General features: G+C 31.0%; 1 protein-coding gene and 2 long non-coding RNA genes across 7 annotated transcripts; all 3 read right to left on the minus strand.

Annotated features, from left to right (window-relative positions):
• Nucleotides 1-2,726: 2,726 nt before the first annotated feature.
• Nucleotides 2,727-11,692, minus strand: LOC149499160 (uncharacterized). Of its 2 annotated transcripts, XR_016321687.1 has the most exons (3): nucleotides 9,746-11,692; nucleotides 8,463-9,162; nucleotides 2,727-6,261 (listed from the first exon to the last, which is right to left on the minus strand). It is a non-coding gene; the product is annotated as an uncharacterized LOC149499160 (long non-coding RNA). The 2 variants fall into 2 exon arrangements; XR_016321688.1 differs by lacking the exons at nucleotides 8,463-9,162; nucleotides 9,746-11,692 and adding an exon at nucleotides 6,508-8,456.
• A 5,349-nt stretch (nucleotides 11,693-17,041) lies between these two features.
• Nucleotides 17,042-18,881, minus strand: LOC149499161 (uncharacterized). Its single transcript, XR_016322975.1, has 3 exons — nucleotides 18,691-18,881; nucleotides 18,385-18,462; nucleotides 17,042-17,691 (listed from the first exon to the last, which is right to left on the minus strand). It is a non-coding gene; the product is annotated as an uncharacterized LOC149499161 (long non-coding RNA).
• Nucleotides 18,882-32,170: 13,289 nt separating this feature from the next.
• Nucleotides 32,171-53,777, minus strand: LOC105646100 (uncharacterized). 4 transcript variants are annotated; one of them, XM_089725897.1, is made up of 9 exons: nucleotides 53,379-53,777; nucleotides 51,757-51,912; nucleotides 51,587-51,661; nucleotides 46,693-46,758; nucleotides 46,242-46,382; nucleotides 45,045-45,185; nucleotides 38,612-38,752; nucleotides 33,662-33,815; nucleotides 32,729-32,862 (listed from the first exon to the last, which is right to left on the minus strand). In XM_089725897.1, coding segments are annotated over exons 1-9 (1,245 nt in total). In that variant the 5' UTR covers nucleotides 53,749-53,777; the 3' UTR covers nucleotides 32,729-32,861. The 4 variants fall into 4 exon arrangements, with proteins under 4 accessions (XP_089582026.1, XP_089582023.1, XP_089582022.1 ...); XM_089725900.1 differs by lacking the exon at nucleotides 33,662-33,815 and having other exon boundaries at nucleotides 32,171-32,862; XM_089725901.1 differs by lacking the exons at nucleotides 32,729-32,862; nucleotides 33,662-33,815 and adding an exon at nucleotides 35,503-35,668.
• Nucleotides 53,778-71,072: the final 17,295 nt, after the last annotated feature.

Here is a 71,072-nt window from a genome sequence, read left to right on the forward strand (position 1 = left end):
AAATATTGGGATTTAATCAAGTTTTTGATGAGTTTTTAGTTTTATTTTTTATTTAATTGAAAAAATTTGGATTTATGTGTGTAAAGGCATGATTGGAGTTCCTTGACGAGGTATTGTTATGGTTTTGATAAGGAAACCTTGACTAAAGTTATGAGATTTATGAAATTTTGGTTTTATGGGAGATTTAGCTCTTGTTTGGAATAAATGAATTCCACCAAATTTTGTGGAATTCATTTATAAAATTTAGAAAAATTACCATTTTATCTTTATGTTTTACCAAAAATAACTAGTGTACTCTTGTATTTTTCAAAATATACTAAAATTTCCCTATATTTTACCTCCCTTAATATTAAACTATGTTGCCCTTCCGGTCACATTTTATTTTTGGTGTTAATTTTCAATAAAAAGATGAAATTATCCTTATCTTCTACATCTCAACTCTCTAAAATTGTAAGTCAGAAACAATACTGCTATTGTAAGTCAGTCAACTAATATCTCAATCTCTTAGCTTTTTTTTTTTTCCCTTTTCCTATTTTCATTACAAAACTAAGCCCACTCTTAAAAAAACTAGAGGATAGATGATCAGTTTTTCTCTTTAAAAATTTTGGAATTTGAATTTTTGTTTCTGAGAATTTTTTTTTTACACCAATTTCTATTTTTTTTATCTAATGTTTAATTTGAATATTTTGATTATGCGTATATGCAAGAGGAAGTTCTCAAAATGTAATTAGCAGATGAGAAGAAAAAGAGCTGGGAGCTTCCGTATACAAAACAGCTTCATCAATTAGACAATTCTCAAAATTAATGATTAAATAAAATAGAAATAATTCATAGAATTAGATAAAAAAAAAAAAAGGAGAGAACTTAAGAGCTCGAAATTGATGATTAAACAAATAGAAATAATTTATAGAATTGAAAAAAAAAAAAAAAAAAAAAAAGCAAAGAACTTAAGAGTAAAGAAGGTGCTTTTAGGTTTTAAGATATGGACATTCTTGTCTTTTTATAAGGACATTCTATTCTTTTTATATGATATTTAACAGAAAAGGGAAAAACTAGATAGAAGGATACAAGGGTTTAACGAAATCAAAAATTGAAAAAACATAGTGTATGTTTTAAAAATGTAATTTTAACAAAACACGAGGACAAAATCTAATTTTACCTTTAAATTTTTGTGTTTAGTATGAAAAAATAAAGAATTCAATTTGTTGAATTCCAAATGAATTCCACAAACTTAAACAACTCAAAATTTTATGATAAAATTATCTTTCCTCCTAACCTTCAAAACTGTTATGCTAAGAATATTTTAAGAATAAAAACAAATGAATTTTCAATTTTTGAATTTATTCTACACATGAAAAATTCATTTACAAATGTATTCTATCTAAAATTTATGAATGAATTCCATATGCATTTTGAGTTCATTTGTCTCAAATTGATTGTTAATTTCGAAATTGAAAAAAAAAAAAAGTAGAGTTATAGCCTTTGAATGATGTTCAAGATTCCACTTAGTGTTTTATGATTTTAATTAGGTCATAGGTTTTATTCTTATAGTATTTTTAATATAGCTTTATTTGGATTTTTAATTGCTTTAGTTTTATTTATGCAATTATTCAGTTCTTAATTTTCTTCCTTTATTATTTTGATCTCATTTTAGATAGTTTTTGTTGAGCTTTAACTAGGAAATTTTCAATTATCAAATAAGGATGAATGGGGACCACAAATGATGAACTTGGACTCCCATTTGATTAACTCGGACTCCTAACTGTGAAGAAATATGAGACTTAATTATTTTCTACTATAATTTTATTTCTACTATAATTAGGTGATTTCCCTAATTAAACTCGAAGACACGTTAAGAAGTCTTATATAAGGAGGGATCTCTACAATCATTCAAGATTTATTCAACATTCAAAATTTGATATTCATTATTTCATTCTGTACACTATTCTCTCTCTACAAGGCTTCAAGCAATTAAGTTAGATATTAATGATGGGTGTCAAGACCACCAAAAATAATTCCTGTTATCCTTAACCTATGTAATTTGTAGATATGGTGATAAGGATCGAACCCTAGAGAGTAATTTGACCTGATTCTTAATTGAAAGCCAGTAGATCAAATAATAAAAGTACAAGGGAGGGTGTTGTTTGTCAAATATAGTAATCACAAAGCAATTAAAGTAACCAGAGTGCAATAAAAATAAAAGATTAAAATCAATGGAAAAAGATTCAGTCAAAGGTGATTAATAGCATGAAATTCTCCCAATTGGTTATTGATACTGAGATCGTTCAACAATTCGAAAGATCGACAAGTTATAATAATCCTTGAACAAGCGTCTCCAAAAATTCTTTCTAAATTATTAGATTAAACAAGACAAGCGCTAAAAATAATCCCTAACTAGCAAACAATCCTAAACAAGCGATAAAATTTAATTTACTAGTAGCAATAAAAACTGGAAAGACCCTATCCTCATTAACAAACTTTACAAGCGAAGTTCATTTAAAATAGATTGTAAGTTTTCATCATATAATCCAAAAGTCTGGTTACAATTAAATTATATTAACTGCTACTTGATTCAATTCAACTAACAAACAATACGAATTTAGTTTCATTGATAGCTATATGCATTCCTATCAAATTGAACAATGGGCCCTATTGAACAAATAATAAGAAGACAAAAGAGATGGAGTTTCTTATCAATCAAGAAAACAGACAAAGATCAATCGAAATTAAAGAACAAAAATATTGCATTAAGATCTCACAATCGTTGAGGAATTTCTACTTAAAATCTACCTTTGATTGAAACAAAATATTTAGCCACGCATGGCCATGGAGTAAACACAAGGAAAAATAAACTCTAGAATAACTGCTATTTCTAAGATGAGAAGAAGACGATCTCCTCAATAAACTTAAGGTCCCATTTATAACAAGGGAAAGAAATCCTAAACTAGGAAAATAAAACCTAAATATCTTTGGAAAATCCAGTAATTAAAAGAAAATTCAATATTCAAATCTGAGTATCTTTTCTAATCCCCAAAATAGTGGACCAGCTGCTTTAAATGATTTCCTTCTAGCTGGCAAAGCATCCCAATCCCAAACAGCTCTGGATGCGCCTCCTACTAAACTTGCCCAAGCTTAACTTGAAAACTTCCAGGAGCATCCTAGAAATTCAGCTCCAGCTTGATAAACTTCTTCAAAACACCAGCCTCCAAAGCTATTTTCCAAATGAATTTAGCATAATTTACGAAAAATATGAAAACCAAACGAAAATTCTCATTTTAAACCAAAAAGTATCCATAGATAATATTTAAATAAAGAATATTTTATGCTAAATTAACTACTTATCAAATTCTCCCACACTTATCCTATGCTTGTCCTCAAGCATGACCAAAATTCTCAACCAACCCCATATAGAAGTTCACCTACCACAGCATTCTCTATCAAAAGATTGAAAATTCTGGGAGGAAAGGCAAGTAAGGTAATCCTGTCAAGGCACAGTACTCTAGGATTTGGTGCAAATATTCGAAAGAAAAGGAAAGCACATTTCTCTCTCTTTTTATTTATTTATTTATTTATTTATTAGCAAACTTTGAAGAACTCATGTGCATTGCCGCATTTTTTGTTCTCTTTCTTTCTGTTTTTGTTCTCTTTCTTTCTGTTTTTGTTTTTATTTTTTTTTTTATTTTGTTTGCAAACTTTAGAGAACTCATGTGCATTACCGCTTTTTTCGTTCTCTTTCATTCCTTACCTTTCACATTATCGCTTTGCGTGATATGCACCTTCCATCCTTCCAAAACATGCAGCCATATACCAAGAGTAGTGCCTCAAAAAGGTTAAACAAAGTTTTGAAATGTGCACAACAGTGAATTAAGCGCAAGCAAATTGGCAGTTTCACCTTAACTCATGCCTAAATGATTCACACAAAGCCTCAGACAGGTTAAACAAAGTTTTGAAATGTGCACAACAGTGAATTAAGCGCTAGCAAATTGACAGTTTCACCTATTAACTCAAGCCTAAATGATTCACACAAAAGAGAATGATTAAGGGATGCTATCTACGGGGTGGAGAAAAAGGAGGTCTATAATAAAGATTACTAGTACCTGCCTAAAATCTCAAAAATTCAATCTAACGCAGAGAACTCAGTTTAAGGACAAAGAACTTCTCTCAGGAGGTCAAAAGAAAATATCGATCAAGTTAAGGCAAGAGAGAAATTTTGAAATAAAACTTTTCATGTACACATCAAAAAATCAAAATTTCCAAGGGATAAGAACTGAAATTTATTAAATTTTAAGAGCACTTGCTAAAAGAAATATCTAAATCAGGTTTAAGAATATGGACAAAATGCTCAAAAAAATCCAATGCTTTACAAAACATAAACAGAAATTAAACAAATAAAGCACTTCCAAAATCAGACTCCTCCCCCACACTTACTCCTCACATTGTCCTCAATGTGGAATATGAATCAAGTACAAGGAGTTCCTAACTAAATAAATGAAAGAAAAACTAAAGAGAAAGGGTGAGAAACGTCCCTGTGGAAGAGGTTGCCACTGCCTGTGCTAAGTCAGTGGTGGGGGTTGAGATAACCCCAAATGTCGTGAGATGGCCTGCAGGGCAGTGTTGATTTCAGTAACCGTGGAGGTGAGAAAATAGATCTTTGCTTCCAAATGATCAATTCAGGATGCCAAAGATGTTGAGGCCATGGGGGAAGTGTCAAGACGAGCTGACGTTGATGGAGCAGCTGCATTGACCTTTCTTTTGCAGAAGACGTGCTTGTGTTGCAGGATAACAGGACCTGCAGCAGCAAAAACAAAAATGCCACCTTCCTAACAGCATAGTAATCCCATAGAATCCAAAATAGACAAATTCAAAGAAGGCATTTCACAAGCAACATGCAGGTTATTGTCATCTAGGTCGAGGAATCCCTCTCTAACAGCCAACATAGTAATAATTGAACCTAAGAGCATGCCTCTCCTAGCTACAATTATTCTTTCAAACTGGGTAGCAAGCCAATAAACGAGATTAACTGTCCTTTTATTCACCATGCACCATAAGATAAGTAACTCAGCTTTTGAAAGAATAGTGGTGTCCTTATTTCGGCCAGAAAATGTAGAGGCTAAAAAGCGGTGAATATATCTCAAAGCTGCATTCTAAATAAGTTTAGCCTTAGACCGGCTAGCATTGAAGGTGATGTCAGACTGGCCACTGAGTGTCCTATATTCCTCTAAAGCTTGAAAATCATCAGGATAATCACAGTAAGCATGTAAATACTCAGGACTCTTAGCCGACTCACTATCAGTGAGACCCATAGCAATACTAAAATAAGTGACAGAAAAGCTAAGCATTTGACCCAACAATCTAACTTGAATGGTACCAGGAGTACACAACTGAAAAGATTCAGATGAATGATCAAACTCAAAAGTAGAGTAGAATTCCCTACATAACTCTATGTATGCAGGACGTTTGCGGCAAAAGAATTCTCTCCATCCTATATTATCAACAGTCATAGAATTCATCATGCAATTTGAGCTCGATAAGAGTTTGCTCATCAATGGACTTACAAGGCACAACATCAAGGTGTTGGAAAATATCATACCTTTTCTTGTGCGCTACGACAACGAAATCCAGTGTTCCGTTCAAGTCAGCAGTGCCAGGCGGGTACTTGCTCTTCCCTTTCCATATCCTAGCTCGGCCTTTAGGTGGAGCATGCTCTTTCCCCTCGTCAGCGCTTGAGACAGGCTGTGCCGCGTCGGTATGGGCACCAACGGCCGGCTCTTGGCCACTGTAGACACGGATAAGTGGCATGGAGGTGGAATTTTAGCGGAATCAGACTCATCTATCAACTCGGGTCGTAGGCCCGCTTCTTTAGCGCTATGGCAGTTTCCGCAAGTTCCCTAGTCTTCTGGGTTTGGGAACGGGTCTGTCTCCGAGAAGAAGGAGGAGGCAGAACCGATTTGGGCTTCTGTCGCCTGAGTCGAGCAATAGTGGCGACATGACCGGTGGGACGTGCGGTGTTGAGAGGTAAGGGGGCGAGCGCCGTACCCGTTGATGGCGATGGAGATTGCGACGCGTCTGCGTCTCCGGAACTGTAGCGCGACTCAGACAGCAAGGGCGATGCAAGACGTCGCTCCACCAGAGCTGAACCGACGGGGAGCCTGGCGGCTTGCTGCTTGGTGCGCGGCATCCGACAGATGAAGAATCGAGCCGCTCTGCTTTGCAATCTCGCTCCTGCGTTTCCTTGGAATGGCGTTTGGATAGCTAACTTTTCTAACAAAAAGTACAAATGGAAAAAATAGGGCAATTGTAAATAAAAAGAAAAAGAAATAATAAAAATAAAATAAAATAGATAAAGAAGAAAAATAAAAAGAAATAGTAATTAAAAGAGAATACTAAAGATAAAAACACTCTTACTATTACTATTACTGAAAGGGAAAAATAGAAATAAAAGTGGCAATTAAAAACCATTTTAACCATGAGAAAGTAATTTCAACTTCTTTGGTATTCAGCTCTTACCCAGAAAAGAAATCATGCCGTTTTAGTGGAGGGGAGATAGAAGATGACTCAAAAAATAAAAGAAAAATGAAAACAAAACTTAAAAGTGAATAAGATAAAAAGGCTTGGGCGAGCCTAGTATTGGGTTGCCTCCCAACAAGCATCCTTGTTTAACGTCTTAGGCTAGACATTCCTATCTCAATCCACCACCTTTCGACTTTCCAAATTCATTTCTTCTGGCTCAGAAGCCTTGAACCCTTCATAAAATGGCTTGAGACGGTGGCCATTAACTTTGAAACTCTTGTCAATTTCCATGCTCTTAATATCTACCGCATAATGAGGAAATACATTAGTAAAAAACGAAAGGCCCTATCAATCTAGACTTTAATTTGCCAGGAAATAATTTTAATCTTGAATAAAAAAGTAAAACTTTCTGTCCAATTTCAAAATTTTTTTCTGGTGATCATTTTGTCATGGAAAGTCTTGGTCTTGTCTTTATAGACCCTGGCACTTTCATAAGCTTCATTTTCTATTTCTTCTAGCTCTTGCAATTGTAGCTTTCTCTTATAACCTACTTCCACTAGCCTCATGTTGTATTGCTTAACAACCTAAAACACCCAGTGCTCTAGCTCTACTGGTAGGTGACATGGCTTACCAAAGACTAAGCGATATGGGGACATTTCTATGCGGGTCTTATATGCTGTCCGATAATTCCAGAGAGCATCATCTATTTTAAGGCTCCAGTCTTTCCTAGTGGGATTAGCTATCTTTTCTAATATAGACTTTATCTCTCTATTAGACACTTCAGCTTGCCCACTTGTCTGAGGATGATAGGTCATAGAAATACAGTGTGTAACTCTGTACTTCTTCAAGAGACTAGCCCGAATTTTATTGCAAAAATGAGTCCCCGATCACTTATGATAGCTCTAGGTATGCCAAACATGAAAAAAATGTTACTTTTGATGAAATTCACCACGATCTTAGCATCATCAGTCTTGGTAGCTTTGGCTTCCACCCACTTTGATACATAATCTACATCAAGCAAGATGTATGAATTTCCATAGGATGACGAAAACGGTCCCATGAAATCGATACCCCACACATCTAAGATTTCACATATCAGTATGGGAGTGAGTGACATTTGATCTCTCCATCCTAAATTTTCAGTTTTGCAATTCTCACAAGTTTTGCAAAACAAGTATGAGTCGCGAAACACTACATGCCAAAATAAACCACAGGATTAGGCAAGGTTTTGACTCCTCCTTGTTGAGCAAGTATTTAAGTGTTACTTGATCAGAATAAACAGTCACTTTGGTCCCTAACAGATAGGACCGAAATTTCTCCAATGCAAACACAATTGCCAAAGCTCTTTCTCTGTGGTAGAGTAATTGTGTTGCACATTGTCCAATGTCCTTGACACATATTATATCATATACGGAATTTTCTCGATTTGTTGTCTTAGGACAGCCCCTACCGTATGATTGCTCGCATCACACATGATCTCAAAAGGATATTCCCAATTTGGAGGCTGAATTATTAGTGTAGAAATAAATTCTTCCTTTAGCTTGTCAAATGCTTTTTTACATGCTTCGTCGAACTCAAACGGCACATCCTTTTGATGGAGCTTACAAAGATGTCACCTTTGAAAAATCCTTTATGAAATGCCTGTAAAATCTTGCATGACCAAGAAAAGAACGAACGTCTCGCATACTAGCGGGGTAAGGTAATGACTTAATCACATCAATCTTAGCCTTATCTACTTCAATACCTTTAGAGGAAACAACATGACCTAAAATCATACCTTTTTCCACCATAAAATGGCATTTCTCATAATTTAAAACTAAGTTTGAATCTAGACATCTTTCCAATACCTTTGTGAGGTTAGTCAAACATGCATTAAAAGAGTCGCCATAGAAGGTGAAATCGTCCATGAACACTTCTATTATATTTTCTACATAGTTTGAGAATATACTAACCATAAACCTTTAGAACGTAGTTACGGTGTTGCAAAGTCCAAACGGCATTCTTCAATGGGCAAAAGTGTCGAAGGGACAAGTGAAAGTCGTTTTATCCTGATCTTCGGGTGCCACAGTATCTGAAAGAAACCTAAATAACCATTAAGACAACAATAGTGAGAACATCCAGCTAATCTCTCGAGCATTTGATCAATGAAAGGGAGTGGAAATTGGTCTTTTCTAATGGATACATTTAGCTTTCTATAATCTATACAAACTCTCCACCAATTTTAAACCTGGGTGGGCACCAACTCCCCTTCAGCATCCTCAACCACTGTGATACCCGTCTTCTTGGGTACGAATTGGACTGGGCTCATCCAATTGCTTTCTGAAATTGGGTAAATCACACTGCATCCAGAAACTTTAAAATTTCCTTTTTCACTACTTCCATCATCGGTGGATTCAAGCGTCTTTGAGCCTCTCTACTTGGTTTCCTGCCTTCTTCTAACAAGATTCTATGCATACACGTGGATAGACTCATCCCTTTAATATCAGTTGTTGTCCACCCAATAGCCTCTTTATGGTCACAAAGGACTCGAACCCGCTTTTCTTCTTCCATCTCGCTGAGCTTGTTAGAGACAATCAGTGGAAGTGTTTCTCCTTCACCCAGATATGCATATTTCAGATGATTAGGCAATGGTTTCAGTTCTAACTTAGGTGCCTGCAAAACAAATCGTAAAAGTTTGGTGTGAGAAGAAGGTAATTCCAAACAACAGGTTTTAAAACTTCTCTTCAAGTTTTACCAGGCTGTTTATATTAATGCTCCTGCATAACACTACATTAAGCTCAACATTAACATTATGCTCATAAAGATCTTGAATCAAAGGATCAACAACATCAATACCATAAAACATGAGACACATCACATGGATATTTATGGCATCATACACATTAAATTTAATTATTTCTCCATCAAACTCCTTGGTGAGTGTACCATCATGAGCATCTATTTTTGCTCTAGCTATGCTAAGAAAAGGTCTTCCAAGCAAAAGTTCAGACGAAGTGGAGGATTTATCATCCTCCATATCAAGCATATAAAAATTAGTAGGAAAAATCAATCCATCTACCTGCACTAAAACATCCTCTAACACTCGACAATTGGATCACAACAGATGTTTCGTTTAATGGACTAGCATTTAAACAAGAGTAAATAGAAAATAGCATGATATTTATCGAAGAACTGAAGTCACACATAGCCTTCTTTATTCTGATATTGCATATTTTATAAGAGATACCGAACATACCTCGATCCTTGCACTTGGGGGGTAACTTTCTTCGCAACATGGCAGAAACATTCTCCCCTACACTTACCTTTTTGTAACTAGCTAGCATCTTCTTATTTGTACAAAGCTCCTTCAAAAACTTTACATAGCGAGGAATTTGTTTAATTACGTCTAACAATGGTATATTTACCTCCACCTTGCGAAAAGTCTATAGGATCTCTTTTGCTTTCTTATCCTTCTTCGATATAGCTAATCTTTTAGGAAAAGGGGGTTGAGTTACCAATGGCAGTGGTCTGGGCAAGCTTACTTCTAAATTCTCAGTCTGTTCATTATGCGAAATCTCTACTTCTTTTTCAGCACGTTTCTTCGGGCCATTGTCACCTCTCTTTGGGGCTGGGTTCCCAGCTCCTTCATACTTCTTAAAGTGATTGCACTTGTATTTTGCTTAAGGTTGATGACAGTTTGAGATGGTAGCTTCCCTTGGGACTCCAACTTACTTAGAGAGGTAGCTAACTGCCTCATTTAATTCTCCAAGTTCTGAATACTGGTCTTGGTCTCTTGCTGAAACTGTTGAGTGTTAGCTGCAAGTGACTTAACAATATCTTCAAGAGACATACCTATTTTTGAACCCGCTTGAGGTTGTTGCTGAGGCGATAAATACTAGTATTGATGCGCATTCTGCGGCCTTCCTCCATAGTTAAAGTTCGGGTGATCCCTCTACCCTGGATTATAAGTATTTGAGTAGGGATCATATTTCCTTTGAGGTTGGCCAGGAAATCCTCGTACAACATTCACTTGTTCCTGATCTCCTTCTTGTAGAGTGGGAGACATATCGGCTGGGTGTTTAGGAAAAGCACAAATCCCACACACTTTAGCTTGTGGGTACATACCTATAGCAATACTTTGGACTAAACTTGTTAGCTCATTAAGCTTATTTTCAATGTTAGAGTCACCTACTTGATTGACCCTCCTTAGTAGATCCTGACATCTCCCAAACTGTTGCGTGTTAGTAGCTATGGTGAATATGATCTCTCGGGTTTATCGAGGAGTTTTGTTAACAAGAGCCCCTCCACTCACTGCGTCAACCATCCTTCTTTCCAACTCTAACATTCCCTTATAGAGATATTGAATCAAAGGACTGTTCAGTAATCCCATATTGTGGGTAGCTTGCACAAAGTCTCTTAAATCTCTCTCAGTAGTCATGGAGGGTTTCCGCATCTTTCTGCTTGATTCCACTTATTTCCCTTTAAATTATAGCTGCTCTTGAGGCTGGAAAATATTTTTCCAGGAAGAGTGGGACCCTATCATCCCACGACATAATTAATCCTGCGAGCAAGTAGAATAACCATTCCTTAGCGGCATCTTGCAAAGAGAATGGAGACACTCTCAGCTTGATCTGCTCTTCTGTCACTCCTTGCGCTTTCGTGCTTGAACAAACTACATGGAATTCCTTCAAATGTTTATTTGGGTCTTCATTCTCTAACTCGCAGAAGGTAGGAAGTAAGAGAATCAACCCTGACTTCAGCTCAAATGCCACCTCTAGATCTGGATAAGTGATGCAAAGAGGTTATTGATCCAATAGAGGTGCGTGAAGCTATCTCAAAGTTCATTCTTCACCCATTGCTTCCTCTTCCACTAATTTGATCTCTTCTTCTTCGGATTTAGTTGAAAATTCTGCCAATTCAAGCACTGGTTCCTCTAAAGGAGGTATGGACGCCGTGGCTTCCTGCTTCTTCCGTTGTTTTGCTACTTTCCTTAATGCATAGGCTATTTTCTCAATTTCTAGATCAAAGTTGAGATTAGTTTTTTCAGACTTGGTCATCAAAATAATAAATCAGATTTAAATTAGCCCCCGGCAACTGTGCCAAAATTTGATGTGTTCGAGACTACCAAAAATAATTCCTGCTCTCCTTAACCTACGTAATTTGTAGATATGGTGAGAAGGGTTGAACCCTAGAGATTAATTCAAACTGATTCTTAATTGAAGGCCAGTAAAACAAACAATAAAAGTAAAAGGGTGTTGTTTGTCAAGTATAGTAATCATAAAGCAATTAAAGTAACTAGAGTACAATAAAAATAAAGATCAAAATCAATGAAAAATGATTCAGTCAAAGGTGATTCATAGCATGAAATTCTCTCAATTGATCATTGATATTGAGATCATTCAAAATTTGAAAGATCGACAGGTTATAATCCTTAAACAAGTGTCTCCAAAAATTCTTTCCAAATTATTAGATTAAACAAGACAAGCGCTAAGAATAATCCCTAACTAGCAAACAATCATAAACAAGTGGTAGAATTTAATTTATTAGCAATAATAAAAACTGGAAAGACCCTGTCCTAATTAACAAACTTTACTAGCGAAGTTCATTTAAAATAGATTATGAGTTTTCGTAATATAACCCAAAAGTTTGGTTACAGTTAAATTATATTAACTGCTACTTGAATCAATTCAACTAAACAATACGAATTTAGTTTCATGGATAGCTATATCCATTCCTATCAAATTGAATAATGGGCCCTATTGAGCAAATAATAAGAAGACAAAAGAGATGGAGTTTCTCATCAATCCAAAAAACAGACAAAGATTAATCGAAATTAAAGAACAAAAATATTGCATTAAGATCTCACAATCGTTGAGGAATTTCTACTTGAAGTCTACCTTTGACTGAAACAAAATATTTAGCCACGCATGGTCATGGAGTAAACACAAGGAAAAATAAACTCTAGAATAACTACTATTTCTAAGATGAGAAGAAGATGATCTCCTTAATATACTTAAGGTCCTATTTATAACAAGGGAAAGAAATCCTAACTAGGAAAATAAAACCTAAATATCTTTAGAAAATCCAATATTCAAATCTAAGTATCTTTCCTAATCCCCTAAATAGTGGACCAACTGCTTTAAATGATTTCCTTCTAGGTGGCAAAGCATCTCAATCCTAAACAGCTCTGAATGCGCCTCCCACTGAATTTGCCCAAGCTTAGCTTGAAATCTTCCAGAAGCATCCTAGAAATTCAGCTCCAACTTGGTAAACTTCCATAAAACTCCAAGAATTGGCCTTTGAAGCTCTTTTCCAAATGAATTTAGCATAATCTACAGAAAATATGAAAACCAAATGAAAATTCTCATTTTAAACCAAAAAGTATCCATAGATAATATTTAAATAAAAAATATTTTATTGTAAATTAACTATTTATCAATTAAGATTCAAGGAAACAATTCAAATCAAGTGTCAACTACTTTTTATTCTTAAACTCTTCTTATTTTATTTTTAATATTCATAATGTTTATGGAAATATTTATAGATTTAATTTAATTACTATATTGAACTAAATTTCTATTACTAAGAATTTGATATAGCTTAATTTGATTTCCAATTTATAAAGTTAGATTTGATTTTCTTTGTTCATGATAAAATTTCATTGTGCTAATGCTTCAAAATAAAGTTTCTTCCTTTGATTTATTTATTCCATTAATTACTACAGAAAGAAGGGCATTAATATGAAAAGGATAATAAATCTCATGAGAATAATAACTTGAAGCGAGAGCTATATAGTTTAACTCATTAGAGGTTTTCATAATGATTTAATTTGTGTTTGGTTACACTATTGAGAGATAGGTGATTGAATTTGATTAAAATAGCTAATAATACATCGAGAGAGCTTGTTAGTGATTTTAGGGTTATTTATTCTACCTTGAATAATTAAAATTGATTATTAAATTAATGGGATAAATTCAATAAAATTAAGTAAAGTAAAATTCCTAATAGCCTTTATCCATTGAATTTTCTGTACTATCACTTGTTTGAATTCTCTTAAGTTTAATCTTTTATTTTATTTCTTTTCTTTTAATTTTTTAAACAATTCTTTTTACTGTCATTTAAATAATAATAAGTTAAAGTATTTTTGGTACTTGATATATGATTCTTGTGGGAACTATACTTTACTCACTCTTTATTGATTGTTACAATTTCATACACTTGTGAAATTGCCCATCAAGTTTTTTCCAAGGATTGACATAAAAATATTAATACTAATTAACCTATTATTAATTTACATATTTTTATTATTTTAATTTATTCTATTTTTTTATTGATTGAAAACAAATTCCCTAATAGCCTTTATCCATTGAATTTTCTCCATGATCACTTGTCTGAATTCTCTCAAGTTTAATCTTTTGTTTTATTTCTTTTCTTTTAATTTTCTAAAACAATTCTTTTTACTATCATTTAAATTTGATACTTGGTATATAAGTCTCATGAGAACGATACTCTACTCACTCTTTATTACATATTACGATTTCATGCACTTGCAAAATTGCCCATCAAGTTTTTGCCGAGGATTGACATTCCAAATATTAATACCAATTAACCCATTATTAATTTATGTATTTTTGTTATTTTAATTTTTTTTATTGATGGAAATTTTTGTTTGTTTTTTCCTTTATTTATCAATTTTTATTTTTATTATTTTCTTGTGAAGTATTTTAAGATATTTTATTGACAAATATTAACCAATTTTAGTCAACAACATTTGAGTCATTTTATGCCACTTGGACAAGTGTAGATGCTCAAATTTTGCCCCTAAAGGTTCGGTGATGATAAACCGTTTTTTACATAAGTTTGGACCAGGATTCTTGATTGTCCCAATTTTTGGACCAATAGTCTGTGAATGAGATAATATACATGTTTAACCATTTTTATATTTTCGGGTCACTGGGCGTTTCGCGATGAAACGGAGCCCGAAAAGCGCAAAAGGCCCCCCTGGCACTTTCCAATGAACCACCTCATTTTGCATGCCACCCAATCTGATTCTGTAAAAGTGGGCTCGGCCCTATTTTGGGGCCTACCAATGACATTTTTGCCACGTAAGCCCTAAAATAGGGCTACACATCCCCATTTGTCTATAAATAGTGCATTGGAAATTGTGTTAAGAAAGATTTTTTGGAAACTTTAAGGAAACTATTGCATTTTCAAAACTCAACTGAAAATCAAAGCTAAACCTGTGTTTTCTCTTTGGTTTAAGTTGTGATTCATCCATTTCTAATCATAAAAAACCTTAAGGATTCATTACAAATTCCAAAAACACATTTATCTAATCTTAAACTCGGATTGTTGGATCAAGAATCAACTTTTGGGTTCCATTATTCATCCTTACATAAACTTTGGGGAAATCTTCAAAAAGGTAGCTTTTGAGGGCATTTAATTCGTTTTTCCATCTCTTTTTCATTTTCTTTTAGTTTTAAATCACCATTTTTGAGCCTGGTTGTGAGGGACACCCAGAATCAACCAAAAGAGTCTTTTTGTGCTAAAGTAGCATGTTGATAGCCATAATAGCACAAGCAACTACGTGTGGTGTGCGCCACAAGCAAGTGGCTCGCACCACTTCCCCACAAACCTGCCTCTTTATGCTCTGTTTATTCTCTATGGCTTCCTAATCAGGGAAGGGCCTAGTGCCATTACATGTCGCACACGCCACTTTACCTGTGGCACCAGACACTTCATTTAAGTAGTCCAGAATGATAATAATCAAAAAAACTGTCCCGATTCGGATATCCAGTGGCAAAGCTCCAACCTCAATTGGTCTGGGATGCGTTTTTGTCTACAGATGGATTCAATGAACATCAATAAATAAGATTTTGAGTAGTGATGGGTTTATTTGTTCATCATTCATGATGAACATCAAGACCTTAAACTCTAATTTTGCTCTAATCTTTAATTAATGCCTTTAAATTAATGTTCTTTACATTAATTTTTGTCCCCACTTTCTTTGGATGGTTTATTTCATGTTGTATGGATGAGATTGTGTGCTTGATTGACATGCTTTCCAAAATTGCATTAAAAAGTATTTTACACCTCAATTTTAGTTAATTGTATTATTAAATCATTGTGAATTAATGGATAACGAGGAGGCCGGTTTAATCGGGCGATATAGGTGCCTAACACCTTCCCAATATCTTACCTAACTCCCGAACCCTATCTCTGGTCTAAAACCAAGTTAGTTGATACCAAAGAATGGACTAATTTGAGAATTTTTCCTAAAGAGGGTGGCAACTCCTAAAACTAAAATCTTCAATGTAAGAGATATTTTCAATCCCTTTTTCAAAAGGATCGCCATTTCTGAGGATTAATAAAACGTGTTTAATAAGAAAAAAACCGCTTTAAATAAAAAAAATCAACCAAACCCTTCCGATTAGATTTTTTCGTCTTTAGCAAACAATCACTCGTCCTCAACAAGATTTAACAATTTGGTAGAAAGATTTTCTTATAATAATCTTATAATCAGTATCTCACTTCCTTATTTTACCATGGATTAAATGATCCAACAAGAAGTTGGATAGATATTAGAGATTCAACAAAATGAATATCCTTCACTGTAGCTCTATTATTGATTTTATGCTTCAAACTAAATGAATGATTAATTGATACTTTTAAGCTACTAATTATGTCAATAAAATGTTCCTTAATGATTGAAAACCCTTGCCCTAAAGATTTATCACATGATTAATGATAGTGATTCATGAGATTATTTAAATTAATGACCAAACCAGGACTTATATTTGAATCTAGTTTCTACATATATTATGCTTTAGAATATCCATTTTACGATAAAAATAATTTAAGGTCCTAATGTGCATGAATTATTGGATATAATTGGTAGTTTTGTAAGTTGTTTGCTACAAGGTCGGTGCAGTGGCAATAAGAATGATTTGTTTTGGACTTAATCTTTAATGGACAACTAGCCTTAATGGAATTTTAGTGATTCTTCGTGAGTTATGAAGAATTTTATTGGAGAGGTTTTTTTAGATTTTCAATGCCACAGAACAATGCTTAAATGTATATTACAGAAGTCAAGGCGCAAAGCAAATTGCATGAATGTTGGGTAAATGCTATAAATGGACTATGGTTCAATTGTAAAATGAGATAAGAATGAGCTATGATTGAGCTGTGAAATGAACTATGAAAGAGCTATGAATAGGGATGGAAGTGAGACGTGTATTTTAATTTTGAAATCAAAAGATCATTTTTCACATTAATAGAGCATAATTGCAAACATAAATAAATTAAATATCCACCACAACTAATTAAATATACAAAGAAAGGAGAGAAGAAAAGAATTACATCCGCAAATAATTAACAAATCTACAACTAATAATTACAACTCCTTTAAAAATAACCAGCAACTAATTAATTACATCTCCTTTAAAAATATCTTACAACTATTTAATTACATTCCTACAAATAATGAGTAAATAAATAAACAATTTAATCAAATAATCTCAACCATTTATCTAATAAATATACCATACACCCTTAATCATTCATCTAATAAATATATTTAATAACCAAATAAATAATAAAATCTCAGATAATTAATTATAATTACAAAAATAAGACAAAACAATAATAATTTAAATTATGATACAACTAAAGAATTAACACTAAATAAATTACACTTATCATAACTCAACTAAAAAACATTTAAAATCAAATAAAACTTAGAGAAGGTCCGCGCTTTGTGCGAGGTGCTATTTATAATTTAGGTTTACGCGGATTGCATTATTAAATTATCGTGTTATAATAGAAATTGTAATGTCATTAATTTATATTAAATAATTATATATCAACATATTTTTTTATTTAAACAGATTTGAAAAAGATTTAAACATTTTCTAAGGCTTATAAATAAAATTTTTTTGTTATCATTTTTGTGGCTTTCAATGGTATAACCTGACAAAAGAGAGAACGTTGAAAGCCACTTGCAGGTGTTTGAAAGTTATGATACTATATTTGAAGCATAGTTGTCCAGGAAATCCATAGCTGTGATTTGAAGTAGCATAAGCATAGCTCTGTTGCATGTTGATTGAGTTCTGGGTGCTAAAACTACCAGTAGAAACTTTCCAAGCTGAATCTGAATGCTTTATCCCACCAACAGAAGTTCTCAAGTAATTTTCCTTCTGTAATCTGATAAAAATAAGCACGATATTTCTGCATAAGAGAGTTTTTCTTTCTCAGAATTTTCTTATTAATAACAGAGGATTTGTAGGCGACTATCTCTTGTGCTATTTAGTTTTTTTTTTTTTTTTTAAATGGATCTTATCCTCATTAGTTTTTTTTTTTTTTTAAATTGTATTTATCAATTTATGAATAAATTATATAAAAATAAAATCCAAATCCACAGTATCTGAATATGAAATATTAAATAATCAGTAAACACAAATCACTAAAGAGAAGCCTATAATAATCAAATTTAGGATATTTATCTCTTATGACAGCAAAATAATTGAAATTTCTATCTAGAAATCTCAAATTTAAAATTCTGTTAATATTTAGAAATCTTCTTATTTGTCTAATTATTTAATTTAAATACTTCTTATGCTTTTTTGGCACTTAAGCACATTATCTTAAAAAAAAAAACCTAATAACATACAGAGAAGAAAAGATACTGATAAAACCCATTAATCTTTTTTCAATGAGGTAATAATCTTTTTTCAATGAGGTAAAAAAAGTCATAATCTTGTAAAAGCCGATAAGTGCACTCAGTGTAACTCATTCTTTGTTCATATTCAAACCTCTTCTCCAAACAAATAAATTAAACCTGCGAATTAAAATAAAATAAAATTTTATTAGCAATGATTTTGATTAATTTAGAAATACCTTAAGTTGATCTTGAGCCAATATCACCCTTACAATGGGAGATCAACAGGCAATGTCTCTACACTCAACCCTGTACCCCTACATCTTGAAAAGAACAAGTTAATTTATAAAAAAACAAATTAACAAATGCAGAAAATTGAAAAAAAAATTATGTTTATTTTCTTGGTCTAAATAACTATTCATATAATAGAAAATAATTGGATGTCAAGCAAATTACTCGAACAATTTGGTAATTATTTTTTTTCTTTTTCCATATATTCCTCTAATTCAAATATATAAGAGAATGTAACATATATGCATACATACAGCAAATAAGTTGTACATCAACATAATGATGAATCCAATTGCCAAAACTTAATTTCAACCCACTGAGTGGGTGGTTCCTGTGAATGTGATGTAGGAAGGAGGCAACTATAAATCAATCGAACTTAAAAGCAAAATAGAGAGAGGAATGAGAGAGGAGGCGGCCATTAATCAATCCAACTTGAAAGCAAAATAGAGATAGGAATGAGAGAGTTGAAAACCCAGTATAAATAAATATATATAAATAGATATTAGTATTTATTTTGTAGATAGGAAAATATTCAAAAAATTCAAAGTTGTATTTATCTATTAAGATAAAACAATATTTAAAAAGATATATATCCAATTAAAATATAGAAAAGTGAAGAGCAAAAAAAGAAAAATTCCAAATTTCTAAAAGTAGGAAAATTAGAATGTTCAAAAAAATAAAGCGTCACGTCAATGTTTTTAAAATATTTTTTGCTTATATATATATATATATATATATATATATATATATATATATATATATATATATATATATATATATATATTACATAAATTATTAAAAATAAAAAAAAATCAATTTGAAAAATCAGAATTAAGATAAATAAGAAAAATATAATATAACAAAATGAACAACACAAAAATACGAGGACAATCATTCAATTAACCTACGAAAACTTATATTCTTCATTAATATTAATACTAAATTGATTTGACTATACACTACTTAGATTCATTTTTATATAATACAAATCATATTTAAATAAGTATTTACAACAGAACAAATAGATTAAATGAAAAAAATAAAATGATCAAAATACAACTCTATCAAGCAACTAAAGAGAGAAAAACAACAAGAATGGATTAAATAGATTGATGCTCTCAACTTAAAGAGTTATTTTTACCTTTTATTGGTACCTTTTCTTTATGTTCTATCTTCTTCTTTTTTGCTAGGGTTTTTCTTTTTTTCTCTTTTTGCTGCATTTTTGCTGTCTTTTCCTACGTTTTTGCTCTCTTTTCCTTTATCCTCCTTTCACATTTTTGCTTTCTTTGTTCTTCCTCCCCCTTTTTTAACGTGATATCCGTTATATATATATATATATATATATCATGCGACTGGGTTTTTAATTTACACCTTACACTACAAAAAAAACGCCACATTGCCAACGATTTTTGCGACGGACTTAAATCGATCGCAATTTTGCGACCGATTTGCGACTTATAGGCAAACAGTCGCAAATTTTAGCGCTAAAAATTTTCGCGAGTTTGGTTTTCGGTTTGCGACCCGTGTACTACGGATTTGCGACCGATTTTGCGACCGCTTTGCGACTAATAGTTTTTCTGTCGCAAAATTGTGCCCGTCAAAAATAGAGATAAGTTCTGAGACCGACTGGCGACAAAATTGCGACCGATATTTTGCGACCGCCGTATTGAGTCGCAAATCGGTCGCAATTTTGTCGCATAGTAAAACGACGTCGGACAATTAAAAATTGCAACCGATGTTAATTAAGTTTGCGACCGATTGGTCGATCGCAAACGTTAGGGCTTTAAACGCGACACCCTCTACTTTTTCTTTCTTCTTCTTTCTCTCTTCTCCTTCTCCTCTCCTCTCCTCCGTCCGTAGCACCGCTCTAGCCCCTCCTGAGAACGCTCCAGCTCGCCTGACGCCGCCACCGCCGCTCCGGTCACTCCTCAACGCCGTTCGCCACCGTTTGGACATTATTTGAGGTAAGACTGATTTGCATTTTATTTTTTTTCGAATTTTTTTTTCTTTTGCGATTTATGTGTTTTTTGCAATTTATTATTATTGTTACTGTTATTATTATTATTATTATTAATATTGTTAATGTTGTTGTTATTATTATTATTATTATTATTATTATTATTTTTGGCGTAAATTGTTACTGTTATAGTATTATTATTATTATTATTATTATTATTATTATTATTATTATTGTTAATGTTATAATTATTATTATTATTAATATTGTTATTGTTATTATTTGACAAAATAATATTGTTAAATAATATTACTGTTATAGGTTTAACCTTTTTTTTTTAATTTTGTTGAAAAATAAATCGCATTTATACTATAATTAGAGTTACAAACATCAATAACAACTAGAGTTTAATCCCAAATTAGTTAGAATTTGCTATATAAATCATTTGGTTCAATATATCCTATGTTCAAACTAATAGTAATTAAAAGCAAAGTATATAATTACAAAAGGTTTAAAATACATTTTGAGGTAAGAAAGAAAAATTATGAAATAAAACAGAAATTTAAAGACACAAAAAAGATTGGAAAAAAAAAACCATCAACAAAAATAGATTGGGTATTAAAGAAAATGAAAAGAAGAACAAAACTAGTTTTGAAATTTTTCTAAAAAGAAAGAAAAGAAGAACAAAACAAGTAATATAATTAGACACAAAAAAGAAAAGGAAAAAGAAAAAGAAAGAAAAATATCTGAATTATATGTATAAGTGAACTTTAATTTATTTCTTCTAACTTATATGTCTTCATCTCATTTATAAAAATAAAAAAAACATTTCACTCACAACAACAAAATACAAATTTCTAATTGAAAAATAATTCCCAATTCACATAGCAAGAATATACAATAATGAAATTAGCCTTTTCAATAATGAGAAATTAGGTAAGAGAGAATAATTGTGCAAGAATCCTATTTTTGGGTAGTAAATTCATAAATGTGACTCAATTTTTTAGCAAGCACCAAAAATGCATAACGACAAGTAAAGGAATCAAGCAGAGAGCAAATTAACTCGTGCTAAAAACTAAAAAAATAAAAATAAGTAAAAAGAATTGCTTGATAAATGAGAAAGTAATATGAGAACTGCTAAACGACATAGAAAAATCAAAAAGACCCCCTCAAAATTACTCATAGAAACACAGATATATAGTAAACATTTTCTTGAGATATTAAACATTTTTATTGAATTTTACAAAATGAAATTTTTTTTTTCAAAAGTTACATGCACTTAAAGAATTACACAGTTAATCTATGTTATAATTGCATTCTAATTAATTTAAAATATCAGTTTTTATCCTTGCTATTTAGGTAAGATAATTAGAATATGTAAATATTGTAAGGCTCTTAAATTTGAAGAATCTATTATTATTATATGGAATTAAAAGGTTTTTAATTGTTAAAAAAAAAAAAAGAAGTTAGATAGGATGTTAAATACAAACACGGCTAAACATAGATTAGAAAATTGAACTACCAAAGTGAATTAATTTTATTCAGTTTAGTTTGATTCAAGTTTTTATTTTTTTTATTTTTTTGTGTGTGTTTTAAATATTAGGTTATTACATATTCTTAATTATTGGCAACTCTTTCTTGAGAAGTTTTGGCTGTATTTTTCTTTATTTTATATTATTGTCGTTATTATTCTTAAATATGTTTTTATTAAATGAATGATGAGTTTGGATTGGAGGCCTAGTAGTGGCCATTTTGCCTTTGGAGAATATTGGTATGATATAGAAGTGTTTATTGAAGTGTCTTTGTATTTGAGATTTGATTGTGTTGTGCCGAAATGCTGCCGAATTTTTTTTCAAAAAATTCAATATGTAGAATAGTACACTTACCTTTATTATAGTAGGTATATATATATATAACCTTTGTATTGAATAAATGAACTTAGTGATTTTACATTTATATATAGTTACCCTTATTATAGAAATAACCTTAGTTATAAGTGTAAATTGAACATTACATTATTGGCATATTTTAAGTATGGTTTAGACTAATGCAATTACATATAATTTACCCTTTATAAACATATTGTTAATTAGGTAAAAAAATGCAAAATAATCGAGATTGGATATACTGGAGGTTCGAGGTCAATGAGATATTAAGACAAAAGTTCCTGCAAGGATTGGATGCGTTTATACAGTTTGCAGTTGGTAATCCTAGTTTTATGGATGGTAATAAGTTGAGGTGTCCATGTAATCACAACAAGTGTCGAAATCGAGCCTTCTTAGACATCGATACAGTGAAACTTCATTTGTGCAAAAATGGGTTCGTGGGTTCATGGAAAATTATTACGAATGGATACATCATGGTGAAGCTCGAGTTGCCAGTGGGTCAAGCCACTCCATTCCGGTAAGTTTAGAAGTTCAGCCTTATCAATTTCTGTATGGTAATCAATGCAATGATATGGTAATCGATGCGAGTAGAGTACAATGTGATTGGGATAATATGGAGGAATCGCCAAACTTAGCAGCACAACAATTGTTTAACATGCTAAGTGCAGCTAACAGTGAACTGTGGCCTAGATGCAAGAATCATTCAGTTCTGTCTGTTGTGGCACGATTACTACACATGAAAGCGGAGCACCATTTTTTAGAAAGGTGTTACGATGATTTTGTGCAATTAGCAAAGAAAATGTTGCCTGAAGGCCATTCAATGGTTGATAATTTTTATCGGACAAAAAAATTAGTTCGGGGATTGGGACTACCGGTAGAAAAGATTGATTGCTATCGTAATAATTGTATGATATTCTGGGGTGTTGACTCGGAATTCAGAGAATGCAAGTTTTGTAATCTTCCAAGATATCAACGACGGGGTCAAGGGACTGGTAGAGTACAAAGAGAGAAGGCTTTCAAGAAGATGTATTATTTCCCTCTTGTTCCTCGCCTTCAAAGGTTATATGCATCTAAGGCGACAGCTGAACACATGACATGGCATGCTTTGCATGAATATGATGATGGTATAATGACTCATCCGTCAGACTCTGAAGCGTGGAAACATTTTGATAACATTCATCCTGTGTTTGCTGCTGATATGAGAAACGTGAGATTGGGGCTTTGTACTGATGGGTTTCAGCCGTTTGGCCAATCAGGACAACAATATTCATCATGATCTGTCATTGTCACACCATATAATCTACCACCGTCAATGTGTATGAAAGATGAATATATGTTTTTGTGTGTTATTGTTCTTGGCCCTACTAATCCAAAACATAAAATTGATGTATTTCTGCAGCCTTTGATTGCCGAACTTAATTATTTATGGGAATATGGGGTTGAAACATTCGATATTTCGACCAATCAGAATTTCATAATGCGAGCTGCTTTGCTTTGGACCATCAGTGATTTTCCAGCATTTGGAATGTTATCTTGGTGGAGTACAGCTGGCAAATTGGCTTGTCCTCATTGCATGGAAAACACTAATGCATTTACACTAAAGAATGGAGGTAAACAATGTTGGTTTGATTGTCATCGCAAATTCTTACCAGAATCTCACCCTTAGAGGAGAAATCGACAATGCTTTAGAAAGAACACGACTATTGTTGAACCCCCTCCACCTGTGAAGTCTGGAGCTGAAATATTACAAGAAATTGAAGATCTGGGGCTTATGAAAGTTACAGAGTTAGGTGCAGATGAGGTAAATACAAGAATTGGCAGGAATAGCGGGTGGAAAAAGTGAAGCATCTTTTGGATTTGCCATACTGGAGTTCACTTCTTATCCGTCATAAGAATGTCGTTTAGCAGGACCGGTACAATATCGATGGATGTATCCATTTGAGAGGTGATTCACTAACATCTCATTCTAATGATTACATCACTTATTTGAACTTATACTTACATATTGGCATTGTACAATGACAGACACCTGCAGAAAATTAAAAAGAATGTGTGCAATAAGGCAAAGGTCGAGGGATCCATTTGCAATGCATATTTGGTGGAAGAAGCTTCCACATTCTGTTCACACTACTTTGACCAACATGTTTTCACCAAGCATCGGAGAGTGCCATGTAACGATGACGGAGGAGATCGCGTACAATCTGAGTTTGAAGGAAATCTAAAAATTTTCACTATCCTGGGCGTACGATTGGTAAATAAAAAAAAAGACGATTGACTGATGCAGAGATACAAACGGCTCAAACCTATATTTTATTGAATTGCGAAGAGATCACACCATATGTACAGTAAGTATACATAATGTAAACAGTCTAAACTTGACGTGGGCCGCTGTTAAATCATACTTATGCTAATTTGGTTCGTTGATAAATAGGAAATATATCAATCTTTTGCGGCTTCAAAATCCCAATTTGACTGATACTGCAGTTGATGCAAAGCTGGACACCGAATTTGCAGAATGGTTCAAATATTAAGTTACTTTCGATGTACAGAACATGGAATGTACATTTATTAAATCTCACTCATGTCATTACTATTTTCCATAGGCTCGAAGCTCGGGAATCGATATTCATAACAGATTTATTACGGATCTGGCAAAGGGGCCATTACCGGTTGCTAATGCCTACTCTGGCTACTTTGTAAATGGTTACAAGTTTCACACTGAGGGTTATGGGAGAAGCAGAAAGACAATGAACAATGGTGTGTGCATAAAGGGATCAAACTACAGTGACGTGTCAAACGATTTTTATGGGAAATTGGTTGAGGTTTTGGAGTTAGAATATCCAGGCCTACCAATGAAGTGTACAATCTTATTCAAATGTGAATGGTTTGATCCTACGCCAAACATTGGCACGAAGGTTCATCCTAAGTATAATCCGGTAGATATTAATCAAAGAAGAAGATATACAAAGTATGAACCTTTTATGTTGGCAATGCAAGCTGCACAGGTGTACTATGTCCCATGTCCATCGTTTAAACGAGATCGATGCGATTGGATGGCAGTGTGTAAAATCAAGGCTAGATCAGTTGTTCATGCACTTGAAACCAAACAATCTGCTTCACTCGCAGTATCGGAGCCATTTCAAGAAGTTAGGGTTGAAACGCAACCGATGCAAGTTGTTGAAGATTTAACAGATAGATTGGATGATGAAAGCCGATCTTATGTTGAAATAGGAGCATCAGATGATGAAGAGGAAGAAGATCAAATCATCATGGGTACCTCAGAAGACGAATATGAAGAAGAGGAAGCTGATGAAGAGGAGGAGGAAGCAGATGATATTGAAGACACTTAAAACTTAGAGCAGTTTTACTGTTACAAATTGATAAATTAATATCTAATTAATATTATTAATGAAGAATTTCAATGGTATTAACTTTCTTTACTCATATTTACCACATGTTCTACAATTATAAATTCATTTTATCTAGGTTCTAATATCTGCAGTACAGATGGCTAGAGGCAGAGCGTTTGATTCTGACGCGTCCGGCAGTGGTTCGTGTGGAGGTCGTGGGCCAGGACGCAGTGCCCGTGGACGAGGAGGGTCGATCCCTCATCCTTCTTCAGGTACGTCTGGGGCTTCATCCTCTGCTCAGCGACCAGTACTGCCGCCATCACATCCTTCTTCAGGTACGTCTGGGGCTTCATCCTCTGCTCAGCGACCAGTAATGCCGCCATCACATCCTTCTGCTCCTTCCTCTTCTACCCCCATTTCTGGACCAGTACAGACTCCTCCAGCTGCTCAGTCACCTACTGTGCAAGGTAATCATAAATGTCATAACTGTCATTTTAATTATATATTAATTATCTAAAAATTTATAACATTTGTCACTTCTTTTGCAGCTTCATCAAATCCACGTATCACCCTCAGTTTGGTAGCGGGACAGTAAGTACTTATTCAATTTTTCCACAGGCATATTTTGTTCAGATTGTGATGCTTTCGTGTAATTATATTTCATTTCTGTTTTTTTTTTCAGCATATATCCATCTTCTCGAGCAGTGAGGCAAATTTTGAGGATAATCAAGCTACAGCTGCATAAAGAAGGATACACATGGGATGCCGTGCCACAGAGGCGACAAACTTTTATTGGGAGGAGTTTCAGGTACTCTTTGGTTTAAGTTATATCATCATTCAATGTTTACAATTCATCAAGATACCTCCTTAGTGTTGAAACGCTATATTTCATTTTTTGCAGAAACATTTCATATGGGACGAGGCCATTACGGCTATGCTGAAAGTAGCTTGGGAGAAGATATGCGCTGATCGATATGCTGACTTCACTTATAGGATGAGAAGAAGCGGTAAGAAGCAGCAATGCGTGTCTCAGGAGATATGGGAGAGCTGGCAAAAGGCTTGGGAGGATCCTGCATTCAAGAGAAAGCGGAAGATATTTGCACAAAATAGGCGCAGTGAGACTAGCGGTGATGGAGCAGGACCTTGTCGACACATAGGAGGATCAATATCTGCTATAGAGACAGCTCGATTATTAGTAAGTGAACTAGTCCCTTTATATGAAACTGATGTTTAATGAAAGGACACTATATATATTAATATATCATGCATAAAAATTCATTACAGGCTGAAAAATTAGGTCGTGAGCCCATACCAATTGAGGTGTTTACTTACACTACACGAAGGACCACGATCTGAATACGTTTGTCGACAGACGTGCGGTGAGCGTCAATGTAAGTAACAATGAATAATATTTACATTTACCCTCTACTCGTTGCGAAGATGTACAAAGTTCAATATAATAAAGCTTGCAATTGCATTGATTAATTAATTTTTTGTTTTTAGGAGAACTATACTACAGCTCGGGAGCGTATTATTACTTCTCAGACCGATGAATCTGAAGCTGAGTCAAGAATTGACGAGGTAGCGCTTTATCTCGATGCTGTAGGGGGCGAGAAGAAGAGGAAGGTATACAGCATCGGGTCTCAGGCATCACAGTTTTACTGCGGCTCAGCAGCTCACGCTTCTACAGCTAGCGCAGAACCACAGCCCAAGCGCACTGACGAGCACTATACTGATTTACGGGCTCAGCTTGCTGATCAGCAGAAACAAATTGCAGAGCTTAGAGCGCATGTGATGCGGCTGTCCTGTGAGCCCGGTGCTGGTACTTCTTCCTCTGATCCTGCGCCTACTACAGACCGAAATGTTTCGACGTCTCAGCAGCAGCCACTACTGGCTCCTGATCCCGATGTTGCAGACGATACCTTGGTCACCCCTCCTGGCGCTACATCACATCCAGCAGGTACTCCTCCCGGCAATCCAACATCGAATCCTGCAGATGAGCAGCAGCGTAGATTTGATTTTGGACCTTTTTAGTTTTTCATTTGTATTTTGATATTTTGTTCAGTACAATAAAAATTACATTTTTATATTGTTCTTGAATTGCGTGTGTGATATATATGTATATATGTCAATTTTCACAGGTGCGGAAAAATTATGGTTTCATAATAATATTTAATTTTTTTTTATTTTTTTTCACTTTTGAGACCGATTTGATACCAAAAATTAAAATTTTAAATTTACATTTTGCGACCGATTTTAAAAATTGCGACAGATTTTTCTGCGACCAAATTTGTGACAGAGTTTCCAAATGAACCACGACCAAAAATTGCGACCGATTATTCAAATTTGTGACCGATAATATCGGTCGCTCATTTGCGACCGACGAAATCATCGGTCGCAAAAAAATTTTGCAACCGATATCTATCAGTCTCAGATCGGTCGCTAAGCGAAATTGGCGACCGATCTGTGCCATTTTGCGACCGATTGGTCGGTTGCAAAATGTCGTTTTTTTTGTAGTGTTAGTGTTTGCATTCAATTATGTTTCACTCTCTTAATTCTACACGTTTTCATATTATTCTTCATGTTTTCCTCATCTCACTTAATTTTAATGATTTTCAAGCTAACAATATCTATGGACTAATTTTTTTTTTTTTTTTTGACCAAAACCTGAAACTAATCTTAATTAATTAAGCTAACTTCTAATCATGAGCTAGTATTAACCTTTAACAGTTTTCAGACCCAACAATTTTATTCTCTACAAAAGCCCAAATATAGAAAAATTATAAACCTACCAATCCGGAAAATTACCAACATTAAATTAATTAAGAATTAAAGGATTTTTATCATCGAGCATAAGGGTAAAAATCAAGCATTAACATGAACTATGATAATGAAATAATGATTGCCCCATGATATGAAATATTGTGAATGAAATGCTTATGAAATAATGGATGCTTATGATTATAAAAAGGTTATGACGTGAATTGTGATATATATTATATTATAATCCCTTTATCTCATTTTGTTTGCATAGTTTGACAAAATACGCATGTTAAAAATTTAGTCAATAAAAATTATTTTACCCTTTTTTATCCTTAAATATTAATAAAAATATTTCATTTAATGAACAATATAAATGTTATTAGAGGAAAAATAATTGTTTAAATGCATAAATTTAGGATATCTACAAAAAGAATAACAAACCAACAAAATGCGATAGAGAGAGTACTATTAATGTTAATGCACATATTTTTATTGTTGTGGCATGAATTAAACTGTTTGGAGTATCCCGCCATGCATAATTGTCATTGAATATATTTAGGTTGTTCACTTTTCTACTATTTTCAATTTTGCATGTTTTTATGAATTTTGTATTATAGTATTCTTATTATTGAATTAAACAAAATAATTTTGTATTATTGAATATATACATGTTTTTATGAAAATATGTATGTGAGATTCAATTTCTGAATGCTAGTATTCTTATTATCATGTTTCTTAATGAATTTCTTCGTTTTACCTTCCAAAAAAATGCTTATGGAATTGATGAAGTTGTATTATTGTAGAATACTTAATATTATATATGACAAAAGAAATGTTCATATTCATAATTTTGTATGTATGGATGTTCAAAGAGTAATTTAAATAGTGGAAACAGGTGCAATTAGGCTACAGTCTAACTGAATATTTGTCCATACATGGATTTAAGCCGTGATAAACATGAGCTACACATGAATTTTAAGGTAAAAAAACAAAAAAAATTTGTATCTATATATATGACATTGTTGTTATATTTAGTGTTCTAAGAACCAAAATGGCTAATGAACCGGTGAAGGTAGGAGTTTATTAAATTAGAGAATACAATCGAGTTCAATACAGTGCAACTGAATTTTATACATAATATTTTAAAATGCATTTATTAAATAAAATTAAAAATATAGATTAAAAAAAACTTCATATCAAATAAAAAACAATCTCAAATTTGGCTTTTACAAAAAGAATTAAAAAATTAGTAAATGATTTTATAGAAAAAGAATAAAATATTACTAAATTTAATACTTAAAAAATTAATTAATTATCATAAAATATATTATATTTTTCACATGTGGCTTTAAAATTAGGCAATTTAATTATTTTTTAATTAACACATTAGGACTTTAAATTTAGATATAAAGAGGTTTAAAAACCAAAAAATCAGCTCACACAATTTTTAAGAGCCTAAATTTTAAAAAGGCCCACATGTTTCAAAATAATCAAGAATTTGAATTGGATTGGTTTTTAACCGGTCCAGTTCACTGATTTTTAGCCCGTTTTCATCCGAATTTTACCGGTTCACTTCGATTTTTAAGATTGGCAGTTTTCTTATGCAACCCGGGCCGAATTTGTCACGATCCATTGCCATGGGCCGGACCGACACTAAAGCCCAAGTAGACTTAAGGCCATCGAAATCCGTAATAAACCTTTGACACTAGTAATATCCATTAAGTCCAATAAGGGTATTCACAACACAAACTCTATATGAATATATATACCTGAAAACCAAGGCCCAATTCGATATATCATCATCATCATTCGACAATTATTAATAACCCGAGCCTGTTTTATGATCAATCCATCAGCATTCATAAAAGTATCTATGGAACTTGCCCGACAATATTCAGCACTAAGTTTCATTCACAATTTTCAAATAATTATTCCTCGAGATCAGATATTTTGGATATCTTATTACATGTATTACTTTCCTAATGTAATTGCGGATCTCCACAAAATATACAATAATAAGAAAATTCAGTTAAGAAGAGCCTATAATTCAACTAAACTTTATTCTACCTAGCTCTATAGAGGAAAGGATACAGAGCTTCTGGCTAATATAGAGGCAGTAACCAAGATTCTTGAAAGAAATTAAGTGAAGCGGAAATGAGTATCTCAATTCAGTGCATAATACCAAATAATACATGCTCATATAGTCACACAACATGCTCCTAGGTATTCTAAAAGTGAACATTCATTTAAACACACACATGACATATCAACAGCAGCCACAAACAATATCATCTTCACATAATCAAACAAATGGAGATTGGTCTGTAGATCACCAAAACCTTGGACAAGCCATCCTCACACATGGCGCATCCCCTCATAACATGTGCACCAGGGAGCCGATCCCCCCATAAATGGCCGACCGATCTAATCCTCACTTGACCAGCCCTCTCAATATTTTTCTATTCCCTCTTTTCTTTTCCATTACCAACAGGAGGCCACCCCGAGGTTTTCTATATAATATATAAAATCAAATGCACACGGGGGCGCCGATCTCCCTATACATGGCCGATGGTATCATAGACCGCCCTCAGAAACCTACAGTGACCCACTTCATCTCAATTCCACACAAACAATGCACATCATTATCACAACACGTGTAATCAAGAAGTACAATTAAATGCAAGTACATCAAACAATTAAATACTATAATGCAAGTGCACAAATAGACATTCATATGCAAATACAAATAAACATAAAAGCAACAAATGCTAATATAATAATTGGTACTTGGAAAATAAATAAATAAATAGACAACCGTTATATAATAATGATTTACGTATAATGCAAATAGTATGTGCTGTCTATTGTTATTTACAATGATGGATGAGGAAAGCCATAATTTGGATTCTAACTTGTTGGAGCTATGACGAACTAAAGTGATTCTAATGAAATGAAATTGGAAGGAGAGGTAAGAATTAAATAAAACATTCTCCTAAATAATAATAAAGGATTATCCTAAATAAATCTTACAACTTATTTACAAGTAAAATTAATATAGATTCTGTCAAAATTTCGGCAAAACCTCCCCTAAAAATTGGATGAAACCATCTGCTTAAAACTACAATTCAATAATATATTCTTAAAGCCCATCCATCGGGCAATTTACAACAACTAATCACATCCGCCATAACCATTATTCATTCATATTCTTAGTTTATCAAAATGCTATATAATTACATTATCAACATAAAAAAACCACAAATAGTTATTTTTCCCTTATAGTGAACAGCTCAACTCATCCATATTTGAGCTACATGTTAGTACATTCTTTTACTAATAACTAAATTGCATTTTAATTAAAAAGAGTAGTTACTTGTTCTTAGGTTTATAATTTATACTTGGCAAGTATTAAAGTTCAAGGTTATATTTATATAGAACTAAAACTTCCTCAACTTTAACTCACAACAGTAATCGATTCTAGTTAAACTAAATTAACAATTATCTAATTAACTGACTAAGTCTTTCTAAGGTAACGCTAACTACTATTTCATCCATTTCTGCGATTTTTCAGCTTAGAAGCCTGTGTACCAAATTTGCAATACTTCTTAGTTTATTAACTATTCTTAGTTTACTAACTCTGTTTCCACATATCTGGAATTAAGTAGCTAAACAATTCTATGTAGTTTCTGATTATTAGCTGCCTTGTAACAGGTCAGTTATGCAATACAAGGATAACTGAGTTCTGGACATTTTCGATTTTAAAAGTCTACACACAAAATAAACTAACGAACGATTTAACTATTAACCGAGGTCAGGTTGCAATTCTAATTGCATAGCAGAGTGACGCCGGCCACCGTCAACGTCCACAGTGGCCGGAGGGTGGCAGGCCCAAAATCTCGCCATCATACATCAAACCAAAGCAAGATTTATAAGGAGTTCAATTTTGCGATCAAACTCTAAAGAAAATACCATATTGTAACAAATCCTCAAATTTCACAACTTCAAAACCTAACATTTCAAAGTCCTTCAATTTCTAAGCCTAAAGCTAAACTAATCTAAAGAATACTGAGTAGAAGCAGAAATGACTAGCTTTCGATTTACCTTAGTGAAAGAAACTACCGGAAAGAGGTTGGCTCGCCGAAAAATCGAAGAAGGGAAGCTATCTAATCCTCACAGCTTCGATTTGCGCTATTGGAGGTCTGTTCGGTGAGAAGGAAATAGTCAGCGGCAAAAGAGGAACATACCAATAGCAGTCTTGCGGATTGGGACTCGCCGGAAGTCGGAAAAGCGGGTCGGAAGAGGCTAGCGTCACCACAGGAGAGAGAGCATCTATTCGTCCTAGTCAAGCTCCAATCGGCGAAAGGGAGGCCGGAACTGAGATCGCCAGTGTCCAGGAAGTCGATCGCCACCTAGTTTCGTCGGTTTGGTGGCCGGAAATCTGATCGGAAAAAGGGAGGGGGAAATGGCAGTCTGCGATCGAGAAGAGGAGGTTTCAAGCTTAGAATTAAAGCATATTTTATAATAAAAATCTAGACAATTTATTTGTTATGTTTGAATTAATATTTTATTTGTATAAATTAAAAATTAAAAATTAAAATAATTAAAAATATGAAATGTGTTTAAAAGATATTTTCCATCCCTCTCTCACCAAATATCCCTCTCAGTCTATTTAACATTGAAAAACACTAAACAGAAAAGGGCAAATAATTCAATGCTCTTACCAATAATAGCATTTGCAGTAATAAATTTGAATCTGCTTCATTCTTGTATTAACAAACTACAACAGAATATGTAATTCAGGCTTATAGGAGCCAAAAATTCAGGCTTCTCATGTGGTAATGAGTATTTTTCAGATGACTTGTAAAATTGAGAAGCTGCTTTTATTTGCAAATACATGGAAATCCAAATTTCTTACGGACTTGGTGTAGCAAACATTCCTGGAGAATTTTTGGTCTAAATGCTTGTCGTAAACTCAATAAATACATATCCAAATCGAACTCACTGTCTTTTATTCATAAGCAAACTTCAAACCATGGCATATCTAAAATAAGTTTTACCTATTACTTGTTAATGGAATAGACGACCAAATAACAACTTGGAAAAAGTATCATACACAAAGTAATAACATGACAACACAAACTGCTCAGTATGATGAAAAAGCCTTCCTCGCCAATAAGGATTGACATGAAGAATAGTGATGACCCCCACAAGGAAAATTGCAAAAGATACTGAGAAGCTTACGAAAAAGACCAAATGGTCAATCTCATACCATTTTCCATCTTCTGGTTCTGCATATGGCATTGGTGATGAATTCAGTGACTCGTGATTGCATTTTTTCTCCACCTGAGATCCGCAGAGAAATGGATTTCCCTCAAAGCTTCTATTGTCGAAAGTATTAAAATGTCGTTCGTCTGGAATTCTACCTGATAAATTGTTGTGAGCCACAGAGAATACCCCTAGGGAGTCTAGAGCAGCTAAGCCATAAGGAATTTCTCTACTTAAATTATTATAAGACAAGTCTAAACTCTCTAATGATGTAAGATTCGAGAATGTTTCCGGAATCGATCCTATCAATTGATTATAGGATAAGTTCAAGGAATGAATCTGAAACAGCTTCCCTAGCTCAACTGGAATCTCACCTGTTAGTTTATTTTGCGACAAATCTAATCCAGACATGAGGTTGAGAATATGACCCTTATAATTGTAAGGCATACGTTTTGTAACAAACTCAATTTTTGGGTCGACTATCATATAGTTTTCTACCTTTTCGTAAGACCAATCGAAGCCCAGGACACCATTAGAGTGAAGGTTACGTACTAAGTGAACAAACGTTAATTGTGTTTCAAACAGATCACCATCAACTTTCGTCCTTCCAAAGGAGAGATTATATAAACAGTTGGGTATGGAGCCAGAAAAAGAGTTTCTTGAAAGATCTAAGAGGTTGAGCTCATTTAGTTCACACAGCCAATTCGGAATGCAACCATTTAAATAATTTCCTCCCAATAGAAGAGCCCGTAATTTTGGAAATGTACCGAATTTATTGTGAATGTTGCCTGAGAGGCTGTTATCTTTCAAGTTTAATACCAACCGTCCTGATTGGTTGAGAAAATCATTTGGTATTGATCCAGTCAACCTGTTACCTTGCAAATTTATGTACCTTGTTTTTTCAAATTCTGAAGGAATCTTGAAACAAGAAGGCAATGATCCAGAAAAGTTGTTATAGGAGAGGTCTACGTAAATAGCTGAAAAAAATTTACATGATACTTCACCTATGAAAGAATTATGAGAAAGGTTTACATGATCCAAACTTATGTTGTTCATCCGGCGTGGAATCTCACCATGAAATCTATTGTTACTCAGATCTAATACTGATAGCATAGAGAACTGGGTGACTGAAATGCTTGATAGAGTTCCCATAAAACTATTGTCATTTAAATGCAAAGACTGTAAAGAAGTAAGGTTAAATCGGGCAGTGAATATTTCGCCATGGAAGTTATTATGAGATAGCTTTATAATTTCCAAAGAAGTGCAACTCGAAATCATTTTCTCCGGTGCTTCACCTGAGAAGCTGTTAAAAGACAAATCCAAGCTTCTCAATTTACAGTTGTCACTGGGCGAGAAAAGAAAATCGCCTTGAAAGTGATTTTTAGATAAATTGAGAATCGCAATGTTAGGAAACAGGCTTTCGCCAATTTCTTGAAGCTGTCCTTGGAAGAGATTGACTGAGACATCCAAATTTAAAATATTGAAACTAGAGGATGATGGTAAATGAAATGGACCAATGAAACTATTGTTCCTTAAGCTCAGGTAGGCTAGTTCTGTATTGTTGTCAAGCAACCAAACTGGAAACGTTTCATTTATTTTGTTGTCAGATAAGTCCACCATTTCTAATCTGAACTGATGATAGAGAAACTCAGGAATACGAGAGAGATAGCAATTTTGAAGGACAAGAACCTTTAACTGAAATGATGGAACCCAACCAGGATATTCTGTCTCAACCTCAATTTTGATGTCACCGAAGTCGACCACCTCAAGGTGAGAATGGTTAGCAAATAAGTAGAAAGAGAATGATCCATCAAAAAGATTTTGTCTAAGATCAATGTACTTGAGGGATTTGAGACTAGATATCCAAGATGAAGGAACATGCCCTGTGAAATTGTTGTTGGATAGAACCAAGTATCTAACTGATGTCAAATTGTATAGACAAAGAGGGAAATTGCCTCCAAACATATTAAAGGCTAAGTTTAATTCTTAAGTCTCTTCAAGCCGCACAAACCTGTGAAAACAATAGGATTAACCATCTCTGCTGTGATTAAATTAAGTCTCCCAAATGTTGAATAAATAAATAAATAAAAATAAATAATTCTATCCAATCGATGCTTTTCACTTAAACGAGGGAATAGATTTGAGTTGTTTTAGATTTCACATAAATTTAAGCAATCACCAATAATTCAAGTCTGGTTAAAATTTAAGTTTACCTTACTTTACTTCCAAACCCTCCAAATAACCTCTATCCAAACAAAGGTAAGAGTTTATTAGTATTTTTAAACGTGGCTTGCATGTCTTTATATGTAATCTTCTATTAAATTTTCTAATTAAGAAATATTTATTTTTATTTTAATATTAGAATATTTTTTAATCTTAATATTAAGTTGAAATATTAGTCATCATTATATTATAATAATTATTTTAAGGACTGAAATTGAAGACAAACATTAGTTCGTTTAATGTAATATAATTATTATGTCTAATATCCATATGTTAAATAAAGAAATCTATCTTTATTAGTTGACTAATGAATTTCTCATTCGTTTAATGTTTATTACGTTCATTTCTTCATTATCAGCTATCTTGTTGTATCATTGTCATCTAACCTGGTTTTCATTGGATAATTTTATTATTCAACTGATATGAATTTAATGTTTGATCTGAATCTGCAAGTATTTTTGTTATTGATTTAGCATAAAATTGTAAATAATTTTTTTAAAAGTAATAATAAAAATATAACTTAAGCAAAACATTTTTTTTTTGAAAAGAAACATAACAATTATTTAAATAATATCAATTACTTGCCGCGAGCGAAGTGCGGAATTTCGATTAGTATATATATGAAAACTGAAATAGAAAAAAAATTTCAAAACATTCTCTCCATTCAGCTTTCTATTTTTCTTTTTTTAGGCATTTTTAGAATTTTATTTTATTTTTCTACAGTTTGATTGCATGTTGAATGTATTTTCAAAGTTTAACAGGTATGTATAAATTATTACGAATTCGAAGTTTTTAAAATTCTTTTATCATATCTAACTATTATTTTTAATATAATTACATTTAGATAATTACAATTTTAAAAATTTTAAAAATTTTTATTTATTTATATCTATATAAATATGTCTACCTCTATATATATATCGATACTTTTTTTTAGCAATCTGGTAGTCGCTATTTCAGGTATTTTTACAACCATTTGTTTATAAATTATGGTTTTGCACTTGATCATGTCATGTTATTTATGGACTTTTCTATCTTATTTTGGTCTTCCTCAACTGCGCCATCAATTATTGTATTTTTCTTTTTGTTTTTTTTAGAATTTTGGTTTTAGTTGTTTGTATTTTGATTGGCCACATATTTAAATTTTTTAAATCTCAAATAATTTGATTTTTTTGAACATATAAATAAATAACTATTAAATATTCTGTCAAAAAAAAACTAAATATTAAATATTATTATAATTAAAACTTTATTTAAAATATTTCAGTTATTTTTATTCTCAAAAAAAAACTTTATAAAAATAAAATATAATTCATAAATCACAAATATCAATTATTTTTATGAAAAACGTTAACCAAAAAATATTATTAAAATGTTTAATAGTTTAATTGATGAATAAAAATTATTTGTATTTTTTATGAATTTATCTCTAACTCAAGCTCTAATACATTCTATTACTTAAATCCTAATCAATACTCTCTTAAACATCAAATTTAAATCTAAAAGTATTGTGGAAATTTTTTTTTTTTTTTTGGATACATGGAAACAAATCAATTTAATTTTGATGTTTGTTAAAACGTTAACACAAAAATATTATTACAATATTTAATAGTTTAAGTGATGTTTTTGTTTATTTATTTTATACTAATTATGTTAATGATATTAAATTTTAAACATATGTGAGTAGTAAAGAATTATTAAAGTAATGATGAGACAATATATAAATAAAGACATAAACAAAAATCTCATTTTTTATAATTAAAATTTATATAAAAACATTGGATAAAAATATTTCAGGAATTCTTCTTTTATTGTATATTCTTTTTTAAAATTTCAAATAATTAATTAGCTACTAAGCATATTTTTGGTCTAATCTAAAGGAGTAGGGTTATGTCTCTCCTTGTTTCATTGAGACTGTTTTGTTTGATGATATTTGTTAATGAATACCATTTTCCTTTCAAAAAAAAAAAAAAAAAAATTTGCTAAGTGATGTTTATTTAGAAAGACTAACATTTCAACAAAATAAATATTTTAGTTCAATTAGGAATACTTATGTATAATAAAAAAAAATAAAGAATAAATATTTTAAATCAATTAAGGATTCTTAAACTCAAATAGAAGGTTATATATAAAAAAGGACAAAAATTTTAATTCAACTATAAATTCTAATATTTTGTGAAAGAAAGAGTAATATTTCTAATTAGAAAGATAACATTTGAATGGAATTAAATCATGAGTATATTCAACGAGTACAAGCAACATGCAATGCATGTTTAATAAAACTAGTTAGCATAATAACAAGAAATTTTCACTTATTTTATCCATCAAGAAGAGTCTTTTAATTAGACTAATGTCGTATATAAATTAGACTTGTCTAGAACCCGTATACGAGCCCATTCATAAATGAAACTAATTAAAATAAATATTTTGCAAAAATTGTTCTCAACAATATCCTTTAATTTCTAAGAGCAAACGGAAATAGACAAAACAGTAACGGAACATAAGAAAATTTCAACTCCACTTGGAAATCGAAATAAAGGTAAATAAAAACCAAAATAAAAGCATGTATAAAATGGCTCAAATGGTTCAAATGGCTCTATACTATGGTTCAAATGAGAAACCAAAAACGTAATGATGGGAATGGGACCATTACTTTATACTAACATTTAGATGGGAAAATGAAAAATATTAAAAGATTAGCCATAAGCTAACAAATCTTTAATATACTTACTTGACAAGGAGCCATTAAACCTGTTGCCACATAAAGATAATACTTTGAGAGAAGGAGGTGCCCACTTATATGGTGGAAGAGTACCATTGATATGATTCCAACTCAAATCTAAAATCTCCAAACTTTTAAAAGCTATAAAATCTGAAAAAAGAAAGTAAAAATAATTAAAATATCAAAGCTATTAAGTACTTAAATGGAATTTTAATGTTCTGATACTAACGTAGATCATTTTTCCTAATACACATTATTATCTCTCAAAAACTTTATTCACTATAATTTTTACAAATTTACTTATGATGATAATCAGATATCAAAGTGGCCTAGAGAGTTATGTGAATATTTTGAAAGACTTATTAAGTCCAAATGTTCAACAAAAAAAAAAATGATATACATGCATGATATTAATTTAATATTTCTAATTAAATAGATAATATTTGAATGAAATTAAATCACGGCTCATAACTGGGTCTAGATAAATTAATCTCATGTATATATTAATAGAATGTTTATAAACACTAGCTTTTAAAGACTTATAAAAAATAGTACTATTAATCCACAAATGGCTTTCTATATGTTTGGGAACTATAAGATGAAATGTGAAGATTTAATTAGTATTAAATCCATTATGGTAGGAGTTATTCTCGTTCTACTATATATCCTTTGTGATACTATTACGTTAACTACTTTACTTTCAATTGTCATTAAAGTTAAGCCTTAAACAAGGAGCAAACGGAAATGGACAAAATAGTAATGGGACATAGGAAAACTTCAACCCCGTTTGAAAATGAAATAAAGGTAAATAAAAATCAAAATAAAGAAGAGAATGACGTAAAATTCTTCCTTTCCAAATTCCCAAAATAAAAACTGCTAACCTTAGCTTTACTATTATCTTTTTCTCTCCACTTAAAAAATAAAAAAATAAAAAAAAAACTAAATTTCAAATGGTAATTGCTACGTTGAAAATGAATGATCTAAACTATATAAAGGTTTAATTTTTACTTTTTTAGGCTATAGGTTTAGTTGTATGAAATGCGCAAAACTTTATACTAAGGTTCAAATGGCTCCAATGATAAATACGAAAACAAAAACGTAATGATGGGAATGGGACCATTACTTCATACTAACATTTAGATGGGAAAATTGTCACGACCTATTTCCATGGGCCGGACCGGCATTAGGACCCAGGAAAGCTTAAGGCTTCCGAGGCCCGTAGTAAGCCTGAATCACTAAAATCTATTATTTCAATATATATTTCAAACATTCAGCCTATATTAATATGAAAAATATACCTCAAAATTTTTATTATATCTCGGCCCAATTTATCATCTTCAACGTTTCACAGTTCGAGCCCATCTACAATACAACACATTTTTAATATGGGCTAACAGAATTACTTCATTTGTATTACTACACGACTAGATGTATGTAAATTCTACAACCGCGGAGTCACTAACTGTTTGTTATACATAGTTTCTTATACATATAATTACATAGCAATATAATTAAACTTCTTTATATACAAAAAAATTGAGAATTGAGTCTTAGAACGTACCAATTGGGAATCGGGCGACGATTCCGTGATCAGCGTGAAGAGAGGAACATTCTGTCTCTCGGGGCCTCGCCGGCCGGTCACCGGACCGCCGCCGCCGTGCACGGTGGCCGGAAAGTCGCGAATGCCCAGAAAGTTGCAAGGTTACCACCACCCGACTCCAATTTTCGTGAGGATTCCAAATCTACAATCAGTTTGTTGAGCTAGTGGCTCGTTTGGCCGGAACAAGCCCGGCAGTCCCTTCCTTGCCGGCGATCATGGTGTTTTCGATTTCTTCCACTAAGACTGTCGTTTATTGGATGGAAAACGTTCACACAGGATGGAGGAGTCGATCGGAGCTCACCTTGAAGCTTCACGTCGCCGGAATCGCTCGATCTCGCCGGAGTTGCAGCTGCGTCGCGAAGAAGATGAGGCCATATTTGCGCCACTGGAGGTCCGATCGGAGCGAGGGAAGACTGGAATCGTGCCCAGTATCGCCAAAGGAATCGATCGCCACTTCCTTCTTATCGAACGGTGGCCGGAAGCGAGAAGGAGAGGGAAGAGGAGGAGCTGTCGCGCGCGCAGGAAGAAGAAGGGGAAGAAGAAAGAAAAGAGAAAGAAAGGCGGTTCTAGAAAAATCTGGGTCATTTCGGTTCGATTCGAACCGGTTTGATTCAATTCAGCGATTTAGCTCGATTTTTATTTTGTTATTTGGTTTTTCACTTGGTTTTTAGGTTATTCGCGTGGTTTCGAAAATTAATTTGATTTCTAGGTCCGGTTCGATTTATTTTTAATTATTTTACTTAGGTTCCTTAACTTTTTCCCCATTTACTCAACAAAAATTACAAATATTAATAGAAATGATATTTGATTTTAGGATAATTAATTTATATATATTCATAATAGATTAAATTGCTGAAGTTTCATATTATTTCTTGAAAATTTTAACTGTTTTCAAATCCAAACTTCTGATGATATATTTGGGCTTAGGCCCAACTCGCAAACTTGGGCTCGAATTGGGATTTTTATTCTAATTGCAGCCCACACGATCAAAATTTCTGATTTTTGATTTAATAAAAATTCAGAGGTTTCGAAAATAAAAATTCGGGGTGTTTCAATCTCTCCCCCTTAAGACAATTCGTCCTCGAATTGGAATCTAGTAGGAGAAAGTAAGCATAGACACATAGGGAATTTCAAAGTCATAAGAAATTACTTCCAATACCAAGGACACAGCTCAAGAGTGAAGAATATGAACCGAGGAAAGAAAAGGGTTAGGTATTCTAATTGTAATTCTATCGCCAACCATCCTATTTAGTGCCACCTGGCTGAAGTTTATGAGAAGCTTAAGCTTATTACCTAAGTTTCCAATTACTATATTCAGACAGCTACTGAAATCTTGAGAAAATCTTTCTTTGAATAAAATTTTTATCTTAAAACCGGTTTAGCAGTAAGTTGCACATTTATATGTGTAGATATACATATATATTCAAGACTATATAATTCATTTGAAAATTTAAACATTCCTTCATGAAAACCAAGCGTATAATCTTACAAAGAGCGATTAATTGAAATTTGATTTTATTTATAGTGATAAAAATTATCTCATTTAATTTACATATATACTTACTAAAACTCTTATTGCTCAAAAATTCAAAAGCTTATTACTTTAATTCAAAACTTTAAGAAAAATTGTTTGCGACTTCCGTTGTCGATTATATCATAGGGCACTTCGAAATTACTGTCTTTGTTTCTCATCTATACAAATTCGATTGTCCTCATAATATCTTTACCATAGACTAGCTCATCTGATATATAGCTCCTAGATCACTGCAGCCCCTAGCTATTTCACTCCTATAAAAATTTTCACTCCTTCCACTTAACTGCCGGCGTCTCTTTCTCGTACTTATTCCTTAAGTTATCTTAATACTTACCACTAAAATCGACCTTCATAATAACATCTTTCAATAGTTCGAATTTCAGTTAATAACCCAAATCTCATTTGATAGCCTTCCATTGTGCTTATGTTGCCTATTAATCCATTCTAGATATATTAGAGTATTCTTATTAATTGTTTTGTCTATTAATCATCGTTAATCGTGATCTGTCTAATCACCAACATTTCAATCTAAAACTTATCTAACACTCAAATATCGCATCAAATCAATCTCATAGACTAGAATTTTCTAAACTATAGCCTTAAACATTTATTAAAAGTCTTAATTAGCCATACGTCTACCTATCACTAACTTGAGTCAACTTTATATTTAACTTACCTATCTCATTTGTCCTTAATCAATCAATATCCTCTTATTCAAGTCGAGTAAGATATTTATAAATTACTCTAAGTTGTCTACCACTTGCTCCTAACATATATTACTCTTTGCTATATATACCATTTCTGTACCCTTAAACCATTCAAGTCCATTCCTAATGTTATCCCTACCATTTATTTTGCAACCTAGCTTCTAAACTAAAGTTGTCTCCTCAAACTTTTCCAACGTTTGTGTCCTTAATTCAAGTACTAATTGTCTACTTTCTTATTATTAACATCACCATTTCTCATTATTACTTTTTATCTGGTTCTTTTCAAAACATTCTTTTTAAGTTCTAACCACACTCATGATCAACTCACCTTGTTATTTCATCTAACTGGCCCCGTGATATAAATAGACAACTTATGAAAATAACGTTTTACATAATTAATCAATTTCAGATTATTTGTCATAACATAATTTAAATTCAAAATCAAAATGGGGTTTTAAATTTAAATATCAAATATCAAGTAAATAAAATAATTAAAAAGATTATCTTTTGAATAAATTCTAAAAAAAATTCAGTAGCTGAGCTGAATATTTGATTAGATATTCTTAGTTACCTTAAGATTACTTCCTATGTTTATAAATCTGCCCCACAAATGAAAATCCTCTTATACTCTACACACTCTTACTTACCGATAGGAATAGAGGTCACATGAAAGGTAGTGTACTGGGTGATCAGGCCAATCCACTACCATCCAGGTATTGCTCTATTCCCTATCCTAAGGGTTGATACCAACTCTGGCCCTTATAGGTATTGCGATGGATTCATCCTATTGTCCACTACTTTCACTTTAATCCTCAATTAATTCTTCTATAGTTTATTGATTTTTTTTTTATGATAGGTGTAGGTTTTTCCACCTCATAGGGTCTAGTGCGTCCACCATCCCTAGGGAGGAAAATCACAAAGTTTCCTTCCTTATGTTGGTTACGGCCGATCCCAACATAAAGAAATTTCCTATACTCCGCAGTTGTGTCCTAGCACCTTAACCTAAGCTCTGATACCAACTTTGTCACGACCCATTTCCATGGGCCGGACCGGCACTAGGGCCCAGGTAAGCTTAAGGCCCCCGAGGCCCGTAGTAAGCCTGAATCACTAAAATCTATTATTTCAATATATATTTCAAACATTCAGCCTATATTAATATGAAAAATATACCTCAAAATTTTTATTATATCTCGGCCCAATTTATCATCTTCAACGTTTCACAGTTTGAGCCCATCTACAATACAACACATTTTTAATATGGGCTAACAGAATTACTTCATTTGTATTACTACACGACTAGATGTATGTAAATTCTACAACCGCGGAGTCACTAACTGTTTGTTATACATAGTTTCTTATACATATAATTACATAGCAATATAATTAAACTTCTTTATATACAAAAAAAATTGAGAATTGAGTCTTAGAACGTACCAATTGGGAATCGGGCGACGATTCCGTGATCAGTGTGAAGAGAGGAACATTTTGTCTCTCGGGGCCTCGCCGGAGTGTCGCCGGCCGGTCACCGGACCGCCGCCGCCCGCCGCCATGCACGGTGGCCGGAAAGTCGCGAATGCCCAGAAAGTTGCAAGGTTACCACCACCCGACTCCAATTTTCGTGAGGATTCCAAATCTACAATCAGTTTGTTGAGCTAGTGGCTCGTTTGGCCGGAACAAGCTCGACAGTCCCTTCCTTGCCGGCAATCATGGTGTTTTCGATTTCTTCCACTAAGACTGTCGTTTATTGGATGGAAAACGTTCACACAGGATGGAGGAGTCGATCGGAGCTCACCTTGAAGCTTCACGTCGCCGGAATCGCTCGATCTCGCCGGAGTTGCAGCTGCGTCGCGAAGAAGATGAGGCCATATTTGCGCCACTGGAGGTCCGATCAGAGCGAGGGAAGACTGGAATCGTGCCCAGTATCGCCAAAGGAATCGATCGCCACTTCCTTCTTGTCGAACGGTGGCCTGAAGCGAGAAGGAGAGGGAAGAGGAGGAGCTGTCGCGCGCGCAGGAAGAAGAAGGGGAAGAAGAAAGAAAAGAGAAAGAAAGGCAGTTCTAGAAAAATCTGGGTCATTTCGGTTCGGTTCGAACCGGTTTGATTCAATTCAGCGATTTAGCTCAATTTTTATTTTGTTATTTGGTTTTTCACTTGGTTTTTAGGTTATTCGCGTGGTTTCGAAAATTAATTTGATTTCTAGGTCCGGTTCGATTTATTTTTAATTATTTTACTGAGGTTCCTTAACTTTTTCTCCATTTACTCAACAAAAATTACAAATATTAATAGAAATGATATTTGATTTTAGGATAATTAATTTATATATATTCATAATAGATTAAATTGCTGAAGTTTCATATTATTTCTTGAAAATTTTAACTGTTTTCAAATCCAAACTTCTGATGATATATTTGGGCTTAGGCCCAACTCGCAAACTTGGGCTCGAATTGGGATTTTTATTCTAATTGCAGCCCACACGATCAAAATTTCTGATTTTTGATTTAATAAAAATTCAGAGGTTTCGAAAATAAAAATTTGGGGTGTTTCAAAAATGAAAAATATTAAAAGATTAGCCATAAGCTAACAAATCTTTAATATACTTACTTGACAAGGAGCCATTAAACCTGTTGCCACATAAAGATAATACTTTGAGAGAAGGAGGTGCCCACTTATATGGTGGAAGAGTACCATTGATATGATTCCAACTCAAATCTAAAATCTCCAAACTTTTAAAAGCTATAAAATCTGAAAAAAGAAAGTAAAAATAATTAAAATATCAAAGCTATTAAGTACTTAAATGGAATTTTAATGTTCTGATACTAACGTAGATCATTTTTCCTAATACACATTATTATCTCTCAAAAACTTTATTCACTATAATTTTTACAAATTTACTTATGATGATAATCAGATATCAAAGTGGCCTAGAGAGTTATGTGAATATTTTGAAAGACTTATTAAGTCCAAATGTTCAACAAAAAAAAATGATATACATGCATGATATTAATTTAATATTTCTAATTAAATAGATAATATTTGAATGAAATTAAATCACGGCTCATAACTGGGTCTAGATAAATTAATCTCATGTATATATTAATAGAATGTTTATAAACACTAGCTTTTAAAGACTTATAAAAAATAGTACTATTAATCCACAAATGGCTTTCTATATGTTTGGGAACTATAAGATGAAATGTGAAGATTTAATTAGTATTAAATCCATTATGGTAGGAGTTATTCTCGTTCTACTATATATCCTTTGTGATACTATTACGTTAACTACTTTACTTTCAATTGTCATTAAAGTTAAGCCTTAAACAAGGAGCAAACGGAAATGGACAAAATAGTAATGGGACATAGGAAAACTTCAACCCCGTTTGAAAATGAAATAAAGGTAAATAAAAATCAAAATAAAGAAGAGAATGACGTAAAATTCTTCCTTTCCAAATTCCCAAAATAAAAACTGCTAACCTTAGCTTTACTATTATCTTTTTCTCTCCACTTAAAAAATAAAAAAATAAAAAAAAAACTAAATTTCAAATGGTAATTGCTACGTTGAAAATGAATGATCTAAACTATATAAAGGTTTAATTTTTACTTTTTTAGGCTATAGGTTTAGTTGTATGAAATGCGCAAAACTTTATACTAAGGTTCAAATGGCTCCAATGATAAATACGAAAACAAAAACGTAATGATGGGAATGGGACCATTACTTTATACTAACATTTAGATGGGAAAATGAAAAATATTAAAAGATTAGCCATAAACTAAAAAATTTTTAAATTTTAATATACTTACTTGACAAGGAGCCATTAAACCTGTTGCCACGTAAAGATAATACTTTGAGAGAAGGAGGTGCCCACATATATGGTGGAAGAGTACCATTCATAAAATTCCAACTCAAATCTAAAATCTCCAAACTTTTAAAAGCTATAAAATCTGAGAAAAGAAAGTAAAAATAATTAAAATATCAAAGCTATTAAGTACTTAAATGGAATTTTAATGTTCTGATACTAACGTAGATCATTTTTCCTAATACACATTATTATCTCTCAAAAACTTTATTCACTATAATTTTTACAATTTACTTATGATGATTCTCAGATATCAAAGTGGCTTATTTGATGCCGTCTCTTGCATGCAAAGTGATTGAAAACTCAATTGTCAATTGAATATTGCTTTCAAAAGCCAAATAATATGATAATAAGCTAATAACAATCTACAATCATATATGGAATCTAATATTTACCTTGTATTAGATTGAATCTATTGAAACTCAGATCCAATTTTTTCAAGTTTTGCAAGCTAGCCAGCTCTGAAACATGCAATGGGAAAAATAAATTAAAATTTTAGAAAAAGAGAAAAATTATTACTATTGTTGTTACACTTTAAAAAGATTATACTAAACAACAACAAGAAAAAAAAAAGAAAATGAAGGCATACTAAACAATTAGATTTGAATTTCTAATTTCTCAATGAGGGAACTCCAATATTATTTAACAAAAGCTTTTATTTAATTATTCTTTTAAATTAATTTGACATTTTGTTGAAAATAGAATTTTTTTTATATTAAAAAATTGGGAAGAATTTTTTTGAAAAGTGGGTAATATATTTTTATAATATATGGGTTGTCATAGATCCTTGTACTCCTTAATGAACAAGGCAGAGCAAGCTCAAAACGGTTTTGCAATAATATACAAGTGGGCATCCTTATGCATCATAATCATAAGTATGAACTAAAGAATAGGAAAGAGAAGGGCTATTCAGATAACTATGTTTAAAATTATATGGGTTGTTATAGGCCTAGCAATGATTTTGGTGGGAAAAAAAATATATGTTTAAAATTTTTAGAAATTATGGATTAATAGAATTCTAGATTTTTGTTTATGATTTCTCCGGCCCTAACATATCCTAATGTATTTTGAAGAAATCTGAATTTGAGTTATAGTTAATGTTCTAATCTTTTATAGCCTTACGAGGAAGTTTTAATCGCAATAACTGACTCTCATAAAAATTTTATACTTCTGCTACTTTGGAATTCTGACTTGAGTTTTAAAAGTCAAAATTTTAAAAAATCCAATTTGCCTTCTCTTAGGCTATTTCATATAAAACGGGATCCACATATATATACACACATATATTAGCACTTCAGGCCAATATATAACTTTTATTTTGGACTTAAAATGAAATTATTACAATAATTTTTCTATGTTATAGTTAATGTTCTTTTTTTTTGTTTTCATGCACCTAATTAGATTTATATTTCAATTTATGTAAAATATAATAAATAGGAATGCATTATTTATATAGTGAAAAATTAATTTTTTTCCTTAATATTGTAGCAAAAGCTGCAAAATTACTATTTTTAAGTGATTTTCTATGTAATAGCCAAATATTAGAAATTAATGTATTTTTCAAAAAAAAAATTCCAATAAATTATTTTCTGGTGAGTTATTTTCTGGAAACTAACTAAGCATAAAAAATACAATTATATGTAAGATTAAAATCCTAAAACAAACTTATCTATTGCTATAAGACAAAAAAAAAAAAAAAAAAAAAAAAAAAAAAAAAAAAAAGAAGCAATGGTTGAACTTTAAATATCAAAGTCGATGCTAAAAATTAATTCGTATACTTTAAATTAAGAAAGAAATTAAATAATTTTTATTGGGAGTATCAAATATATATATTCCAATTATGTTAAGCAGCACTAGAACGCCTTTGTTGACGATCCTTTATTCCGACAATATCTAGGGTTCCTCGAACAATGTGATATCTCACACGGGCAACATGGTAGTAAAGAGTGGATAATATTATCAAGCATTGTTTATTTATCGTCGGTTCTTTCATTTATTTAAACTAGTGTTTTTTTTGTGAAATGCGTTGCATATTGTTATTTATTCAGTATTACTTGTTGTTTACACTCATTAATTTATTCTTATATAGTATTAAGTATGATTATAATTTTTGTCTTATATTCTCTAGATATTTATATAATATTAAGACATGATTTTCTATATAACAATCTTAAATTAAAATTTATCACTATTTAAGTAATATTCATATTACAAGTGAATAATATTTTTCTTAAACTTATTTAAACATGATAGGATAACATTGAAAGCCAAGTATATTTAATAAAATAATTATAGACGGTAACTGAAAAATTATTATTAATTATAAGATTAGACTTCAAATTTTTTGAAAATGATAAGGTTAGACTTTAATTAGCATCGATTTCTTTTAAAAAAAATTAAATAATATGATCATATGTTATTGGATGTTGATTTGAGTTCGTGAAAATCAAATAAAAGAAACAAAACTTTAAAATAAATAATAATAAAAAAGAATTCAAATATACGTGAACTTCCACGTCAACAAATTCCAATCAGTAAAAAAATGATCGTTTTGACTTTGGATTTGATACCCGTTTAGATTAATGGTATTGGGATCCGCAAATTTCTATGAATTGAAAGCTTTGAGGGCCACATTACATCTAGTTTTGATTTTTTTTTTTTTTAGAGTATTTTGTTTTGATTAATTTAGATTGAGATATAAAGATATATAGATATCGTAAAATCCTATAGTATGTGCAGTTTTTATGTTTATAGAAGAAAATCGTCCAACCTGTTTTGTAGGAATTGAAAATGATGTAATATTATATGATATTTTGACAACCAAAAAAAAAAAAAATTAAAGTGTTGTCTCTATAAATATAAAAATCGAAAAACTTAGATATAGATATATAGATAAATAGATATAAATAAAAAAATTTAAAAATTTAAAATATATATATATATATATATATATATATATATATATATATATATATATATATATATATATATATATATATAGAACATGTGAAACATATTTTTTATAGATGTTTTTATTTATTTATTTTTTTTGCTTGTTGAAGTTTATTTTAAAATTAAAATAATAATTTGTTTTTTGAAACAATTAATATCATAAATAATCAATAATTGAAAATTTAATTATAATAATATATTGAAATAATATAATAATATATTAATTTTAATGAATAAATAAAAAATATTAAAAAAAATTTATCAATTATTAAAAACTGAAACTATTATCAATTAACCAATGACTAAGGATATTTTAGAATTTCTAAACTCTTAATAAGGTTATTATAGGCGATCACATTATCTTCTCTCTCCCCTCATTCTTACTTTTATATATAGTATAAATAGATAGGTGATCCCATTATTCTCCTCTCCCCTTCCTCCCCTCATTTTCACTTTTATATATAGTATAAATAGATAGATTATCTCTTAATCCAAAAACTCGCTTCACCAATTAACACGAAAATAAGTTCAAATTACCAATACACCGCATCAATTAATTATTTATATTTAAAAAATTTCTAAAAATAAAGAGATATATTATAATGGTAAACTTAACTACTATGATTAATAACTCTTATTATAATGGTAAAATATATGATAAATGGGTGGATCTAAATTAGAAAAAAAAAAATTGTATATGAATAAATTTGAAAATTGTTTATAATTTATCCAGTGTTATAAATATTTATTTGATCGATATTTAAATAAATTAATTAAAACATACTCTCTATGTATTTTACTTTCAAATACATACCTAAACAAGAAAAAAAAGGCTCCTAAACATAGTTCCAGAGAGATCTTACTTAAAAAAAAAAAAAAAAAAAAAAAATCTTATGATATTATCATCACCACCTTCTAATTTCCCACTTCTTTTCTTTAACTCTTGCACTCTTTCATTCAATATAGAAAAACTGTAATTTAAGTAATCTCTCATAAAAATCAAAATATTTATTTATAAAAATCAAAATATTTATTTAAACCGAGAAAACCACATTCAAAGGAATCAGCTGAAATATTCATAAATCCAAAATCGAAATAAAATCTTTAATAATAGGTTGTGATAGAAAGATGTATATCAATTATAGAAAACAATTGTTTATTTGTGATTCAATCTATTGTTGAATGGTTGAGCTTTGAAACCCTTAGCCAAACAATATTTTTATATCTTTTTTTTTTTTTTTTTTGAAAAACAATATTTTTATATCTTAGTGGAAGGCATTGAGCTCCTCACGGACTAAGATCAACATAGAAAAGACGAAAGGGCTTTAGTTTTTGTTATGGTTGCTTTTTAAAGAAAGCGCCATGGAGGAAGAGTGATTGTATAAAGCGAGAGAGATTTGGATATGGAAAAGAAATTAGAGCTTTGATTTTCCGATAATTATATGCTGCATTTTATTCATTAATTTTAGGAGCTTGGGTTAAGATAACTCAAACTAGTTTGGTGGGTCCTACTTTATATTATTATATTATAATTAAATCCTATATCAAATTTAAATTTTTGGGTGACAATATATCTAAGTTTACAAGTTGGAGTACCGGAGGAACAAAGGTCATCTTAGAGTGATTTTGCAATAAGTCGCGAAGTTCACAGTATTTTTTGTAGATTAAACTTTTTTTTTTTTTTTGAGGATTTTAAAGTTTTAATTTTTGTTATAGTTTACATATAGTGGGATGGTTAGATAAATAAAAATGATAATTTTAATATTCTTTTCTCTTCTAATAATTTGAAATCTCACTTCTCTGGAGAATCTTAAATAAGTAAAATCTAAACAGAATTAGAGGAGGCTTGTTTTAATCAACTGCGGACAATGAAAATTCGATTGGGTGCCCTTGCACTTTGATCCCACCTCTCGCTTTTCATCTGTCTTCATCCAACTCTTTCTTTTTCTCTTCATTTTTGAGTTGAGGAACAAAATTCACTATTTGAATCTTCTAGCTAACTTCTAGCTAACATATTTTGGCCCACAATTATATATGTTATAATTTTTACAACTTTCAATTGAATTTATATGATTTTTGCTAATATTTATTGCATTTAAAATATATGATAGAAAATTTTAAAAAATATTAGTTGTGATAACAGTCAAATTACAAGGTAGATTAAAGAATTGTGTGAACTCTTTCAAATATTTTTTAGGAAAGTCCAGAATTTAACACTTGAATAATTTAACTAATATCAAATCTCTTGTGCAAACTCAATATTTGGTTGATTGTTACTTTCAAAAGTCAAATCATATGATAATAAGCTAATAAGCAGAAGGATTAGCATATATTTACCTTGCGTTGGTAGGGTGCCATTGAAATTATTAGAACTTAGATCCAATACTTCCAAGTTTTGCAATTTAGTTACCTCTAAACCATGCAACGGGGAAATAAATTAAAATTTCAGAAAAAGAGAAAAAAATTATTGTGAACAAAAATAATGGAAATTAAAAATGAAAGCATACCTTGATAAGGGGAGGAACCTTCCATGTCATTCACACTCAGATTCAAAATCTTAATCGATGTCATAGGAGTTACCCATGATAATATGCTTCTGTTGAATCTATTGTAGCTAAGGTCTAAAACCTTTAATTTCTTCAAATTTGATAATCTTTCCAAACCTACAATTGTAATTTTTGAGTTATTAGCCAACAAAATCAATGAATAATAATTTAAAAATATAAATATTTAATTATGGTATTGGAATTGAATATCTAATCTAACAATTCAAAAACTTTAATATTATTGAACAAAAATTCTTTGTTTTTATTTTTAAAGCTAATCTGGCATGGTTTTTGTTAATAGTAGCTTCTACATAAAACATGCCTTACATGTTGTTTACAGTTCGTTATACAAACTGTATGATTCAATTTTGTTATATAATTTTTTTTTTTTATTTATAGGACTGTAATTGAGGCTCCGTTTGTTGTACTTTCTTTTTTCATTTATCTTGTTTCCTTTTTTAAAAGTAAATAATAATATTTTTCTATAAATACATTACATTTAATTAGATCTTGATATAAATAAAATTAAAATATTGATCTTTAATTTTCTACTTATGCAATTGCCTTGATTATTGGGTAAATAATTATAGAATACTAATATAAGGATATATTAGGAAAAGTAAAAAATTTAGTGTAATTATATTAATCTATATGCAAATCATATCTAGAAAAAAATTATAGGATGAAAGAAGTTTTTTTTTTTTTTATGCCCTTAAAGAATCCAATCGTAAAATTACCGATAACAGGACACATTGAATAAAAGTATATTGGAGAAATAATAGAATAATATACTTTTATATCTAATGATTTTAGTTTTATTTTTGAGGTCAAATAACCATAAAAGTGAGCTGTACTATTAAAAAAAATTACCATTTTATTATTTCCTTCATTTCATTAAAAAATTACTCAATGTTTCCTTAATTTTCCAAAATGTCAAATGAAATTAAATAAAAAATTAAAATTCTATCAATTTTAATTGGATGGAGGTACTATTAAAAAAAGATATAGGCATTATTAGAAGTAATGAACTGAATCCTTGAAGGTAAAAATAAAAAAAAAAGAAAAAGAAAAAATAAACATTCCTTGAAAATTACAAATAAATGTTTCAAAATTTAATTTCTTATAAAAAACGTACCTTATTTTGTTTATATTTAATTCGCAAAATACTCTATTAAATGCTACACAAACTGTAATTAATGGTTGAGAATAGAATCAATAATAATTAAAATATAATCTCAAAAATACACCCTCTCGGTTTCAAAATAAGTATTTATGTTTAATTATTCTACTCACATTAGTAATTATGCTTAATTTAATTAGATGACAAAATAGGCATTTTATAAATAAATTTTTATAAAATTTAAACTATTAATTGCATTTCTTAATCTATGTGCTAAGTTAAAAAATGATACTTATTTTGAAACGAAAGAAGTATATAAAATTACATATATTTATTTCCTCCAATGTGCTAACTTAACATTTTATATTCCAAGTTGCAATTAATAGCTCTTTAATTTCATGCATGAAAAAAGAAAAAACTATAACTTATAGATATGGAGAATTAAGGTAAAGGAGTAGGATACCTTCTTTCTCAACAAAGCCACCGAAATTATTGTAAGATAAGTTGAGGCTTCTGAGCTCCTTAAAATGCTGGAAAATGGACACTTTTAGATCATAAATGTTTTCATCATAATAGTATCCTCTTAGATTGTCGAGAGAGAGATGAATGACATGAGCTGCAGTAGAATTGCAAGAGACTCTCTCCCATTCGCAACAGTTATTTTCTGGTTCATCAATCCATGAAGGGAGAATTGGAAACTTGGAACCATACTCATCGGATTCAAGAGACGCTTTGAATTGTAAGAGAGCTAATCTTTCTTCTTCAAAGCAACCATTATTTCCTATGACTTGAAACCAAAGGATCAAACATATGAGTAACCACTTCAACTCCATTTCCTTATGTTCTTATGATGTTATTTTTGTCAAAATCTCTCAAGCTTATTTATAGCTGCGAAGATATTATGTATTGTGAGGTCCAAAATAAGTATAATTCATAATTTTCTCAATTGACCAAGAAGTCATTGCATGAAGGAGTCCACACGCTAATTTATCTAATGAGTGTAATGTAACCAATAATGACTTTGATATGAAAATTAATATAATATGTAATATAAGTGAAAACCACGTTGCTAGACTAATGGATGGCTGGCTTGACTATAATGATGACTATCATGTCCCTTCCTACACGGCCCTTTCACTTATTGCAAATTACTTCCTATTCTAGTTAGAACTCTTTTTTTGTTTATTTGATATTTACTAAGTCTCTAGCTGCATTGACCATTAAAAGTCTTGTGTGGCCAAAAATTATCAAATTCTGTAGATCACTTGACTTGACTTGTAATGTCTTGTTTTTTTTAATCTACAAACAGATGGAAAATCGGTGTTTGTTGATAGAAACGCAATTTTTATTTTCGTTTCCTTTTAATTAACTATGGAAAAATAAAAACAGTTTTTCGGCCAATAAATAAAAAATATATTTTAAAAAAAAATAAGATCTTAGGTCCATAAACTAATCTTGCCAGAATATATTATTCAAAATAATAATGGTGTATTTTCATGGTTTGAGTAATTTGAGTTAAGTTAACTTAAGGTCAAAGTGGGTTTCACAAAAATGAATAATTTTGAGTTAGAATGCGAGGCCACAAAATATCATAATTGGGGTAAAATTGATACAAATATTAAAATGGAGTAAACTTGTAAAAAAATGTAAAGTTATCGGATGTTTTAATATATTGAGCATTTAACTTGTGAAGATTTGGTCTATAGCTCAGTTTATGGATCAAATTAATAAAAATTATTAATGTTTTTAATTTATTGTTGATGTTATATTCTAATAAATAATCTAATGAGTAATAAAAAGTGTAGCTAGCCTTAATGTAATGTTTTCTTTCTCAAGTAGTAATTGAAATTGAAAAAAAAAATTCACTTTCAGATATACAATTATATATATATACATGAAAAATAAATTTGGCCCAAATCGGTTAGGCACAACCTTCACTATGTTCATGCAACGGATTTTGCTTGCAATATACATACAAGCGCATTTTAGATATTTTAATCTGCTACAGTGAAAGTTGTGTCAAGTTTAATTTAGATCATTTAGCACCACTTAATTATATACATATATATAAATGAAATTATTATAAAAATGAAAGCTACATATATATGTGTGGTCTGAAATTAAGAATTTATATTATTTAGACGACTTGCCTAAGTTCCCATTATATCTTCTAATGCAAATTTGAAACTTAAATTATCACTGACAAGACATAAACCTAATTGATGTGTATATGAAAAACTAGAGGTTACAAGAAATGTGCATAGGTTTAGCCACACACTCCCCATTTCTCCATTCAAATTTTCTTTCATTTCCTCCATTCAAACACAGAAACTAAGCATATAGATATGGGAAGGGCTGATTTTTATCTCTTGTAACAACCCCTCTTTATTATTTTTGGTTTTATTTTGCAAATTTTTTTATGTTTTATTTAAATAAATTACAAATCTATGTCTATTTAACATAAATCTATGTTATTTATGTTTTTGCTATTTTTTGTGGTTTATCTCCATCTAGTATGGAGTTTATGATGTCTCCATTTTATGTGGAGTATTTATTTCGTTTTTTGCATTTTGTTTTGTTTATTTGGACAAATGTGCAATTTATAGAGAAATTTTTAGATATATGATGATCTTTGTCTTTTGGAACCTGGTAGTGCCGCATGTTCATCCATTGGATTTAGTGGTTCAAATCCTATATGTTCTTCAGAAAGCAACCCATTCGTGAATAATTAGGCTATTTATAGAAGATTCAGGAAGTTTGTCCAGCCAACCGCTTTGAAGATCTATTAATTTTTTTAAGTTCACCTTCCAATTTTCATTGTGATTTCTTATTAGATCAGCGAACAATAACTATTTTAGTTATAATTATTTTGTTCTATGTCTGGTCTTCAGGCCAGGGGTAATATCCTCCCTATATTATTTGAATTGATTTGAAGTTTTTAATGAAATTCAAAAGAAATTACATTAAAAAAATTGATGTATATATGAAATTTGAAACTAAATCTACATTGAACTTTCATAGCTTATATATAGAAAATTATTTAGTTGACTTGACTTTGGAATATAGAGGCCAAATAGTTTTTTATGTTGAACTGGTCCAAAAGAAATTGGAAACAACTTCTATTCGATCACTCAATTATAATTAATATTTTAATATTTTGATATTAATTTCCTTTTATCTGAATGCATAAATTTACTTTTTCAACCTTTCAACTTTTCAACTTTTCAACTTTAAATTTGTGGCATTCTAAATTTTATAAATGACTTATTGTATACTTAAACTTATAATTTTGAAAAATATTTTATAGATTTCATGTCTTGACCCGTTTTCAAGCGTGGACCGACACTAGGGCCTGGGCGGGTTTAAGACCTCCTAGGCTCGTAGTAAGCCTGAATCACTTAAGCTCATTCTCTTCACAATCATGGCCTCAGGCCCAATAATCATAGTTTCATAATCAAAGCCCAATCGATACTCTATAGATTTATCGAAAATACAATTTATGTAATTAATATATAAATCCATATTATTCAATTACAACTCATTTCGATTAAAATTGTGGAACTCTATAGATTACAATTTTATTTTGCATATACATGCTTAATACAAATATTATTATTTTCCTTTATCTGCATCTCAACTCATAAAGCTTCATAGGGTTCTTATTTCCTTCTATTACTTAGAAACATAAGGAGGCAGGGGTGAGCGTCGAACTCAATGAGTAGGGTTAGATAACCCTTTCACCCCACACAACCATACATATGATAATCACGTTATATAATTAGTAGCATTCCGGCTAATTATGGATGAACAAGTCACGACAATTCAGGTAATTAAACAGTGGACATTAGTCCGTGGAATCACCCATTATAAAACAAGGATCATGCTCACCCCCAAAGCATGCTTTAAAATAATTTTTGAAAAAATAATCCATGATCCTTGTGTCAAGTGCACTCAGAGAGCCCACCCCTGTTCAGGCTGAAGGGACCTCATCCGTCTATTTCTGTTTTCTTTCATTTTATTTTCCTTTTTGTTACTTTTCTTTCGTTTCCTTTTATCATCGATGCGCATCAAATTACAGAGTGCACGGGGGGCGTCACTCCACCCACTTACGGCCCATTGTCGAAATTCTCACCATGCCTGTGCTCTCACTCAGGGTGACCCATATCATTCTAACCCCACGACACATCACATATATGTCATATCCAATCACAAAATTTCGTATCAATCACACAGTGTATGATATCCAGCATCTCTATATATTCCAATATATAACTATATTTGTTTGATGCGGCTCATGGCATACACGTTTATATGACAATTCTACATGTATGCATGTTTCACGTAGATATCATATTACACATGTATGCATGATTGTATAATGTATAAGCAATGCAGGTTATCTAACTCTACTCACAGTTCATTATCGTCCTTAATAAGACTATCTTTGTTAAGCTCCTTTGCAGCTTTTGTCTTGTCATTCTGGAACCTTATAAGCATCTAGAAAGAAAATTTTAGTAAGAATTTTAATTTGAGAAATTTAATTCTCATTTATTTATCAATTTTGGCTAATGCAGTAGTTCGTCTTAACTTATTAAATTGTATATCTACTATTCCTTTATTTACTTATTTACTCTGATATATAAACTTTAATAAATTTTATAGTCCTTTGGCAAGTAGAAGTAATAATAATAATAATAATAATAATAATAATAATAATAATAATAATAATTAATTATTATTATTATTATTATTATTATTATTATTATTATTATTATTATTGGTAATGCGAGTACTAGTAATTTTATTAGTCATTTCTCATTAATGATATAATTATTTTAATTCATTATTAAAAATTTTACCGAAAATCTAGGAGCATCTCCCTTGTAAATCGGGATAGTTGTCAAATCATGTATCAATAGCACAATTCAACATACAGCCCATCCATCAGGCATTAACTTTAATCAAAACTCATCCTCCATTATTTACATAACATTTGAACTGTATAAATAATAAGTGGATATCCACCAAAACGGTAACAAGATATTGGATTTAGGTTAATCGATCAACTGACTCAGCTAAGTTAACATTTTAATAAATTTTTGTTTTAGTTATACATCTAGCTCAACTAAACCGAAACAATAAAATTAGATCAACAAACTCTTAACCAATTATAATCATCGAAAATTTAGTATTGAAGCCTTAGGGCTCACTGATAGAAATTTCATTAACACCATCGCACTGCCCAAATCAAGATAAAATTCTGTCTCCTATGGTTTCACCGGAGTCTTGCCAACCAGTCACCGGAATGTCACCACTGGCCACCGTACACGATGGCTAGAAAACCGACTATTGCCGAAACTGAGCAACATATACATCAAAATGCTTGAAATTTCACGGGGACTCAAAATCTATGACCAATTTGGACTAGGTGTGTCTCATTTTGCCAAAAATGGGCTCGACAGTAGCCTCACCAATGCCATCCATGGTAGTTCTGTCATTAGAGCTTTGTTATTAGAATTGGTGGAGGGGAACAGTTCGCCTAGAGGAGAGGAGTCGATTGAGACCCACCTCGAGGCCTATTCTCACCGAAAACAGCATGCATCGCCGGAAGACGAAATCGCAGCAGTGACATTTCACACCGATTGAGTTTCCTCTCTATCTAAACCCTTATTTCGCAATCCAAAGTCACCAAATTGTTCCTCTCATCGAGCTTTTGAGTTTAGAGCCCTTAATCGCCAGATTCGATGGTCGATGGTCGGAGAACGAACAAAAGAAAGAGGGAGAGAGTTGTCGGTGTTGGCGAGGAAGAAGAATAAGGTTTTTTTGTGTTAATTTTATGGGAAGACAATTAATTCATCCCTGAGGTTTGACTAAACTAACTAAGTCACTCAGTAGTTTGACAATATTAATTAATGGTCCCCGAGATTTACCTCCATCAAACCACTTGGTCTTTCTGTCCATTTTCTTCAGATCTTTTCGGTAAAACCTTTAAAAAAGACTAAATTACCCTGCCATTTAAGAAGGGTAAATAATTAATTTGTCCCCGAGATTTGACCAAATTAACTAAGTCATCCTTGCAATTTAACAATATTAATTAATGATCTTCGCGATTTACCTCTGTCAAATCATTTGTCATTCCGTCTATTTTTTCTAGATTTTTCCATTAAAACCTTTACAAATAGACTAAAACACCCTAACATTTAAGGAGAAAAAGACTAAACTATGTTAGAATTTTCATTTGTCGTGGAGGGAAAACGAAGAGTAAGGGTATACATTGATTATTTGATATTCACCCAAAAAAAAAATTTATCAACATAATGTGCCACTTTACTGTCTTGAGCCACAAACAAAAAGATGAAAAAGAAAAATATAGGTTTGAACAATTTAAAAATTAAAGCCCAAGATTAATAATAATAATAATAATAAATTCCCTTTAATTCAAAAATGTTGAAGTCTTTTTTTCAAAGAAATTATATATATATATATATATATATATATATGAAAAGAAAAAATAAAAAGAAAAGCAAAGAAAAAGGACACGTTAACTTCTTCCTCTTCATCATGTTCCGACACATTGTAAAAGAGGCATTTGCAACAGTAAAAGTTAAGTCACCAAGTCATTTTCAAATAGTAAAAGCCAAGGCATCTCCAACAGTAAAGGCCAAGGCATCTCCAACAGTAAAGGCCAAGGAATCTTCCTCAGCCAGTGGCAGACAAGGAACTATTCATTAATAGTAAAGATTCGCCAATTTTCCTATTAAAAGGGAGCCTCTCCCCTTGTGAAGGCATAAGTTTTAGTCTTTAAGTTATTACCTAGAATCCCTCTCTCCTTCTGTGCTCCTAGTTCGAGTTGTAAGAGTTCAAGTGGAGAAAGTATCTAAAACTATTGTAAGTTTTAAATCTTGTATTTATATTTTGTAAGTAAATAAAGTTTGTATTTTATTTTAAACTGCTACGAATATAAGTCCGTGTTTACGGCACCTTTCTCTTCTCCCTCCACACTCTGACTTAATTCTGGGGATCCCAGGTTAAGGTTGCAGGAACCCTAAACCTTAATTAAAATAAATTAATTAAAATTGGTTGAGTTGATTGACAAAAAATTATTTGGTAAATTGATTTTGTTTGTGATAAGTATGCTCTGTGGATGCAGCTTAGTCTGATCTTCCACATCAGAAAAATTGTTTAAATTGTATGTTGATTTTATATTTAATGAATTATATAAGTATTCATATAAACCCAATTAATCATAGTATTTTAGTTCACAGTTATGATTTATCTTTAAATATTTGTATCTGTATTTATTTAAATCCTAGTAATAATCTTAGTGCTATACATATATATGATTTTATTTAAAATCAAATCTTAAAAGTCTTTATATTTGGTTTTGTTTTCTCTTTTGTTGATAAAAAAATTAAAAGCATATCTCTTTAAAGTCATTTGTCATTATTATTTTCAAAGTCATTGTTTTTATAAGTCTTTAGTCTTTGTTAGGGTCTTTTGTTTTGTTTTGCTTTGTAACGTGTTTTTGTGTTAAATTCAAAGTCTTTAGTCTTTTAAGTCTTAAGTCATTTTTGTTAAATAAACGGTCCTTTCTCTTTTTGTTGGTATCAGAGCCACTATGGTGTAAATCCAGGCCCCCAAATGGGTGTGCAGTTAATTCAACTGGTATCCAGGTCCATGGAGGGTTCTCACTGTGAGACACTGTGACGAAACACAGGCTCTTACCTCCAGGATATTCCGCAGGGTGTCTGCGCTATGTATACGCGGCCCATAAGTCAGGTTGTAGTTGTCGAGAGGCAACATGCGTGAAAAGTGGTTCTGAGGTACTGCAGGTTGTCACGATCCTGGGCTCCACGCCTGGATTACGTGGATTTGTAACAAAAAGAGAAAGGACCGTTTATTTAACAAAAAGAGAAAGGACCGTTTATTTAACAAAAATGACTTAAGACTTAAAAGACTAAAGACTTTGAATTTAACACAAAAACACGTTACAAAGCAAAACAAAACAAAAGACCCTAACAAAGACTAAAGACTTATAAAAACAATGACTTTGAAAATAATAATGACAAATGACTTTAAAGAGATATGCTTTTAATTTTTTTATCAACAAAAGAGAAAACAAAACCAAATATAAAGACTTTTAAGATTTGATTTTAAATAAAATCATATATATGTATAGCACTAAGATTATTACTAGGATTTAAATAAATACAGATACAAATATTTAAAGATAAATCATAACTGTGAACTAAAATACTATGATTAATTGGGTTTATATGAATACTTATATAATTCATTAAATATAAAATCAACATACAATTTAAACAATTTTTCTGATGTGGAAGATCAGACTAAGCTGCATCCACAGAGCATACTTATCACAAACAAAATCAATTTACCAAATAATTTTTTGTCAATCAACTCAACCAATTTTAATTAATTTATTTTAATTAAGGTTTAGGGTTCCTGCAACCTTAACCTGGGATCCCCAGAATTAAGTCAGAGTGTGGAGGGAGAAGAGAAAGGTGCCGTAAACACGGACTTATATTCGTAGCAGTTTAAAATAAAATACAAACTTTATTTACTTACAAAATATAAATACAAGATTTAAAACTTACAATAGTTTTAGATACTTTCTCCACTTGAACTCTTACAACTCGAACTAGGAGCACAGAAGGAGAGAGGGATTCTAGGTAATAACTTAAAGACTAAAACTTATGCCTTCACAAGGGGAGAGGCTCCCTTTTAATAGGAAAATTGGCGAATCTTTACTATTAATGAATAGTTCCTTGTCTGCCACTGGCTGAGGAAGATTCCTTGGCCTTTACTGTTGGAGATGCCTTGGCCTTTACTGTTGGAGATGCCTTGGCTTTTACTATTTGAAAATGACTTGGTGACTTAACTTTTACTGTTGCAAATGCCTCTTTTACAATGTGTCGGAACATGATGAAGAGGAAGAAGTTAACGTGTCCTTTTTCTTTGCTTTTCTTTTTATTTTTTCTTTTCTTTTTCCTTTAGCTTTGCCTTTCTTGCCTTTATCTTTTTGCTTTTGACTTGCTTTGCTTCGGATTTTTATGATATCGCTATCATCACTTTCGTCACTAGATGAACTAGATGATGAGGATGATGGTAAAACGATTTTACCCTTGCTTTTATGGTGTGTAGTGTTTGAAGATTTACTGGAGGATGCACTTTGGGCTTTACTGGTGGATGGTTTTATGGGCTGATTTGAACTGGTTGAAAGTTGTTCAGACATCTCTTGACAGATCAATCTATATTCTTCTGGTGTTTTGGCTGCAGCTAACCGGGCCTGACATTGGGCTTTTTGGATACCAAACTGGGGGTTATCCTGAATAGCTAATGTATGGGCATAGGTTAAAGCTGGTTTAGATGGGCTGGATAATTTATTGCGGATCCATTGGCTAATTTTATGTTCAGTGGTGGAATTCTTGAATGATCCCCACCATTTTATTTTATGTCTTTTTATTATCATGGGAATTTGACTTCCTGGAACATACTGATAATCAAAATACCATTGATATACCCATGGAGTGAAGAAGGTCATACAATAATACATCAAGGAAGGAATATGAACTTCTTCAGGTTTGGGTTTATAATGGGTTTTAAAGAACTGATACAAATAAAGGATATCATGAGGAATGATTTCCTCTGAAATTCCCTTAAATTGCCACCATCGTTTAAACCAATTTGGGATTTTTAAATCAGTGCGTATATTTTGATCAAAATATATTAACCATGAATGAGTAGTGGTGGGATTTTGAAGACAAAATATCGTATCCCACGCTTTTTTGTAATCAAAATAATTATAACTCATATTATATTTATGTAATCCTTTAAATTTTACTGGTGTTACTAAAGAAGATACGGGCCAATCCTTAGGATGGATGACGCGTTTTATTTTTATAGAAGAATAAGAAATTATTCCATTTTTATCAAAAGTATGTTTGATGTTTACTGAATCAGTATCTAATAATATATTATTATAATAAGCCTGAGGTTTTGATAAGTCTGTAGGCATAAAAAACCAATTCTCAGGATAATAGTTTTTTATAATTTGCCAAGGATTGGTATGATTATATCCATCCTCAACTTCGATTTCAAAATCAAATAAATTTTTATCAAACCATTTATGTATAGTACCAGTAGATTTATATTGGATTTTTGGCAAATCCACAGCCATCAACGGATTTGATAACTCTTTACTGTCTACCGTTTGAGACAGAGTAGCCGTATCATGAGCGGATACGATCGCTTTAGATTTAGAAGACATACCTGGGTCCTCTGTGGAAGAGGATGCCATACCCTGCAGGGCTTTAATTACTTCGGGAGATTGAGAAAGTTCCTCAATCCATTTTTTAAGATCTTTAGGAGGAGTGGTTTTAGTGTTTAAGGTTTTAAGGTCTTCAGAGTGCTCAGAAAGAGCTTTAGTTGGGGAGCCGGAATCTTGTTTAATTTCTTTCCCTTTATCCTTCTTTCTTCCCATGGTTCTGTAAGAATTCTCTAGTTAGAAAGTCTGGAATATTATTATCATTGCCTTTAATATATTCTATGTCAAATTCAAAAATACTTAAAAGTGCTTGCCATCTAGCAAAAATTTGTTTAGAGGCAAGGTTTTGGACATCTTTCTGCAGAACATCTTTTGCAGATTTACAATCAATACGAAGTAAAAATTTTTGATTTAAAAGATCAGATTGAAATTTATTTATACAAATAACAATACTTAAAATTTCTTTTTTAATAGTAGAATAATTTAATTGAGTTGGAGTCCAATGACCTGAAGTATATTGGATTATCCTTTCTTTACCATTTACTTTTTGTTTTAAAATGCCTCCATAACCAATATTAGAAGCATCAGTTTCAACAATTTTAAAAGCATTAGGATCAGGAATATATAAGTAAGGAATTTCTTTTACCAAGAATTTTATCTTTTTTATTAATTGAGTATGCTGAGTTGTCCAAGGACCAGCATTTTTACAAAGTCTATTATGTAATGGTTTTATCATGCAATTTAAATTTGGATAAAAATCAATTACATAATTTAAACAACCAAGAAAACGTTGTAATTGGGGTTTATTAGTAATTTCATCAGGAAATTTTTCACCAAAAACAAGTGCTCTTTCTATAGGTTGAATCTTACCTTGTTCAATATAATGGCCTAAAAATCTAATTTTAGTTTTGAATAGATCCATCTTTGTTTTACTAAGTGCTAAACCATTTTGCCTAATTACCATACAAAAAGTTTTTAAGTGTTTAAAATGATCATCAATAGTTTGACTAAATATTAACACATCATCAATGTATACTATACAAAATTTACTATAGGGATTAAATATGTCATTCATGATTCTCTGAAATTCAGAAGGAGCATTTTTTAATCCAAAAGGCATTACATTCCATTCATATTGACCAAATGGAACTGTGAATGCTGTTTTATATCTGTCTTTAGGATCAATTTGAATCTGCCAATAACCAGATTTCATATCAAATTTACTAAAAATATTTGCATTGTATAATTTCTTTAATAGGTCTTTTTTATTAGGAATTGGATATCTGATCCATTTTAAAGCTGTATTTAATGGTTTATAATTTATTACTAGTCTTGGAACACCTCGTTCAATTTCAGCATTTTTATTGACATAAAAAGCTGCACATGACCAAGGACTTCTAGATTTACAAATTAATTTTTTATTTATTAAATCTTGAATTTCTATTTTACAATGCTCAATTAATTCAGGATTCATCTGAATTGGTCGAGCTTTAGTTTTAATAGTTTTTTCATCAAAATCTTTTTCATATGGTAAATCTACCATGTGTTGTTTACGATCCCAAAATGCACTTGGATGCTCAGCACATAGTTCTTTTTCCATTAATGTTTGGAGATTTTGAATTTTATGTTTAACAAGATCTCTGCCTAATTGAGTTTGAATTCTATTTAAATGGATATTGTTATTTAAATCTTTTATATTTTCTTCTTTTGATTTTATTAAAGAATTGATTTCTAATATTTTAACTGAATGAGCTTTTAACAAATTTAATTGTTTTGTTTTAGGTTTTTCTGTAAATTCTAATCTAGCTCTACTATTTCTTATTTTGAATTTAATACAATCTTCTTTTACTGAGTATGGTGTTATTAGGTTTATAAAAGGAGTACCTAAAATTACCATATAATTTATTTGAGGAGATAGTAAAAATACTGTGTTTATTTCTAATTCTTGATTTATGATTATTGCATCTGTCTTTCCTATAATTTCAAGTTTAGATTTATTGGCTGTACTCAATTTTTCACTAGTTTTTAACCAATATCTTTTAGGAACTATATCAGATTTTATACAGTTTAAATCTGCACCTGTGTCAAAAAGTGCAATTGCATCTATCACAAAATCATTTATTTGAATGTTTATTTTTACTAAATATTTACGTGAAGTAATTTCTTGTAATAAATTTAGAAAATTACAATCTACATCGTCATCTAATTCATTTATTTCATCTCTTATATCAGTTTCTGGTTCGTCATCAGAGGAAGAACTAGAGACTAATTGAGACTCTAATAATTTTATTCTTTTAGAATTCTGTTGAAATTGAAGTTTTAATTCATGAACTTCATTTTTTAAAGTTTTAATTTCATTGCGTAACTCTTTAGTAGATATGTCAATATTCTCTCTTTTTCCTTTATTTTTATTTAAAATAGTGGTTAAATCATAAGTATTAGGTTGAATTTTAGGAGTGATATCTGGTACTTCTTTTTCTTTATCAAAGCTTTGAATTAATTTTTTAAGAAGTTTTGCTTTAGTTTCTTGGTCCTCTATTGTATTTACTACTTGTAATAATGTACTTTGATCTTTACTAAGCATATTAATGGATTTGTCTGATGAACTGGAAGAACTTGTGGTAGTCCCTAATTCATCAATTTGATTTTCACTTTCATCAATCTCAGATTCCGAAGAATCAGAATCAATATATAATTCATAAATTTTATTTAAAACATCATCTTCTAATTTTAATTCATGTAATCTTTTATTAAATTTACAAAATTTAGATGTATGCCCTTTTTTGCCACAATTGTAACAAGTCAAATTTTTATAAGAAGTTTTAGTTGTAGATTTAGAAGGTTTATTTTTGTGTTTATAAGAAGGTTTTGTTCTCTTTTTACTATAGAATTTATCTTGACTAGGTGTAGACCTATATTGTTTTTTGGAGTATTTATTTCTATAATATTTTTTAGGTTTAGAACATTGACCATCACATCGTTGGTTTGATATGAAATTATAATCAAATTGCTTACAAAATGATCCTAATTCTTTTTTAGTTTTTTGCATTTCATATTTTAATTTTCTTTGAAGTTTTAAGTCTTGACAAATTTGTAAACCTTCCTTTTGGATTATACTAATTAACTGTCCATATGTTAATTTATTATAAGGAATAGGTTGTCCAAATTGTTGCTTTATATGGTTTCTAACTTTTTCTCCTAAAAAATAAGGTAGTCCAGCCAAAAACTTTTCTTTCCAAAAGCTTTGATTGGAATCTTCTCTTAACATTAATCTAGTGAGAAAAGTAGTTTTATAATTTTGAAAATCACCTAAATTTCTACATTTAAGATTACTTAATAATTCGGCATTTTTATCTTTTATGTGAGATGGATCTCCTATAAAATGTAATGAAATAGTAAGAATTAAGGTTGCAACTGCATCCTGAATTACTTCACCATTTTCATCATAAATAGGTTCACCGTCATCATTTACTTGAACTGAATTTAAGATTTCTAAATGTTGTTGATCAGTGAGATGATAATCCCACCAACCTTTTAATTGGCCTGTAAAGCCAGCTATAATGATTTCTGCTATAGCTCTATCTGAAATAATAGATTGAGTTTTATAGGCATTTGCAGCCATTGTCATTTGTTGCAAAATACTTAATATATTATATTCACTTAAACCATCTATGTTCCATTCATAAATAGTTGAAGCATTATATTTGAATTGAGATATAGTATTAGGTTTATTAATTATACCTAGGTCTGGTGCCCGATTTACTAGTTCTCTATGATGATTTATAGGATTGATTTCAAATTGTTTAATATTTTCTGAGTCAGGTTCACTAACATCAGAGTTGGTGTTTTCTTCTATCATGTTTATATTTCTTGATCCTGATGAAGGAGGAGTTTCTGGGGTTACATGTTGGGTAGTGTTAGAACGAACTTGGATTTTACTTAATTGATCTTTTAGTGTATTTACAAATTCATTTTTACTAGATTGAGAAATTTGATAAGGTTTAAACATATGAGTTTTTACCTTTTCTTTACCTTTTACAGTCTCATTTACAATTGGTTTATCTTCTAATAAATTTTCTATTCGTTTTAATTGTGTATTTAAACAAATTAAACTGGCATTACTAAAATTATTTTGCTCAATTAATTTATTATTTGTATCATTTTCCCTTATATTTTTAAATGGAGCACAGACAATTTCATGATCTTGATGTTTTAATTTACTAATTGTTTTAGGTGGAAAATCACTTTTAATTGTCTGATCATTTACTATCCATTCTGGTCTTTTATCTCTTACAGTAATTGGATTTAAACTTTTATTAGAAGAATTTTCTTTAATAAGTTTGTACCAATCAAAGAATTTAACTTCAGTTTGAGTATTTAATTTATAATCTAAATATTCATATTTTAATTCTTCAAAAGTATATTGTTTTAATATCTGTTTCATTTTAAGTAAATTTTTAATTTTAGATACTTCTTTTATTAAACTTTTTTCTATATCGTCTTTATTAAGTACATTTAATTCCCTGTTGATTTCACTAACATTTTCAGTTATGGCTGAAGCTGTTGGTGATTCTGGAGGTGTATTTACTAAATTTGATTGTTGATTAACATAATTATCTACAGGATTATAAACTGCCTGTGGTATAGAATTACTATAATCAACACCTTTCATTTTTAAATTTGGAATATCAGAAGTAGAAAATCTTGGTTTTACTAATGTTTGAATTATTGGTTTAGGCTCAGTCTCTTTATATTTAGCATAAATAACAGAAGGTATAGATGAAGTAGGTTTATCATTTTCATTTGTAGTTACAGAGGAAGATGACCCTGCATACCTCATACTTTGACTTCTATTAAATTTTAAAGTTACTTTACCATCTTCAAATTGTTCAATATATATATATATATATATATGTCTTTGCGGATTTATTCCTAATCAAAATAAATTATGGTTAACAGATAATTGCAAATTTGCAATGTTAAATATAACGGATACTAATAATAACTAAGTTCCTCTATTTTATTTTTCAAAAAACATGTAAGAATTTTACCGTTTATACCACATATATCCTTAACTCATTTGGTTAAGCCTAATCTTACTCGCGGTGCGCTAGGTCTAGAGATGGTAACGAGTAGGGTACCCGCTTAAAATATACTACCTGAACTCGAACCTGATTATAAATTAGGTACTGGAACCCATTTAGAAATTTACTTGTAGTGCTCAAACCTATCCGGATCCCAATTATACTTATCAGTTTAAATGTTTGAAATACTAGTTAGCATTAAAAATATTTTTTATTTTATTTTTCAAAATTAAAAAAATAAGTAAAAAAATTATAAACTTGACTTAATAAAAAATATAATATAAATATTAAGTTACAATTATAGCATCAATTATAATTAAAGAGGTTTATATATATAATTTTCTTTTAAAAAATAATTAATTTAAATATTTTTGAAATATTAATTAACGGGTAATGGATACCCAAGTCCTTGAATCTGAATCTGAACCGATACGGGTAGTAAAAATATTACTTTATTCTCGTCTGAAACCCATTTATTCACTACATGAACTCGCCAAAATTGGATTGGATCGGTATCCAGCGGCTCGAGTAAAATTGCCGTCCCTAGTCAAGTCCATAAGAAATTTTCTCCATTCACAAGAATCGAACACTCGATCACTTACTTAAGAGAGTTTGAATTATTTCAACTTAGATAAATTCATTGGTAAAATATGTAAGAATTTTATAAAATTAATTGTTGTCTAAAAATGACAAAAAAAATCTTGTAAAATAAAAGAAAAGAAAAAAAAATTAAAGATGCTTTGCATGAAGAGAAGAAATATATTTCATATTTAAAATAAATAAATTATAACTTATGAACTTATGTAACAAACTTAAGCTAAATATATTTCATATTTGTTAGACCAAACCTTTAAACTCATTAAAAATCCCCAAAGCAATTGAAAACCAAGAAAAACCCATGATTTGAGCCAAACCGGACTGAAATCAAACCCAAATCAGCCCTAACCAATCAGAAAGCTGTAGAAAATCCTTAATATCCATTTTGTCCATTCTCCTTTACCTCTCTTTCCGAATACCGCCGACCCCTCTTCTTTTACTTGGAATTTTTCCTGCAACGCCAGCCCTTAGCCGGCTGATATGATCCCTTCTCCTCTTTAGTAACATCTCCGGCCATCGTTCTTCCCATCGCCGGCCTGCCAGCCGTAGCGCGAAAACGAGAGACACAGGGGGAGCTTTTTATCGATCGGGACAGCCCTCTCTCTCCATTCTTTTGGCGTTTCTGGCGACACCAACTCATAACTGGCCAACCTACCTCGTCTCTAGTACCTCACGATCACCGCTCCTCCATCTCTGATCAACTGTAGCTTGCGATTTAGCGAGAAAAGAAAGGGAAAGCGAACTGTGGTGCCGAGCTCTTCATCATCTGCTACCATTTAGCTTCCTCCGATGCGTTTTATGGCTTGATGAGCTATATTTGATCCTTTTCCTTCAAGTATTTCACTTATTTCTTTATTTGGGGATAACAAGAATCATTTCCTTCAAGTTTTATACTAAAAAAGTGCCTAATATCTGTTTTAAATATATTTTTAAGGCGAAAAAAAAGAGGGAAAAGCACAAATACTAGATCAACAGAGCAATAAATAAAAATAAAATTATAAAATATATTACAATAGTAAGAAATTACAAATAATATTATATTTAAGAACATTTTAACAATTTAATAAAAAAAAATCATATATTATTTTCTTTTAAATTTTTTTAAACCTTTTTTAGCTGTGCGTAGCACAAGGACATTGCTAGCTATCTAAATAAAAGAAAAAAGTTATGGCTTTTACATATAAAAAAAATTGTTATGTATCATGATTTTTAAATATATTTATTTTTAATTATTTCTTGAAAACATTATCTTTTTAATTCATACAAATCTATTATTTTTCTCTCCATTCTTTCTCTCTATAGATTATTTATTTATTTATTTATTTCAATAATTTTTATAAAATTTATTTTAACAATTTTCATCGTATTCTTTATTTTTTGAAATATATTATAATTTTAAAAATAAGTAAAGTAGAATAAAACAATAATTAAAATAAAAAGAATTAATTATTTTGAAATATAGTTAGCTTTTATACTTTTTTTATAATTATTTTGGGAAGGCATAGTTAGCTTATTTACAATATTAAAGAAAAAAGAATTAAATATATTTGTTTAGAAGAGAGAATTAATCTTTTTAATTTATATTTTTTAAAAAATATTGAATTAGAAACTATTTTATTCATAAAATTAATTTTATAATTAATAATAAAAATAATAATGTTGCTAATACATTGTTAACATGATCTACGAGTAGCAAACATTTTTATTAGAATTAAATCCAACATTTATATAAAAATCAATCCTTTTTTATAATGTGCGTTACATATTGACTATGCTCATTATATATTCATATTTTACACTCTGTTAATTTTTTTTATTTATATGATATTAAAGTATAAGTTTTGTTTAGATTAAATACAATTGATTAATTTGTATTGGACTTTCCATACAAGCTACTTGTATTGCTACTTTTTATGTACTTAATTTATTTTTATATAATGAAAGCAGTCTCAAAATAAACTTCAACCTATCCCTAAATCTAATTCTTCAGTCTCTAATTTATAAATGGAGATTCTTAAAATCCTAATATGTCCCCAAAAAGAAAATCAAGTCATCACTCAATCTCCAACCCTTACCCAACCCAAATTAATATCTATATACAAATATAATAAAAAATAAAAAAAAATATTTTTTAATTCTGGGTAAAAGAAAATGATCAAGAAGATGATTTGAACTCATAATAGTAATC

Source organism: Jatropha curcas, chromosome 1, assembly GCF_041381405.1.
Source record: "Jatropha curcas cultivar XTBG-Jc1 chromosome 1, XTBG_Jcur_1.0, whole genome shotgun sequence".
Lineage (NCBI taxonomy): Eukaryota > Viridiplantae > Streptophyta > Magnoliopsida > Malpighiales > Euphorbiaceae > Jatropha > Jatropha curcas.

Excerpts from the sequence above, each read along its gene's own strand:
- LOC105646100 (XM_089725896.1), bottom strand. The coding sequence starts at position 35,622 with ATGTTTGGAGGCAATTTCCCTCTTTGTCTATACAATTTGACATCAGTT.